A 68,712-nucleotide genomic window follows, 5' to 3' on the forward strand; every position below is an offset into this window, starting at 1 on the left:
GACCATTTCAAATGGAGTTTTCCCATGCTTATTTATTAGAGTTGCATTCTGTGTGAAACAAGCAGTTTGCACAGCTTCAGCCCAGAAGTAAGTTGGTAACTTTGCTTCCTCCAACATGGTTCTAGCAGCTTCAATCAGAGTTCTGTTCTTTCTTTCTACAACACCATTTTGTTGAGGTGTTCCAGGTGCTGAAAATTCCTGTTTGATTCCATTTGCTTTACAGAATTCTTCCATCTTAAAATTCTTGAACTCAGTGCCATTATCACTTCTGATGATCTTTACTGCATCTTTAGAAATTTTGTCCAGTTGTCTGACATGTTCAATTAACAGAGATGATGTCTCATCCTTGCTATGTAGAAAATATACCCAAGTATATCTGGTAAATTCATCAACAATGACCAGAGTATATCTCTTCTTTGCAATGGACATTATATTTACTGGTCCAAAGAGATCAACATGAAGCAGATGATATGGCTCAAGAATTGAGGACTCAATTTTACTTTTGAATGAAGACTTTCTATGTTTTGCTTTCTGACAGGAGTCACAGAGTCCATCTGGAGTAAAAACTGATTTTGGAAGTCCTTTCACAAGATCTTTCTTCACTAGCTCATTTATATTGTTGCAGTTTAGGTGAGATAATTTCTTGTGCCAGTTCCAGCTTTCTTCAATACTGGCTCTGCCAAGTAAACAGATTGCAGAGCTTTCAGAGTTTAAAGAGAGCTTGGCTTCATAGATGTTCCCATGTCTATATCTTTTCAGAACTTTTCCAGTGCTTTTACTAATGATCTCACAGTGTTGCCATCCTTTTAACTAAAGTTTTCCCTATGTTGCCATCTCCATAAGAAACATTTGGGCCAGCCTTCGCCACAAAGTCTGATAGCAGGGCTTTATTTCCTGTCATATGTCCTGAGCATCCACTGTCCAGAACTAGGATATTTTTCCTGTTGCCCTGCAATCACATGCACAACTAATGATTAGTTTTAAGGACCCAGACTTGCTTGGATCCTTTGTTCTTGTTAAGTTTGTTAACACCAGCAGCGGAATATTTATCAGAGTTTAAATCAGAGTTTGTGCTAACAGACTTTTTTACAAATTTTGAACCAGGAGAATCAATCTTTTTCTTCAAAGAAGGTTTCAATTCATAATAATCATAGTATAAACTATGGTATTCCTTACAAGTGTAAATGGAATGCCATAAACTACCACAATGAAAACAAGGATTTTCTGGTCTAAATCTAGTATTCCTAGTCTTAACTTCTGATTTGGGAGATATAGCATTTATGTCCCTATTTTTCCTGCAAAAAGAAGCAATATGATTAGGATTACCACAATTATGACAAGTTTCCTAGGAGCATTTGGAATAGGCATATAATTGTTGCTTTTATTAATTCCTACCTTCCCATTTCTATTTTTCCTAGGTTCCTTAATCCTGTTTTCTTTCTTAACCTCCTTGAGCTTATGCTTAAGCTGTTTCTGAGTCATTAAACCAACATTAACCTGTTTAGGTATATCAGTCTTAGATTTGTCCTGATCCTTTGATTCTGCAACAAATCTTACTGGTACTACCTTAGGTTTTTCAACTTTAATGGTTTCTTGTTTATACGACTCAGCTTCATTTTTATCAGTGTATCCTAGACCTTTCTTCCAGTTTCCACTTTCTAAGAAATTCTGAGTAGTCTTTCCTGAGTTAGTCCAAGTTCTGATTATCTCTCTTTCCTTAACAAGTTCTGATTCAAGAGAAGCATTTTTCTTTAAGAGTTCATTTTTAACAAAAACAGAGTCATCTCTTTCCTTCTGAACTTCTAGCATCTGAACTAGTTCTTTCTCAAGATAATCATTCCTTTTCTTAACTTCTAAGATTTCAGATTTTAATCTATCATTTTCTAAAGTCTGATCTCTATAACTGACATGCAAAGTTTTAAGGAACAGTCTTAACTCAGTTATATCTTCAGTATCAAAGGCAAGAGTGGAATGAGGTACCTTGGTTTCAACAGTCTCAGTGCTGTTGTCCATATTTGCCATCAAGGCATAGTTGACTTCTTCCTCTGATTCTGATGAGTCTGCCCAGCTTCCCTTCTTTGTGATAAAGGCTTGTTCCTTTTCTTTCTTGGCTTTCTTACACTCAGTTGCAAAATGGCCTTTCTCACCACAATTGAAGCAGGTGTATTTAGACTTATCAGCTTTTCCAGATTTTTCTTCTTTGCCTTCATTCCTTTTGAAGGCCTTCTTATCAGAGTTTCTGTCTTTCCTTGAGAACTTCTTCCCTTTGTTGAAGTTCTTGTAAGCCATCTTCTTGAAGCTTTTCACCTTCAGTGCTGCCAACTGCATCATCTCAGTATCACTGTCATCAGAGTCTGAAGGTATATCTATGTCTGAGTCATTATCAGAGTTTGATGACTCAGTATCAGACTTTTTGACATGTGTTTTTCCCTTGCTTTTCACAGCTGTTTCTTCTTGAATTTTTAGAGCAACTGGTTTGGATTTCCCACCATGTTGTTTGCTCCTTTGCTCCATTTCAAGTTCATAAGTTTTCAATATTCCAAAGATATCATCCAGAGACATCTCTTCAAGATTATGATTCTCTCTTATAGTGGTTACCTTCAAATCCCACTTTTCAGGAAGAGCAAGCAGAAATTTGAGATTTGAATCTTCTAACTCATATTCTTTATCTACAAGAGACAAATCATTCAGCAGTTTGACAAACCTGTCATAAAGATCAGTCAATGATTCACCAGATTTTGAATCAAAGTGTTCATACTCTTGAGTAAGTATGGTTCTTCTGTTCTTTTTGATGGCTTTGGTTCCTTGACATCTGACTTCCAAAGCATCCCATATTTCTTTTGCAGTTTTGCATCCAATCACCCTATTTGACATAGCATTATCAAGAGCACTGTGCAACAAGTGTTTTACTTTTGCATCTTTACTGATTGATGAGATGTCCTCAGGAGTATAGTCTTTCTTTTCTTTGGGGATCATCTTCTGAGGTTCATCTCCAACTGCAACAGAGAGCTTTGTTGGCATGTGTGGACCATCATAAATCCTGTCCAGGTATTCTGGATCTGTAGATTCCAGAAACATAGCCATTCTAACCTTCCAGATAGGATATTCAGATGCCCTGAGGATCGGAACCCTAAGAGACTCATATCTACTAGTTTGTGATTTCTCAGACATGATTGTGTGATTAAGATCTCACTGTAGGTATATCAACAGAGCTGGCTCTGATACCACTTGTTAGGCCGAATAAACTCACTATATAGATTGATATAGTTAACACAATCAATAACAGAACACCAGTATAATGATAGAGCATATATTTATATATGTTTTTATATGATTTTATTCCCATAATTTTAGTATTTTGTAAATAATCGGGATGTTACTAATTGATTTTAAGTGTTTAATTTCAGGAAAATAAATATTCCTAAAGTTGGATTAAATCAAGCTTATTTGAGTTTAATCAGATGGAAATTCGGACTTTATGGATAGCCAGCGAAGAAAATCTTGTTTGGGCCGTAACTTGAGTTCTGGATGTCAGAATTGGGCGATTCAACAGCCCACGCGAAGATATTGAAATTCTCTACAAGTTTAAGGTGGTCCAGATATCAAAATCTAACTGGATCAGCCCAGAATCAGGCCTGAACAGCAGCCTACGAATTTCAGCATAAGAATCCAACTCGCTTTAGGATATTATTTTATTTTCTTGTAAATTAAGAAAACTCATATATATATTAGGGTTTTGATAGAGATTAGAGACAACTAACTTTGTATCATATAGAATAATATAGAGATAGCCTTTTAGAGAGAAAAGGGAGAGAAACACTTGTGAGAGAGAGATTGGAAGAAGGAGTGAAGGGATTCATCCGGACTTCAAGTATTTTCATCAAGTTGTATTCTTTGTACTTAAATTCTTACTCTCATGGTTTGTGGTATAAATATATATTTGTTTCACCTATTCATGAGTAGCTAATCCTTTGATCCAAGAGTTAGGTAGTATTTTTTGGCTTAATATGTTTGTTTAGTTGGATTGTGTTTTCTCTTGATTTGTTAATCTGTCATTGAGCGCTTTATACAATTACAGGAGTAGCTAACTTGTGATTGAATCTCTAGGAGTTATAACGAATCGGGAGAGGAGTTATAATTCTAGTACATGATATGATGGACACAATTTGAGTATTAGATCGGGAGATTGATATGAGAATTGTGAGACATAAAATCCTTGGTTCTTAATAGTTTACAAGTGTTCTTTAATTGACCATGGGAGTGGCTTTTAATGGATAATTGTAGGCATTATAATCTACCTTGGGAGAGGATTTTATATATATTGGAAGGATTGTTTTTAGCAATCAAGAGACAAATTAGACATTCATGATAGCCATTGAAGAACTCTAATTCTTGGGTTGTTTTCTCTCATATTTATTATATAGTTTATTTATTTATTATATTAATTAGTTGATAACCATACATCACCAAATTCTTCTCCACACTTCTGAATTGCAAGAGATAAGAGATTTGAAATTAGTATTGATATCAGTCCTTCCCTGCGAACGATACTCTTGAAAATACTCGACAACAAATTGGCGCCGCTGCCGGGGAAGGCAGCAATACTGATTTTAGGTTAATTGTTTCTTGTGGTTTAGATTTTATTGTTGTATATTATTATTTTTCCTTCTTTTGTTGTTTTTGGTGTGTCTACAGGTTCTTTGAGGTAGATACAAAAAGAGTGCGAGCTAAAAAGACGCCATGGATTACAATTTTGGTTGGAATAACGCTCAGAATTTCAACAATAATCCAAAACGATATCTAGATTATAATTTTTTTCAGAATTTTAATGCATATCAGGTGAACTCGTTTGATTGTTGCAACTCATATTATCCTCCATACCCACCTAACACTGATTTTTCATATGCATCTGAATATCAATGTTATGATCCTTATCCATGTTGTGAAGTTGATGAAAGCTTGAGTCAATATAATCCTTCTTTAATATCTTTGGGACTTTTTGCACATATTGATGAACCAAAATTTGAAGTTGCTAATAAGACTGATATAATATGTCAAGATTCGATAAGTTGGTACGAGGAGAATGCTAAAAGAAATACGTTTATTATGGACGTTCAACTTGTGATGCATAATGGTTGTTTTAGGATTCCTCCTTGTGTAGACTTCCCACTTTGTCATGATACTTATTTAGCAACTGATGAAAATTTAGTGTCTGATGAGTCTACTTGTCTAGATGACAATTGTCTCTTGCTTGAAAGTGATATATTGGATGTAGCTGAAGTTCTACCAAATTTAGAAGATAATGTTGTGCTCAACGAATTGGTAGATGAGATAAAAATTGATGAGTGTCCAATTATATTTGAGAAGAATGTGATACTTGATGATTTTGCTTTAGAATATAAGGATCCGGTTTGGGTGGAGTTTATGAGTCATACTTATGATGATTATTCTGACGACTTTTCTAGCTACTTTGATTTTTCGAGGTCTCTTGAGCAAGTGTGGTCCATACAAATTTTCCTATATGTTTGTGGATCAATGATATATTTGCACATCATAATCATATTATTGATTCGTAGGTATGTGCATTTATTTGCTTTTTCACCACATTAGTTTTGTTACCTGTGTGTGCATATGTCGAGCTAATGACAATAAACAAGCGCTTCTTGGGAGGCAACCCATGATTATTATATTAGGTAGATTTTGATTTGTTTTTACTCCTACAAGTTACCTTGATGTGTTTGTTTGAAGTGGTTATTACAGGTGCTGAAAATAAAAAATTCGCAGCAATTTTTCTGGTTACATCAGCTGCCTTGTTTTTGCGTTTCCCGGAGTTCCAACGGTCGGATCGTCCTCAATTTTGGACAGCATCTTCCTGACTCCATTATCTAAATTCTGAACGGTGGAGATTGGATTTTGAGGTCCAGAAGGTCAGTTTATGAAGTCCGGGCAGAATGATTTGCACCATGGGCATGGTTAAGGTGCCCGCGGTGCATCAACTTAGAGGCAACACACTTCACTTATTTTTCGAACGGCACTTCATGCATATGCATAGGGGAGTATTCTTAATTTTCTTTTATTTATAGGAGGAGTATTAGTGTGTCACTGAGGACATTGACTCATTTAAGTGTGGGGATGTGTTCTCAATAGTGTGTTATGTTATTAAAAAAACAAAAAAAAATAATAAATATAAAAATCAAAAATAATTCTAGCCTTGTAAAATAGTTAGATGATCATATCATGCTAGGATAAACACTCATACATTGCATACATTAGTTCATATAATTGCATTACATGTTAGTTTCATTGCATGACATAACATAGCATGATCCCATGTAATAGTCCAAGTTAGTAACCTATGATGATACTATGTGTAGCTTGTTTTTGATTGATTCTTGCTATGATCACATATTAGCGATGTTACATGTGCAGTGTCACTAGTGCAGAATTTATTTATTGACACAAGCTTATTATGCGCTTAAATATCGAATTGAGACTTAGATATACTTGCTTCTTGAGGGGTAGCCGCTTGTTGATGATTAGAATTTTGACTATTCCCTTTTGAGCTTAGTACGTAAATGCTTGAGTTTGAGATGATTGTGGGGTGTAAATGTTTTCTTCAAAAAGAAAAAGAAAAAAAGAAATAAAGTATCAAGTACTCCTTTGAGATCAATGGGTGGCGAAAATGAAAGGGACGACCCATGTACTTGTGCTGGTATTAAGTGCAATTGTACTAGAAATATAAATTTCTTGGTGACTTTTCATTATCCTTGATTACTGGAGAATTACTTGACTTAAAAAAAAGAAAAAAAAGAGCTTGTGAAGTCTTTTGGTGGTCGTAACTTACTTACACTAAGGAGCGTCCCGACCTTAGACCGATCATGTGGAAAAAAAAAAGAATTATATATAGTAGTATTATAGAAATAAAAAGAAGACATGGAAATCCCATGTAAACTTGAATGATAGCTAGTGCTAAGTAACGAAGTGTTTAAGATTTATTCTAGTAATCAAGTTGGGAGCTATTAACTCGCATGACTAGTCATGTTGAAACTTGTGTGTCTCTGTTCTTGATTCAAAGAAGAGCATGTTGTTAAGCTAGGCACACACGCACACTCTGTACTTGTGTTCACTAAGTAATTTTATTGCGGTGTGAGCTTGATGTGTCTAAACTTGTTGCATATTCTGATGGTTATCACTAACTTGGAATATACTATTATTATTGGGATCAATACATTTACATTTATTAGTTGCATTCATGTAGTTTCACTCCATGCTTGTGTTCTTGTGGTCATCTATATTATTATTACATGAGCTAGATGAATTTTGTGGGTACATTCACTATAGGCCCTCACGAGACCTTACTCGTCCACTAGGGCTGCCTAGGGGTTTAAAGGGTTTGTTGCATATGCCAAATGCAACCGTGATCACCTACGAAAGTGGTATATATCTATTAGGTGTTAGTGTTATTTATTTTATTTGCCCGAGGACGTGCAAAAGACTAAGTGTGGGGATATTTGATAGAGCATATATTTATATATGTTTTTATATGATTTTATTCCCATAATTTTAGTATTTTGTAAATAATCGGGATGTTACTAATTGATTTTAAGTGTTTAATTTCAGGAAAATAAATATTCCTAAAGTTGGATTAAATCAAGCTTATTTGAGTTTAATCAGATGGAAATTCGGACTTTATGGATAGCCAGCGAAGAAAATCTTGTTTGGGCCGTAACTTGAGTTCTGGATGTCAGAATTGGGCGATTCAACAGCCCACGCGAAGATATTGAAATTCTCTACAAGTTTAAGGTGGTCCAGATATCAAAATCTAACTGGATCAGCCCAGAATCAGGCCTGAACAGCAGCCTACGAATTTCAGCATAAGAATCCAACTCGCTTTAGGATATTATTTTATTTTCTTGTAAATTAAGAAAACTCATATATATATTAGGGTTTTGATAGAGATTAGAGACAACTAACTTTGTATCATATAGAATAATATAGAGATAGCCTTTTAGAGAGAAAAGGGAGAGAAACACTTGTGAGAGAGAGATTGGAAGAAGGAGTGAAGGGATTCATCCGGACTTCAAGTATTTTCATCAAGTTGTATTCTTTGTACTTAAATTCTTACTCTCTTGGTTTGTGGTATAAATATATATTTGTTTCACCTATTCATGAGTAGCTAATCCTTTGATCCAAGAGTTAGGTAGTATTTTTTGGCTTAATATGTTTGTTTAGTTGGATTGTGTTTTCTCTTGATTTGTTAATCTGTCATTGAGCGCTTTATACAATTACAGGAGTAGCTAACTTGTGATTGAATCTCTAGGAGTTATAACGAATCGGGAGAGGAGTTATAATTCTAGTACATGATATGATGGACACAATTTGAGTATTAGATCGGGAGATTGATATGAGAATTGTGAGACATAAAATCCTTGGTTCTTAATAGTTTACAAGTGTTCTTTAATTGACCATGGGAGTGGCTTTTAATGGATAATTGTAGGCATTATAATCTACCTTGGGAGAGGATTTTATATATATTGGAAGGATTGTTTTTAGCAATCAAGAGACAAATTAGACATTCATGATAGCCATTGAAGAACTCTAATTCTTGGGTTCTTTTCTCTCATATTTATTATATAGTTTATTTATTTATTATATTAATTAGTTGATAACCATACATCACCAAATTCTTCTCCACACTTCTGAATTGCAAGAGATAAGAGATTTGAAATTAGTATTGATATCAGTCCTTCCCTGCGAACGATACTCTTGAAAATACTCGACAACATAGAAGAGAATAATTCAACTAAACTCTTATTCACAAATCACAGTAGGTTACAAATAATCTCTTAGTGATTTATATTTTATCACTAAGAGCTGCTAGGTTACACGAATGATATTCAATTGATAACTCCTCTAGAGTAAACCCTAAGCTGTGATTATATACACAGTTTCACGATATCTACTGATTGATTTACAATTATCTGCTTCCTAAAATAATCTAATCAGTAGCTATCCTTTTCCTGTTCTGATTAGCATAATCCCCTTGATATTCTCCTTCCTTGTTTATCCAGATCTTCTCCTAGAAATCAGCCGCCTGCAAACTCTGATCTTCGTTAAACTCTGATCCAGCTGGCAGTCATCAAACTCTGATTTCCAGATAACCTCTGATATTTGCTTCTGCACAAGAACAAGTTAGATACCAGTGACATCATCAAATATGTAACAATCACACTGTCATGGAAGTGTCATGTCGATGGTGCCGCAAAGACATCGCTGTAGTACCCCTACAGCTGGGTAACTCGGTATACCCTATATCTCTAAGGGTTCACATAAATAAAATAGTTTTCACAATTTTAAAATCATACGATACAGATATTTCGAATAAACTGAGCATATTATAATTTGTAAAATTTCTGAAAATCGCATAATATATATTTGAATGTCTCAAAACAGATTTTAAAATAATTTTCGGAAGTCATGAAAAGAGTCGAAAATAGTTTAGCACGAGTAAGCGATGAATAATATGGACAAAATCCGTACGAATCAAAAATAGTTTATTTCTAAGAGGAGTAGCTGAATAAAATTTGAACAGAAGTAAAACAGATTCTTTTATAATTTGGAAGAACTGAAAAAAAATGATTTTGAAACAGATTGTGAGATAATTTTCAGAAATCAAATCAGTTAAATATTTGCGGAATGAACAGAGTAAAGTAATAACGAATATAACAAGTTGTAACATGAATATCGCTGAATTAAACATGATAGAATCTGTACAAACACACCGAACAAAAAGGATCAAAACAGCGTAATCAAATTTACCTAACACTGATAGAAGTAGTGCTGAATAAAAAAGAACGAAATCCGTACCTCGAAAATAGCACACTCAAAGACTAACGAACCTCGCAAAGGACCATCTAAACTCCCGAACCCCGACTTTATCTTAAACTCCAATAATCTCCATGATCCCAATCTCCTCAAACCAGTGATTGACTGTTTTGACCCTCTAAACGATGTTTTATAGAAAAACTCAAAACACATAAGTCGTAGAGGACGAAAAGAGCTTTCCGAAAAGGTATGGCTCATCAAAAAAGGAGTTATAACGAATCGGGAATTAAATAAAAGGTCCACTGATTCAGAACTCAAAGGGAAAACAGGATCTGATTAAGTTTTGTAATTTTGAGAATAGTTCGAAACATAATCTGAGAAAAGATTATGAACGAAAGTTGTAGGAGATTAAAAGAGCTTCCGAAACATCAAGAATCATCGAATTCTGATAAGAATTAAATTTACTACGAATTTTACAAGACAACTGATTTGTGAGAATAAAGCCCTGCGAATTTTTGTATTAAAAACGAAGAGAATGTTGGGTGGCTCTCAAAAGTGTATATAAAAGAATGAGGGAACACAATCATTATATAGAGTCTTGAAACCCTAATATCTAAACTTATCCATTATCCGAATACAAGTCTGATCCATATTCTAAGTCCACTATCCTAATTCAATTTTAAATCCTATTCATTATCCAATTTTAATCCTTAATTATTATTACTAATCAATTAATATTATTCTAAAAATTACGGGGTATTACATTCTACCCTCCTTAAAAAGAATTTGGTCCCAAAATTCTACCAAACCTACTCTACAAAACCCATTTAAAACAAGAAACATAACTGAATATTCCCCTCTCTTTTTTAATTATTAGTAAAACTACATATATTATAGGTATAAATAAGACACCTGGCTATATCAGATGATCAGTCATGCTATAGTCCATAAACCAAGCTTATTCAGCAAGGTCGACAAATATTACGAATTTCGGTAATCTGGGTTGAAGGAGCCACATTTCACGCTGGGCCGATGTCTGAGCCTCTTACGCAAAACTACCCAATATATTAAATTTAAAAGCTACAGCTTTAACATGATTTGGAAATTCAAGAATTCAAGTGGCTTTTCTTGTAAAACAAATTTATTTTGTAGCAAATCCAAATAGTTACTACTTTCAGTAGTTTGTAAATCTTTTATGAAAATCGAAGTTTATATAGCGTGTCAAAGGTATTATCAATTCAACTGAAGGTATTCAACTTACTGGACATGCTTCACAAAAATGATGTTAAGATAAAAATGAATCATGTTATAAAAGAGAGTACAGGGTCAAGAGGAAGATAGAAATCGCTTATTCTTAACTACAAGAGAAGGATAGAAATGCTTGCCTCTAATATGCAAGAGAAAGGTAGAAGTACTTGCCTTAACTCCGATGCCTAGCCACGATTCTAATAGCACTATACTGCACAATCATATTTTTCTAAGTAGCCTCTGACAATACTCTTTCTACGTCTGCCTTCTCAAATCATTTTTGCTTCAACTTGCAACACCATCAGATTAATTCTGAACATTCTCGATATACACGTCTTGATCTATTCAAATTGAATGCAAGCAGGTGGAGACCATACCTTAATTGCCGGAAACATAGCGGCGTTGGGGCGTCAGGACACGTCGGCCAGAAAAGGAATCCGATTGACACAGCGGTAGTGAGATAAAGCGGCACCTGATTTGGATAGAAGAGGGGAGTGATGCTGCGAGAAGAGAAACAGGGTGATGGACTGAGTTGCGGGGAGATTATGGCAGGAGGTTGAAGAATGGTGCGGGAGTCTGGAGAATTCGAGGGGGAGAGGCGGTGTGATTATAATGGGTTTTAAAAGAGAAAGATAGAGGAATCGTGTACGTGGCTTAAGAGAATGAAAGAGTAAACATACATGTTATACCAAAAAGAAACCATGTACTTAGTCACCAATTAATCTATACCCGCTTTTAACTAATTTACGGAGATAACTTATTAGTAAAACTGCTCCCATAAATTACCGCAATATTTTTATAAATCCTGGAATATTATAAAACTAGTAAAATAAAACTTTTGGGATTTATAGAGCATTTTAAAATTCTATACAAAATTTAGAAGTTAGCTGCTTTCATAAACTAATTAAAATTCATGTCCTTGTAGAAATAATTTTTTTTAATATTTTAAAAACTCCTAAAAATATTTATGATCACTATCGAGCAATTAAAACAAATTATCAAATTATCTTTGTATTTTTACAAATATAAATATTCATTTAGGTGGATAATAAATTCAATATAATCATATCAAACGCAGAAATAAATGCACACACATACATAATCGTACACAAATAAATCAATTAAATCTCGTAACAGATAATTACACGATCAACAAATATTTATCCCATAACCCCAATGACTAGGAAAATAATTTAAACAATATTTTTGAAAATTATCAAACTAGAATAAAATATTGACTTTCATTCCTCATTTTCCTCGAATAATCCTGAATAAGAATAATAAAATAATTTCTAAAAATTCGGGTCGCTACAATCTACTCCCCTTATAAGGATTCCGTCTTCGGAATCAGCAAAAAACAAACTAGAGCGTACGATCTCTATAATCCGTAATACCCCTTTCTGATATAACAATTTTCTTAATCGCTGCCGTATACCCGCATTGTCATCCGCTTTTATCCATGGTACTTCCTGGTATAAAGTCTCAATTCATATCGGCAACATGGTAGGCATACCTCCAAACTATTAGAGATAACGAGAATCTTGAAGATTTAAAAGTATGACAAATTTCATATATCGAAGCAAATATCACGTGATTGTGGTCATATGATTATGAGAGCGTTAAATAAATCTCATTTGAAATAGAGATAACTGAGAGACCAATATGATCTAATGAACTCAGTGTTGCGTGTCTAGCTTAAGACACTACTAAAGATAGTTAACCTTCTTGTAATATACAACACACACAAGTGATGGCGTCTCATCCAATTCCTATCACACAGACAAGTAGTCCTTGTGTACCCTATAACGAGGGTTGTTCACCTAGTTACAGTAGAGAATATGAAAGGGTTCGAAATTATCAAAATTTAATAGATTCTAAAGTTGTTACCAGTAAGCACAAGTATCATTCGAGAACTCAAGTGAAAGGTAAAAATATATTATTTATCGAATATCTTTATGAAAGTGATGTCTGAACAAAACATTGATGGGGAAGATGTTAGGAATCAATAATTTTTGATGATAACATAAACATTTTTGTAACATGTCTTACTTAGAATCTTTATCAAATTTCAGTTGTAATTGTTACATTTCTTGTCTTTGGGAATTATCAACGGATGGGTAGAATAGGATGGCTAATTGTAAATATCCAATGCCATGTAATTTTATCTAAGTGAAGGATATTCAACTGATGAGATGTAACTGTTCAACTGATAAAGACTGGATGATGTTTCAACTGATGAAAATCAAGCATTCAACTGAAGACAAAGTATTCAACGGATAATGCTGAGGAATTCAACTGATGAGACTGGAACAGCATTCAACTGATGGAGTTTGTAATTCATTCAACTGATGAGCCAGGCATTCAACTGATAAAGTCAATAGCAGTTGAAAGCAACCAGAACCTTCAACTGATGAAGCAAAGAGCAGTTGAAAGTGACTAGAGCTTAAGTCTGACAAATCACATGGATCGAATTACACTAAAATAGACATGGAAGCCTAATTAGGAAAATAAAGAAGAAGCAGAAACATACTTATCTCATGCAGTGCAATCTGGATCAAATCAAGATTATGGTCAAAGATGAAGACATCTCAGAAAGCATGCATAAGACAAAGTTGTGCAGCATTGTTTTTAGATTAGAGTGCATTTTGTAATCTAGCTAAAAGCATTGTAAAACTTGGAGTATATAACCAAGTTAGTAGCATCAGTTGAACTTGTTCAAATTACTTGAGAAAAAAAAAATTCTGAGAGTTAGAACTTGTTTTGAGTGATGAACCAGCAGCTGTGCGAATTGTAAAACAATCCACAGATTCTTCTATATAAAATCTCACGGGTGGATCATTCAATCCACCCGTATTTTTAATACTTGGTGTTTTCCTGTTTATTGTGTTCTTAGTGTATTGTTCTTGAATCTTTTAAATTTGTAAAAGATTGTATTCAACCCCCCCTTCTACAATCTTTCTCATAGTTGGTGTAAAATAACAATTGGTATCAGAGCGAGGTTCCCAACAAACAGGGAAAAAGATCAACACTGCTAGAGAAAGATGGGAAAGAAGGATGCTGGAGTGAAGATTCCTGTTCTTGACAAAGACAACTATTTTCACTGGAAAGTGAGAATGCATCTGCATCTGTTGTCCATTGATGAAAGCTATGTGAACTGCATTGAAAAAGGACCTCATGTCCCCATGAAGGTCTGCACAAGTATGGGAGCTGATGGTGAAGACATGGTAGGTAAGATGATTCCAAAACCTATCCATGAATATTCTCAAGAAGATACTGAAGAAGTGCACAAGGACAAGAAAACCATGAACCTTCTGTTCAATGGTTTGGATCAAGAAATGATTGATAGTGTTATTAGCTGCACAAGTGCCAAAGAAGTTTGGGACACCATCAGGACCATCTGTGAAGGAAATGAGCAAGTGAGAGAGAACAAAATGCAGCTTCTGATTCAACAATATGAGTCATTCCATTTCAAGGCTGGTGAAAGTTTGAGTGATACATTTAACAGATTTCAAAAACTGTTAAATGGTCTAAAGCTCTTTGGAAGAGTATATCAAGTTAAAGACTCAAACTTGAAGTTCTTAAGAGCCCTTCCTAAAGAATGGAAGCCCATGACAGTCTCTCTCAGAAATACACAAGAGTTTAAAGACTATACTCTGGAGAGACTGTATGGAACCTTAAAAACTTATGAGCTTGAAATGGAGCAAGATGAAGAAATTGAGAAAAGCCAAAAGAAAGGGCATTCATCTGTGGCTCTGGTTGCATCTCTGGAGGATACTGTCAAGGACAAGGGAAAGTCTCAAGTTGAAGAAACTGAGAAGTTGGTCAAAGAGGAGAGCTCAGAGTCAAGCAAAGGAAGAAGAAAGGAGAAAGAAGTAGCTGATTCTGGTGAAGAAAGTGATGGAATTGATGAACATCTAGCCTTCCTGTCAAGAAGATTCTCCAAACTGAAATTCAAAAAGAATTTTAATTCTGCAAAATCTTTTAAAGGCAATCCCAAGTCTGATAGAAGCATGGTAGACAGATCAAAATTCAAGTGCTTCAATTGTGGGAATGCAGGTCACTTTGCAAATGAGTGCAGAAAGCCTAAAGTTGAGAAGAAGTCAAGTGAAAACATTGACTACAAAAAGAAATATTATGATCTTCTCAAACAAAAGGAAAGAGCATTCATCACAAAGGATGATTGGGCAGCTGGAGATGATTCTGATGAAGAGGAGGAGTTTGTCAATCTAGCTCTAATGGCCAACTCCACAGATCAAGAAGAAAACACTGGAAGCAGTAGTCAGGTATTCACTACAAACCTAGTTGAGTTAACTAAAGATGAATGCAATGCTACCATTAATGAAATGTCTACAGAATTGTATCATTTGCATGTTTCTTTAAAATCTCTCACTAAGGAAAATAGTAGAATTAAGGAAGCTAACACCTTTCTTAGTGATAGAAACAGTGTTTTAGAAGCTCAATTTATTGAGTTTGAGAAGCTGAAAATTGAGTGTCAGACAGCCAAGGATGATCTCTTGGTTGTTCTGAAAAGAGAAGAGATCATAAGAAAGCAGCTTGATAAGGAACAAGAGATTATTGCCAAATGGAAATCTGGTAGGAATGTTTCCACCAATATCATCAACATGCAAGGTAGAGAGACCTTTGTAGAGAATGAGTGGAAGAGGAGTAAGAAAGTGCTTGAGATATCTGAGAACAGTTCAGGTGATGAGAATACTGATGATGATCATCAGTTGAAAGGCAAAGTCTCAACTGATGAGAGTCATCAGTTGAACAAAAACTCATCAGTTGACAAGAGTGTTCTCAAGAAGCTTAACAAGAAATATGGACCTGTTAAAAAGAATTTTGTTAAAGGTGAGAATAGTTCTTCTGAGACCAGTGATAGTATTAATAACACTCTTAATTCCAGTAACAAGAACAAGAAGAAGTTGGATACTAGTGAGCATAAATCTGAGGAGATTAAAAAGAAGAAAGGAAATAGAAATGGCAAAATAGGAGTAAACAAGCACACCAATTACACTCCCAATGCTAGTGCTCTTAGGAAAACCTGCAGCAAGTGTGGTAGTGTAAATCATTTATCTGCCAATTGTAAAACTGTGATTGCTCCTAATTTGTCTTTGCCTATTCCTATGACATCTGTTCCTCACATGAATTTATCTGCTATGAATATGATGCCTGGTTTATTGCCTCACAATCCTTATTCTCAGCCTAACATGCCATATATGATCAATCCTTATTTCAATGCCTTTAACATGCCTCAATTTCATTCAAACTTGCATGGAATGAACAATTTATGCATGTCTCAAAGGTCTGTGTTTGAAAACAGAGTTGATATTCCAGTTTCTCAACCAAAACCAAAGATTGAACCTATGCAATCCAAGGAAAAGGTTGAGAAAGTGGAAAAGGCTGCTAAAACTAACAAATCTGGACCCAAAGCAATTTGGGTACCAAAATCAACTTGATCTGTTTGTGAAATGTGTGCAGGGAAACCACAAGAAGAATTTGTGGTACCTGGATAGTGGATGCTCCAGGCACATGACTGGTGATTCCTCCCTGCTCACAAAGTTTGTGGAGAAAGCTGGCCCTAGCATTACCTTTGGAGATGACAGCAAAGGATATACTATGGGATATGGCTTGATTGCAAAAGAGAATGTCATCATTGATGAAGTTGCATTGGTGTCTGGTCTCAAGCACAACTTGCTTAGCATCAGTCAGCTCTGTGACAAAGGTTACAAAGTCAGTTTCACTCCTGCAGCCTGTGTTGTCACCAAAGGAGATGACAACAATGTGGTTCTGATTGGACAAAGAAAAGGAAATGTGTATGTAGCTGACTTCAATTCTGTCAAGTCTGAATCTATCACTTGCCTTCTCAGCAAAGCAAGCTCAGATGACAGTTGGCTATGGCATAAGAGATTGTCTCATCTAAATTTCAAAACCTTGAATGAGTTAGTAAAGAAGGACTTGGTAAGAGGTCTACCAAAGCTGGAATTCTCAAAAGATGGACTTTGTGGAGCCTGTCAGCTAGGAAAGCAAAAGAGAAGCTCTTTCAAAAGCAAGATTCTTTCATCAATTGTGAAACCCCTTCAGCTCTTGCATATGGATTTGTTTGGACCAGTCAACATCATGTCTATTTCAAAGAAGAAATATTGCCTAGTGATTGTTGATGATTTTTCAAAATTCACTTGGACTTTCTTCCTGCATTCTAAGGATGAAGCTGGGAAAATCATCATCAATCATATCAAGGCATTAAACAACAATCCAGATGTCAAAATTGGAAGGATAAGAAGTGACAATGGGACAGAATTCAAGAACTCAGTGATGAAAGAATTTTGTGAAGAAGAGGGAATTATTCATGAGTTCTCTGCACCAAGAACTCCACAGCAAAATGGTGTTGTTGAAAGGAAGAATAGAACTCTTATTGAGGCTGCAAGAACCATGATTAATGAAGCTCAACTTCCAACCTATTTTTGGGCTGAAGCTGTGAACACTGCTTGCTTCACTCAAAACATTTCACTAATTACCAAACCTCACAATCTAACTCCCTTTCAACTCTTCAAAGGAAAGAAGCCAACAATTAGTTTTCTTCATGTGTTTGGATGCAAGTGTTATGTTCTAAGGAATCAAGGTGAAAATCTTGGAAAATTTGAGGCAAAGGCAGATGAAGCTATTTTTGTTGGATACTCTGATGGAAAATCATTTAGAGTATATAATCTGAGAACCAACATTGTTATGGAATCAATCCATGTGGTTTTTGATGATAAGAAGATCCAAGGATTCTCAGATGAAGGATTTCATGATAATCTCAGATTTGAAAATGAAGGTGAAGGTGATCTGTATGACAGTGATGATGATGATGACATTATTCAAAATGTTGGAATTAATCCTGGAATTAATATTCCAACTGATGACTCTCTGGTGCAAGAAACAACTGTAATTGGAAATTCAACTGAAGCATCAGTTGAAACTACATTGGAGGGATCAGTTGAAACACCTCAAGGATCATCAGTTGAAAGAATATCTCAAAATTTCAATCAGTCTAGAAATAATGAGATGTCAAATTTAGGGGGAGCTTTCCAACATGGAAACCTGAACTTCAATAATGAAGCCACATCATCAAGACAATCACTTCCACCACAAAGAAAGTGGACAAGGGATCACCCTTTTGAGCTAATTATTGGAGATGCAAATGCATCTGTACAAACAAGAAGAGCAACTCAAGATGAATGTTTGTACAGTGCATTTCTTTCACAGGATGAACCTAAAGTCATAGAAGATGCTCTCAAAGATGCTGATTGGGTTCTTGCTATGCAAGAAGAATTAAATCAATTTGAGAGAAACAATGTATGGAAGCTGGTACCCAAACCTAAAAACAGAACTATTGTAGGAACAAGGTGGGTATTCAGAAACAAGGTGGATGAGAATGGAGTTGTCACCAGAAACAAGGCAAGGCTTGTTGCTAAGGGATACTCTCAGTCTGAAGGAATTGATTTTGATGAGACCTTTGCACCAGTTGCAAGACTAGAAGCAATAAGAATCTTCCTGGCCTATGCTGCTCATGCAAACTTTAAAGTTTATCAAATGGATGTCAAGAGTGCTTTTCTAAATGGTGAACTGGAAGAGGAGGTATATGTTAGTCAGCCTCCTGGTTTTGAAGATCCAGAATTTCCAGAGTATGTTTACTTGTTATTAAAAGCACTCTATGGACTAAAGCAAGCACCAAGGGCATGGTATGACACTCTGTCTCAATTCTTGTTAGACAATCATTTTTCCAGAGGAACTGTGGATAAAACACTATTTTACAGAAATGTAAATGGTGCCTTTATTCTGGTTCAAATTTATGTAGATGATATAATCTTTGGTTCTACAGATGAGAAACTTTGCAAGAAGTTTGCTAATCTAATGAAAAGTCAGTATGAAATGAGCATGATGGGAGAGCTCACCTACTTTCTTGGTTTACAAGTTAAACAAGTAAAGGAAGGTATATTCATAAATCAAACTAAGTACATTTATGATCTACTTAAAAAGTTTGATTTATTGGATTGCAAAGAAGCCAAGACTCCCATGCCAACAGCCACTAAATTAGAATTAAGTCCTAATGAGAAATCTGTGGACATCTCTAATTATAGAGGCATGGTTGGTTCTCTTTTATATTTGACAGCTAGTAGACCAGATATTATGTTTTCTACATGTCTCTGTGCTAGATTTCAATCTGATCCTAAAGAATCACATCTTATTGCTATAAAAAGAATATTCAGATATCTTAAGGGAACACCAAATCTTGGTATTTGGTACCCTAAAGACTCTGGATTTGATCTAATTGGATATTCAGATGCTGATTTTGCAGGATGCAAAATTGATAGAAAAAGTACAACAGGCACCTGTCAATTTCTTGGTGACAGATTGATTTCTTGGTTTAGCAAAAAGCAAAATTCTGTATCAACCTCTACAGCTGAGGCTGAGTACATTGCAGCTGGAAGCTGTTGTGCACAATTATTGTGGATGAGAAATCAATTACTTGATTATGGATTAAATCTCTCAAAAATCCCAATATTTTGTGACAACACCAGTGCTATTGCTATAACTGAAAATCCAGTACAACACTCAAGAACCAAGCACATTGACATCAAATACCACTTCATAAGAGAACATGTGATGGCTGGTACTGTTGAAATGCATTTTGTTCCAAGTGAAGAACAGATTGCAGATATTTTCACAAAGCCTCTTGATGAATCCACATTCACAAGGTTGGTAAGTAAATTAGGTATGTTAAATTTCTCCTAATTTAGACTGAATTTTTCTGTAATTTGGCAGCCAGAATTTGATTAATTCTAATTTATCAAAATTAAATTAATTATAATTCTGGATAAAAATCTATAATATTTCAACTGATGAACTAGTGAAATTGCTTCAACTGATGCTTGAAACAATATCCTCTTGCGTTGTTTTTCATTCAACTGATGACACCAGTTGAGGACGCCTTCAACTGATCTTCATCAGTTGAATAGGAAGTTTAAAGAGGCGCTTATTTCATCCGTTGAAAGTATTATCAGATCTGAGCCGTTGAAACTTCTTTTGTCTCTCACCTACTTTATACACACGATCGTGTGTGTAATTTTTGTAGAGATAAATAAGAGTAATTTCTTCTCAACGGTAATTTCTCAGCCAATCACAGCAATTTTCTGAGAAAGTATTTAAGTGTTTTAATTCATTTTCATTTCTTTTCATCTCACTCTTTCGAATTCTCAAAGCTCTCTTCTCTCTCTGTGCAAAAACAAGTTCTAATCTCTCTTCAAGCTTTCTCTGTAACTGCAATGGCACCAATGAAGAAGTATACTGCACCGAGTGGGTTTATCTATGAGAAGAACAACTTTGCGGCATTTGTGGATACCAAGGCCGTGGAGGAGAAGGAGTATCACAGGATGATGGAGTTCATCAAGTCAAGCCAGCTCTCTTATGCTATGACTGAAGCTCCCATCATTTACCATGAAATAGTGGAGGAGATGTGGACCTCTGCAGAGTTTAATAGTGAGAATGAAACTCTAACTTTCTCTATTAAAAATGAAACTCATTCTGTTAATGCTGATATTATGAAAGCATGCTTTAAGATTCCTAAAGATACTGTTTTATCTTTGCCTAGTGATGTTCAGTTGGTTAATTTACTTTATGCTATGAATTATGTTTTACCAACTGATGCCTTAGGTAAAATAGAAAGGAGGGGTCTTAGGAGAGAATGGAGTTATTTATGTGATGCTTTTATTAAGGCATTTTCTGGTAAAATCAGTAATTTTAATGCTCTTACTTCTCAGATTTTACAAATGCTTTACATGTACCTGACTAATGAATATTTCAACTTTGGTGGTTTGATGATCCAAGAAATTGGGGAGAAACTAGGTGATAAAACTGATAGACCTAGGAATATTTATTATGTCAGATTTCTTATGATGCTAGCTAATCATCTCAATGATAAGCTAGTTATTACTAACAAGGAAGCCAAGCTTCCCAGTTTTGTGCAGGAAAAGAGAGTCTTTAAAGACCTCTTTAGGATGAATTTATATCCTTCCTTGGAGGTGGTGTACCTGCCAACAATGGAGGCTGGAAAGCACAAAGAGGTACATGGCTTTCCTACTACTCTTTCTCAACCCTCACCTTCTTTGCTTTCTGCCATCAAGGCTGTTGAAGAGGCCCATCAACAGTCCACACAAGTGGCAAAACCTTCTAAGAACAAGTCTTCTAAACCAACCTCAGATGCCTCCCAAAAGACATCTGTTGTAAAATCCAAGAAACACAAACCTGAGGGGAGTGTGATTGGAGGTTGTGAGGGGGAGGGAAAGGGTGAACATAAAAGAAGCCCTAAGAATAAGGATGGAGAGATGTGTGTTAACCAGCCAAGCCACTCTGCAGTCTCCCAAAAGACTGTAGATGTTAATATGGAATTAAACTCATCCCTAGCAGCATCCTCCCAAAAGGATGTTGCTATTGAAAATAGTCCTCAACCAGGGACACAGTCAAAAAGGGGGAGGGACACCACTTCTTCACCAATAAAAGCTTATGGGAGAAAGAAGCTGAGAAGTGAAAAACTGAAGCACTCTGCACACACACAGGCATCCATTCTGGATTTTATGCCTTTAACTTCTCAAAGTCAGATTGATGTGACTCCAATAAATGTGGAGTCACAGCCCCTCTCTTCATCTCAACCAATCACCCATATTTGTGATCTTACCATTTCTACTCCTCAAACACAATCCCCAACCTCTTCTGTGGATGTGGAATTAATTCACACCACACTTGTAAATTCTCCATCTTTGGATTTCATGGAGAAGCCCCCATCTGAGATTGATCATCATCATTTTGATGATTTGTTGGATCTTTCTCTTCCATTTCCTTCTTCTGTGACAGTGTGTTCTGTGGATTTTCCCTTAAAATCAATCACCACAGACTCAACTATCACAGCTTCTAAACCTATTTCTTCATTTTCTTCAACTGATCTCCCTCATCAGTTGACAAGTGTTTGTCCTTCAACTGATCTGCTTAACAGCGCTCATCAGTTGAATGCCTCTTCTACTCATGTTTCAACTGATGTCTCTCATCAGTTGACAACTGCTGCTACTTCAATTAATTTACCTCTTTCTACAGCAGTTGATCACATGGTAGCACAAACACTTTTAGGATTGAGTGGAGTGAGCTATGGAGTGGAGAGGCAGCCTAGTGAGCTGGCAAAAGGAGAGGGTGTGGAGAGTCTGGCATTTTCTTCTAGCCAGGAAAAAGGAGAGGATAAGAGTGACCCTTTAGTAAGGGTAAGTAAGGGAGAGGTGAGTTGTGTGGTGAGCCAAGGGGAGCCCTTGATGCAAGAAAAGAGAGAAATTGAGAGAAATGCAGGTGTCAATGAAGGGTTTAGTGAACAAGAGTTTCAAGCTGAATACAGATCCATATTGGATGGTGTTTCACTAGACCCTGAGACTTTTACTCATGGAATGTCCTCCATTCAAGACTTTGCCAGATTGGACAATCAAGCAGCTGAGAGGCACCTCAATCTGATTCACACTACATCTTCAATGCTTCGAGCAAAGGAGGCACTCACAGCTCTGCCTGCCAATGCTGGAGATGATTTTAATTATGATGATAGTGATGAAGACCTCACTGATGCTCTTGAGGAATCTCTTGGTGAACAACCTACAACTTCTCTACCTTCATGGCTCTCCATGCAATCTGCAAATGCAATTGTTGTTAGCATGGAGCTGGAAAGACAAGCCTCCACTCTTCTTCAATCACAACCTGGAAGCTCATCTTCCTCTCAAGCCATCTCTGCCACCATTGCCAGTCAAGCTCTAGAAAACCTCAAGCTTCACAAATATCAATCCCTCCACTTTCAGAAAGAGATAGAGCATCTCAATTCTCTCATTGCCTCTGTTAAGACTGATCTGACCAGACAAATTGATGAAAAGCTTCCAGCTCAGGTCAAATCAGCTCTTTCTGGTTCTGAGCAAAAACAACTGCAATTGGAAAAGCAAGTAGAAGCTCTGGAAGGCAATGTATATATCTTAAACTCTAGAATGGATGAGATGTTGCAGCATCAAAGAATTCAGACTGGACTCCTTCAACATCTTCTTCTTGCCTCTGGTGCTTCTCTTCCCAGTCCATCCCTTACACTTGCTGCTAACAAAAAGGGGGAGAAAGAATTACCAACTCCTGCAGAATTAATCAGTCAAATTCCTCCTCCTTTCCACACTGAAAGGGAAAAGCAAAAGATTGAAAGGATGAAAGAATTGGACTCCATTGCAAAGAGAGTGGCTCAACTGGGCAAGAAATCATCTACATCTTCTACAGCAACCACAGCTCAAATCTCTTTTCCAACCACAACCACAATTCTCAGGGTAATTACACCTGAGATTGTTATTCCCTCCAAGACAGAAAAGGGTGAGCCATCATTCTTAAATGAGTTCAAGCCAATTCTGTTTCCAAACAATTGTGGTTACTCCAGGCCTGGAAAAGACTCAAGCTCAATCTACTTTCCACTAGCCAGGCCTGACAAAAATGAATACAAGCTTCTGGGCCAAGAAATCAAAAGTTATAAAGATTGTGCAGATGTGGCCTTAAGAGCTCATTTTGCCATCATCCACAGAGAAGGCCAGAAGCTGTTTATTGGAACTGGCCATCCTCACTACTCATTTGCAAAAGCTGAAGAGGTGGCCAGAGAATGTGAAAAAGAGGAGTTTGAATCCCAACTCTCTTTGAACCAAATAGAGGTGGATGAAAGGTATGCTATTGAGCTGGAAGAGGAGTTGACAGCTGAGCTTTTAAATGAGAAAGGATTGCCTCTTGAATCTTCTCCAAAGAAAAAGAGAGTCAAATCTAAGACTAAGATGCCTGAGGCAGCCAAGAGAAGAGAAGAAGTACCAGAAAAGCCTATCTCAAAGCCTTCTTCTCCAATCAAGGACACCACAGTAGTACATCCAGATGTCAACTTCCATGATGAGCCAATAATGCCAAAGGAGGAGCCAATTGACTTGGAAGATATCCCAATTCCAGCTTTTCTTGTTCAAGAATCTTCCAAGCCAAAGAAGAAAGTCAAGTCTGTGGCTAAGAGGATGGCCAACCCTCCTAAACCTCCAAAAGAACCTGAAAATCCTGATGACTATCTGATCATTGCTAACATTGAAGAAATTTCTGAGTTAGAGCTGGAGCTGGATGATCTTCAAGAAGTGAGAGGAATAGAAGCAACTTCAAAGTTACCTGAAAGATTGGTATTCTCTTACAAAAACAAGGGTGATGTCATCTGGCCTCTTCACAGAGTTCTGAATTCTGAAGGATTCAGTTCTCTAACAAAAATATATGGATCTATGAAGAGGACTGGAGGATTTACACCACCTGCCAAGCAAATGGTACTAAAGAGAATCCTTGAGATCAGGAAGGAATGGAACTCAGATGCTAGTCTACAAAGAAGGCTGAAAATTCCCTACACTGGAAAGAAAATTCATCATGAACCTACTCCAGTCATGGAATTCAGGGACAATCAAGGTGTTAGGAGATTTTTCAGACCTAAAGATCAACTCAAGGTTGCTAGCTTGAATACTCTGAAGACTCTTCAATCCAAGCTCAACAGACAAGATAGTGATGAAGAATGGTTCTACAGGATCTTTCAGAAACAGATCAATATTCTTGAAGAAAAACTTAAGTCCAGAAGAAGAAGATCTTCTAGGAACAAGTAACTGCTCAGTCTAGAGGAGCATAATCATCTGTAATCTTTTCTAACTCCAGTATTTAAATTCTGCATTTTATTTTATTAATGTTTTGTTATCATCAAGTGTAGAATTTATGTCTGCATCTTCTCCAGTCATAAATTGGGGGAGATTGTTAGGAATCAATAATTTTTGATGATAACATAAACATTTTTGTAACATGTCTTACTTAGAATCTTTATCAAATTTCAGTTGTAATTGTTACATTTCTTGTCTTTGGGAATTATCAACGGATGGGTAGAATAGGATGGCTAATTGTAAATATCCAATGCCATGTAATTTTATCTAAGTGAAGGATATTCAACTGATGAGATGTAACTGTTCAACTGATAAAGACTGGATGATGTTTCAACTGATGAAAATCAAGCATTCAACTGAAGACAAAGTATTCAACGGATAATGCTGAGGAATTCAACTGATGAGACTGGAACAGCATTCAACTGATGGAGTTTGTAATTCATTCAACTGATGAGCCAGGCATTCAACTGATAAAGTCAATAGCAGTTGAAAGCAACCAGAACCTTCAACTGATGAAGCAAAGAGCAGTTGAAAGTGACTAGAGCTTAAGTCTGACAAATCACATGGATCGAATTACACTAAAATAGACATGGAAGCCTAATTAGGAAAATAAAGAAGAAGCAGAAACATACTTATCTCATGCAGTGCAATCTGGATCAAATCAAGATTATGGTCAAAGATGAAGACATCTCAGAAAGCATGCATAAGACAAAGTTGTGCAGCATTGTTTTTAGATTAGAGTGCATTTTGTAATCTAGCTAAAAGCATTGTAAAACTTGGAGTATATAACCAAGTTAGTAGCATCAGTTGAACTTGTTCAAATTACTTGAGAAAAAAAAAATTCTGAGAGTTAGAACTTGTTTTGAGTGATGAACCAGCAGCTGTGCGAATTGTAAAACAATCCACAGATTCTTCTATATAAAATCTCACGGGTGGATCATTCAATCCACCCGTATTTTTAATACTTGGTGTTTTCCTGTTTATTGTGTTCTTAGTGTATTGTTCTTGAATCTTTTAAATTTGTAAAAGATTGTATTCAACCCCCCCTTCTACAATCTTTCTCATAGTTGGTGTAAAATAACAGAAGAAATCAATATAATCAACAATGAGGAAGGTATTGCCAAGATTCTCACATATGTCTTCTTGATCGATTCCTTTGATGACTCGTTCAGATTCTAGTGATTCTTCTTGACGTTCTAGTGATCACTTGCATATATTATCGTTGACTAGTAATAGCCTCTGAAGATCCCATCATTGATATCGTTGTCGGTCAGAAGTCTTATCCAACTTTATACAATCATCACCATAAAGCGTTGATGTCTTAACTCGCTTATAAGTACTAGATCGAGGAATCTAACACGAATTCTATGCAGCTCTAACGCTCACCACTAAACTATATACAAAGCTTTAAACTCGAATTTGTTAACACCTCTATTCTTTCACCAATTCTAGATATTTAGGACAAGAATCAAAAGCTGACTCTCCAAATAATACTCAACACTAGGCATATACTATAAATGATATATTCGACTGTGTGAGAATCTCTACGGGTCCGACCTCAACTGTTTCTAGCTTGAAGGTTCTGCTGATAGGTCCAACTTCGACTCTCTTGGAATGATTTAACTCTAAATTGGTCAATATACTAGGGACCGGAAGAACTAGAAATAGGAATTGTGATGTCTATAACTATAAATAGTTAAACTTAATCATCTAGCTCTATTTTATTCTGCTTAGAAAGACTATCCCCAAATAGTCTTACGGTACCTTTATGTGAGGTTACACCATTTAATCCTTTTTATCAAACTTATTATTACAATCTACATTTTGATTTCAATAACTTATAACCTGTAGCTCTGATATCAACTGTGACATCCCTCAGATCTGGGGGCCGGGTCTATATCTGGTGCCATGTGTAAATAAAAAATATTCAAAACCTGTATTTTTGAAAGAAAGTAAAAACAAATATTTCAAAACCTGGATATTTAAAAAAATGATTTAAATTAAAATCAATTTCACCTCCTGAAAACAGGATCGCATACAGGTTACAACATTGAAATCATAAACTAGAACTATCAAATTTTAATTACAAATTAAACTACATTATCAGCTAAACCTCGATAAAAAGAATAGCTGATAACCAAATAAACAAATCTAATTTCCAACTGAACTGAATTGCAGAACTCCAACTGCATCTAGTCTTAAATCATCCTGGATACTCTACCTGACCATCTGCCTGAAACTCAACCACTTGCAATCCTTGCCTAGTCTTAAGTGAATCATCTTTATCCCTAGATGAAAAAGGTTAGAAGGAAAAGCAAGAATGAGGAACAATGCTCAGCAAGAATATGATAGGCGAAAGCCAAGAGATATACATTTTAAGTGAATTAGAATGTTTAAAGTAAAAGTAAACTCTAGGTTAAACATGATGTTGTAAATCAACAGTTTAGTATAAGAGAGTGAAATGGTATACAATAATAAAACAATTCTACATCAATATATGAATTTAAAGCTGTAGAGATAAAAATAAATTCCATTATCTTTTGAACATAAGATAATCTGCTTTGAAACTCATCAATATTTAATTGGGTATAAATAAGACACCTGGCTATAATAGATGATCAGTCATGCTATAGTCCATAAACCAAGCTTATTCAGCAAGGTCAACAAATATTACAAATTCCGGTAATCCGGGCTGAAGGAGCCACCTTTCACGCTGGGTCGATGTTTGAGCCTCTTACGCAAAAATACCCAATATATTAAATTTAAAAGCTACAGCTTTAACATGATTTGGATATTCAAGAATTCAAGTGGCTTTTCTTGTAAAACAAATTTATTTTGTAGCACATCCAAATAGTTAGTACTTTCAGTAGTTTGTAAATCTTTTATGAAAATCGAAGTTTATATAGCGTGTCAAAGGTATTATCAATTCAACTGAAGGTATTCAACTTACTGGACATGCTTCACAAAAATGATGTTAAGATAAAAATGAATCATGTTATAAAAGAGAGTACATGGTCAAGAGGATGATAGAAATTGCTTATTCTTAACTACAAGAGAAGGATAGAAATGCTTGCCTCTAATATGAAAGAGAAAGGTAGAAGTACTTGCCTTAACTCCGATGTTTAGCCACGATTCTAATAGCACTATACTGCACAATCATATCTTTCTAAGTAGCCTCTGACAATACTCTTTCTACCTCTGCCTTCTCAAATCATTCTTTCTTCAACTTGCAACACCATCAGATTAATTATGAACATTCTCGATATACACGTCTTGATCTATTCAAATTGAATGCAAGCAGGTGGAGACCATTCCTTAATTGCCGGAAACATAGCGGCGTTGGGGCGTCGGACTCGTCGGCCAGAAAAGGAATCCGATTGACATAGCGGTAGTGAGATAAAGCGGCACCTGATTTGGACAGAAGAGGGGGGGTGATGCTGCGAGAAGAGAAACAGGGTGATGGACTGAGTTGCGGGGAGATTATGGCAGGAGGTTAAAAAATAGTGCAGGAGTCTGGAGAAGTTGAAGGGGAGAGGCGGTGTGATATAATGGGTTTTAAAAGAGAAATACAGAGGAGTCGTGTACGTCGCTTAAAAGAATGAAAGAATAAACATACTTGTTATACCCAAAAGAATCCATGTACTTAGTCACCAATTAATCTATACCCGCTTTTAACTAATTTACGGAGATAACTTATTAGTAAAACTTCTCCCAAAAATTACCGCAATATTTTTATAAATCCAGGAATATTATAAAACTAGTAAAATAAAACTTTTGGGATTTATAGAGCATTTTAAAAATCTATACAAAATTTAGAAGTTAGCTGCTTTCAGAAACTAATTAAAATTCATGTCCTTGTAGAAATATTTTTTTTTTAATATTTTAAAAACTCCTAAAAATATTTATGATCACTATCGAGCAATTAAAGCAAATTATCAAATTATCTTTGTATTTTTACAAATATAAATATTCATTTAGGCGGATAATAAATTCAATATAATAATATCAAACGCAGAAATAAATGCACACACATACATAATCGTACACAAATAAATCAATTAAATCTCGTAACAGATAATTACACGATCAACAAATATTTATCCCATAACCCCAATGACTAGGAAAATAATTTAAACAATATTTTTGAAAATTATCAAACTAGAATAAAATATTGACTTTCATTCCTCATTTTCCTCGAATAATCCTGAATAAGAATAATAAAATAATTTCTAAAAATTCGGGTCGTTACAATCTACCCCCCTTAAAAGGATTCCGTCTTCGGAATCAGCAAAAAACAAACTAGAGCGTACGATCTCTATAATCCGTAATACCCCTTTCTGATATAACAATTTTCTTAATCGCTGCCGTATACCCGTATTGTCATCCGCTTTTATCCATGGTACTTCCTGGTATAAAGTCTCAATTCATATCGGCAACATGGTAGGCATACCTCCAAACTATTAGAGATAACGAGAATCTTGAAGATTTAAAAGTATGACAAATTTCATATATCGAAGCAAATATCACGTGATTGTGGTCATATGATTATGAGAATGTTAAATAAATCTCATTTGAAATTGAGATAACTGAGAGACCAATATGATCTGATGAACTCAGTGTTGCGTGTCTAGCTTAAGACACTACTAAAGGTAGTTAACCTTCTTATAATATACAACACACACAAGTGATGGAGTCTCATCCAACTCCTATCACACAGACAAGTAGTCCTTGTGTCCCCTATAACGAGGGTTGTTCACCTAGTTACAGTATAGAATATGAAAGGGTTCGAAATTATCAAAATTTTATAGATTCTAAAGTTGTTACCAGTAAGCACAAGTATCATTCGAGAACTCAAGTGAAAGGTAAAAATATATTCTTTATCGAATATCTTTGTGAAAGTGATGTCAGAACAAATCATTGATGGGGAAGAAATCAATATAATCAACAATGAGGAAGGTATTGCCAAGATTCTCACAGATGTCTTCTTGATCGATTCCTTTGATGACTCGTTCAGATTCTAGTGATTCTTCTTGACGTTCTAGTGATCACTTGCATATATTAGTTGACTAGTAAGAGCCTTTGAAGATCCCATCATTGATATCGTTGTCGGTTAGAAGTCTTATCCAACTTTATACAATCATCACCATAAAGCGTTGACGTCTTAACTCGCTTATAAGTACTAGATCGAGGAATCTAACACGAATTCTATGCAGCTCTAACGCTCACTACTAAACTATATACAAAGCTTTAAACTCGGATTTGTTAACACCTCTATTCTTTCACCAATTCTAGATATTTAGGACAAGAATCAAAAGCTGACTCTCCACATAATACTCAACACTAGGCATATACTATATATGATATATTAGACTGTGTGAGAATCTCTACGGGTCCGACCTCAACTAGTTCTAGCTTGAAGGTTCTGCTGATAGGTCTAACTTCGACTCTCTTAGAATGATTTAACTCTAAATTGGTAAATATACTAGGGACCGGAAGAACTAGAAATAGGAATTGTGATGTCTATAACTATAAACAGTTAAACTTAATCATCTAGCTCTATTTTATTCTGCTTAGAAAGACTATCCCCAAATAGTCTTACGGTACCTTTATGTGAGGTTACACCATTTAATCCTTTTTATCAAACTTATTATTACAATCTACATTTTGATTTCAATAACTTATAACCTGTAGCTCTGATATCAACTGTGACATCCCTCAGATCTGGGGGTCTATATCTGGTGCCACATGTAAATAAAAATAATTCAAAACCTGTATTTTTGAAAGAAAGTAAAAACAAATATTTCAAAACCTGGATATTTAAAAAAAATGATTTAAATTAAAATCAATTTCACCTCCTGAAAATAGGATCGCATACAGGTTACAACATTGAAATCAGAAAGTAAAACTATCAAATTTTAATTACAAATTAAACTACATTATCAGCTAAACCTCGATAAAAAGAATAGCTGATAACCAAATAAACAAATCTGATTTCCAACTGAACTGAATTGCAGAACCCCAACTGCATCTAGTCTTAAATCATCCTGGATACTCTACCTGACCATCTGCCTGAAACTCAACCACTTGCAATTCCTGCCTAGTCTTAAATGAATCATCTTTATCCCTAGATGAAAAAGGTTAGAAGGAATAGCAAGAATGAGCAACAATGCTCAGCAAGAATATGATAGGCGAAAGCCAAGAGATATACATTTTAAGTGAATTAGAATGTTTAAAGTAAAAGTAAACTCTAGGTTAAACATGATGTTGTAAATCAACAGTTTAGTATAAGAGAGTGAAATGGTATACAATAATAAAATAATTCTACATCAATATATGAATTTAAAGCTGTAGAGATAAAAATAAATTCCATTATCTTTTGAACATAAGATAATCTGCTTTGAAACTCATCAATATTTAATTGGGTATAAATAAGACACCTGGCTATAACAGATGATCAGTCATGCTATAGTCCATAAACCAAGCTTATTCAGCAAGGTCAACAAATATTACAAATTCCGGTAAGCCGGGCTGAAGGAGCCACCTTTCACGCTGGGTCGATGTCTGAGCCTCTTACGCAAAAATACCCAATATATTAAATTTAAAAGCTACAGCTTTAACATGATTTGGATATTCAAGAATTCAAGTGGCTTTTCTTGTAAAACAAATTTATTTTGTAGCAAATTCAAATAGTTAGTACTTTCAGTAGTTTGTAAATCTTTTATAAAAATTGAAGTTTATATAGCGTGTCAAAGGTATTATCAATTCAACTTACTGGACATGCTTCACAAAAATGATTTTAAGATAAAAATGAATCATGTTATAAAAGAGAGTATAGGGTCAAGAGGAAGATAGAAATCGCTTATTCTTAACTACAAGAGAAGGATAGAAATGCTTGCCTCTAAAATGAAAGAGAAAGGTAGAAGTACTTTCCTTAACTCCGATGTCTAGCTACGATTCTAATAGCACTATACTGCACAATCATATGAAAGTAGCCTCTGACAATACTCTTTCTACCTCTGCCTTCTCAAATCATTCTTTCTTCAACTTGCAACACCATCAGATTAATTATGAACATTCTCGATATACAAGTCTTGATCTATTCAAATTGAATGCAAGCAGGTGGAGACCATTCCTTAATTGCCGGAAACATAGCGGCGTTGGGGCGTTGGACTCGTCGGCCAGAAAAAGAATCCGATTGACATAGCGGTAGTGAGATAAAGCGGCACCTGATTTGGACAGAAGAGGGGAGTGATGCTGCGAGAAGAGAAACAAGGTGATGGACTGAGTTGCGGGGAGATTATGGCAGGAGGTTAAAGAATAGTGCGGGAGTCTGGAGAAGTTGAAGGGGAGAGGCGGTGTGATATAATGGATTTTAAAAGAGAAATATAGAGGAATCGTGTACGTCGCTTAAAAGAATGAAAGAGTAAACATACGTGTTATACCCAAAAGAAGCCATGTACTTAGTCACCAATAAATCTATACCCGCTTTTAACTAATTTATGGAGATAACTTACTAGTAAAACTTCTCCCAAAAATTACCGCAATATTTTTATAAATCTTGGAATATTATAAAACTAGTAAAATAAAACTTTTGGGATTTATAGAGCATTTTAAAAATCTATACAAAATTTAGAAGTTAGCTGCTTTCAGAAACTAATTAAAATTCATGTCCTTGTAGAAATAAGTTTTTTTAATATTTTAAAAACTCCTAAAAATATTTATGATCACTATCGAGCAATTAAAACAAATTATTAAATTATCCTTGTATTTTTACAAATATAAATATTCATTTAGGAGGATAATAAATTTAATATAATAATATCAAACGCAGAAATAAATGCACACACAAATATAATCGTACACAAATAAATCAATTAAATCTCATAACAGATAATTGCACGATCGACATATATTTATCCCATAACCCCAATGACTAGGAAAATAATTTAAACAATATTTTTGAAAATTATCAAACTAGAATAAAATATTGAATTTCATTCCTCATTTTCATTGAATAATCCTGAATAAAAATCATAAAATAATTTCTTAAAATTCGGGTCGTCACAGTTATCATAGATAACTTGTATGTATAATTATTTTATAATAACCTAAAATACAAATTATTTTAATATTAAAAATAATTATGACATGATAACTTATTATAATAATATATAAATTTGTATGTTAAAAAAGGAAATATTTTTTATATATAAAAGAAGGACTTCAATTAAAATATCTCTTAGAGCAAGTCCATTAAGTTACCTAAATGCGCTCCTAAACTCATATTTGGATAATGTATCAAAAAAAAGGTGTTCGAACACCATCCTAGCACATCCTCAGATTTCGTAGTCATTACCTATTGTCAGGTAATCTCTAGTCATTACTTATTTAATATTTATAAGAGATAATTGCATATCGCACCCTCTAACTATCATTAAAAACGATATTGTATCCATACTTTGGGAAACTCAACTCGCACCCGCTATCTTTACATTTCAATAACGATACGCACCCCCCTCCGTTAAATTCCGTTAACTTCCATTAACTTCCTTTAAAATACTCCTCCGTCTCAATTTACACGTCCTTTTTACTTTTTGAGGAGTCAAATTGACTGATATTTAACCAAGTATTAGAAAATATTTATTTATTATATTAGGAAATAGTAAGTTACATATTAAAATAGACTAGATTTACGTTTTGATAATTTTTTTTAAAATTTTTGTGATCAATTTTTTCCAAAAAAATAATTAAAATTTATATATTTTATTCAATAGATAAATTTATGTATTATTTATAATAAATATCACATAATATTTAATTTTTTATATTTAAAATAGTGTATATTTTAAGTACTTAATACAAAATCACTAAAAATTTAAAATCATTTGATATGTAAAATCATTTTGACTTGGGGATAGCTTAATTAAACAAAAATTTAAAAAAATATCATCAAATGGTAAATTTGGTTTATTTTAATATGTGACATTCTATTTCCTAAAATAATAAATAAATATTTTTTAATAGTTGGTCAAAAATTAGTCAATTTGACTCCTCGAAAAGCAAAAGGGACATGTAAATTGAGACGGAGGGAGTATTTTAACGGAAGTTAACGGAGGGGGTGCGTATCGTTATTAAAATGTAAAGATAGGGGTGCGAGTTGAGTTTCCCAAAATATGGGTACAATATCGTTTTTAAACGATAGTTAGGGGGTGTGATATGCAATCAATATACTTATATAAAGGAGAAGCATGGGTCGTTTAGGTGGCGCCTCTCAAAGAGCTCTGTTCTATTTTTCTAATTTTCTAGAATTTTTGGTTGGAAAAATATCAGAAATAAAAACTACCTTTTTTAATTTTGGATATATTGAGAGAAGTTTCAGAACTACCTTTTTAAAAATATCAAAATCAAATCAGAATTTAAAACTATCATCGTATTTTTGGAAAATGTGTATATTAAAAACAGAAAGTATTTTTGATAAGCCGGTTTTTTCTCAAATCAACTCCTTTAAATTTAGGTCAAACATCATAAAATTTAACACACACAATTTTCTTTTAGCTTATTTGTCTTCTCCATCTAATACAATAATAAGTTACACTATGCTAGGTTTTGAATGGCGATAGAGGTGATTGGCTAATAAGATTAAGAGTCTGTCGGATGTCGAAGTCGACAAATCCAAACACCGGAGAACAATATAGTCTTGACATGATATTGATGGATGAAAAGGTCAATAAATTGACTGTTAGTGATATATGTTTGTTCGTTATTCTTTTATAATATTTGTTTTGTTCATCGGACAAGTTTGTTGTTAATTTTTATATAGTTTACTTTGTGTACATGAAAATATTATTCATACAACACTTCCACAATATCTGTTTGCTCGGTTCAAGCATCTTTTAAGTGAAAGCTGCTTATACGGTATAAAAAAAAAATAAAGGTTAGGTTATTGCAAGCAAGGGTAGTTATAGACCGCTATCTCACTTCATGATTTATATATAATATTATCTTTTTCTTTATTTATATTATTATATAGATGTTGGTTGCTTGACATGCGTGAGTGGCATCAAATTTGTCAATGGCGGGTGGAAAAATAGAGATCTAAGAATCGGCGGTACAGATTAGTAAGTTTTTGAAAAGTTGCTTTAAATCGTTAATTACATGTAGAAATTTATTTTTATTTTTATTACTCATGAATTATAGTCCACTTTTACAAATTTATATATTAATATTGGTATAGCATCGAGATGTTTCTAATATAAAATTTATTTTATTTACAAATATTAATTTTAAATTATTAATATAATTTTTATAGGCCACCGAAGGCGCGGTTTTACAACTAGTTATCTCTATTTATAAATATAAAAAACATTTCCCTCCGTCTTACTATACCTTTTCTCACTATTGCTCTCAAATTTATTACTAAAATAATAATAGGGGAATAAATATAAGATTGCTACTGAGTTAACCCTTTCAGATTATCAGGTGACTAAGAGTCTAAGACTAACTAACATTTATTATTATATATTATTCATTATTCTTGTTGAGCCGCCTCTGAACGTGGGCAGTCAAGAAAAAATAAGAGCAGAAATGGAATAGAACCGAAAGAGCAGCGTCGTAAAGAAGGAAAGAGAAGGAGCTTAGGGTTTGTTTTTATCGAATATCTTATATCTTGTGTAGCTGTGGAGAGATTGAACCTCTCGAATTGTTGATTACTCAGTTTTCCAGTATTAGTTTATTGCCTGTTGCCTTGAGAATTGTGTTTTTATCGTGCATAGTGCAATCTGTCTACTAAAACATCACAAAAATGCTCCTACCGAACACGCAACTAACAATGCACTTGAATATTTAAAAGGAGTTGACCCGACTGAATATTTAAATTTAAAAATGGAAACGACAAGTGCCTAGGTACATGCTGGGCTGCACAACTTCCTCATTGTTTATGCAATGATACTATGGTCGCGTTATTATAAGCCAACTTCTGAGTTTATAAATTATAAGTACTTATTTTGTATCGTTTGTGTAAAAAATCAAGAAGCACTTAAAAAAAGTTAGGATTATCAGCTTTTGTTTCAGGAGTTCTGCTTATTTACCAAACAGTTTAATCACTTATAAGTCTTAACTTGCTTCTGACTTTTACTTCACTTTTTTATTTTAAGCAAAAAGCACTTATTTTAATCTCACCCGTAGTGCAACTGTCAAAAAGCTCGTTTCCATATATAAGAACCATCGCCTCTTGCTTCATGCCCCAAAGCTGAAAGAAGAGCCATGATTCAATCACTCAGTTCCTCATGCTTCTCCTCTACTGTCCATCTTCAACCAGAAAGAGGTACGTACCTCCATATCTTCATTTTTACGTGTTCACTTGCTCCTACATCTTCTCACCTCAGTGTAACACAAATGTTCATCTTTTTCTTCAAATTTGTTTACTCTACAGGTATAATAATTATGATTTTCTTTTAAAGTTTTTCTTTAGCAAAAGTATATTTGTTATATACGTAAGAAATTAATGAATTTCAGAGATTTCAACAAATAATATATACTATAGGACCTTGTTATAACATTAATTAAGAGCATCTACTTGTATTAACTTTTATTAATCCATCATATAGATCGATTAAAATACAAAACTGCTAACTTTTCATTAAAATATAATAAAAACTGTTATGAGTGATAGTCAAATACGTGCCTAGACTTCATTTTGCAATTCATGAATTTTAGGGGGAGTTTCAAGTTTGGCCAAGTTCAAACTATGTTTAATTTCATAAATAAAGAAATGAATTATCAGTTATAAGTGAATTAAAATTTATAATTTATCAAAATATTTAGATAAGGTGACATATTAACTATTTAAGTGTTTGGTTAGTTTCACTTATAAGTCACTAAAGTGTGTGGTAGTTTAAATTTATATTATTTTTACATAAAAAATCAAATTAATAATAATATAAGATTTTATAATTAATACTAGAAAATGTTTTACACATTCAGAACGTAAAAGATTAGTTAAAGTTTTTTTTTGTCACCTTCCCAGAACTTGTAAAATTCATCAGCTTTGTACGTACTCCCTTTTTATGAGATTCTCAGAAATGATTCTGCTTTTATACATAGAGGTAAAGAAAAAGGATTTTCTCGTAAATAACTAAGTTCAAAATATTTTTGTAAAATATTATATTTTTTCTAAATATTTTGTAAAAATATCAAAATTTAAACTCGTTGCTTTTATTTCTAAATAATATTTTTGAGGTTGTGCGTGATTCAGGTAATCACTAATATAGTGATGGAGTGCCTCTTTATGAAACATTACCTAAATATGAGTCTAGGAAATCATTTAAATAACCTATTAGACTTGCTCTCATATGTCATTCTACGTATTGTAATTTATTTTTTACCACTTTCAAATAACGTGACTCCATTTAAATTATTCATGTGTCATTTATAATACTGAATAAGTGTATCGTTCAACATACAAGATCAAGTGCTTATTTCTTTTATATTTTACCAAGATAAGAGATCGGTTCGATTTTGACTTTGTATATAATTATTAATTTTAGCATTAGTCTAGAAAATGTTGTTTGAAAGCAGATATATAAATATGTTGGAAATCAAGAAGATCAACCACTAAATTTATGACACAACTCTAAATATTTTGATATATTAAGAAAGACACTTATTGAAAACTTGTTATAGACTTCATGTACAACATAGAAAAATTAAAATGAACTACACACTAACATAATTAATCTCACGGAGCAATCAAACGATTAATTGACTTTGCAGATATAACAACCACATAACATATTGGGATTACCGCATACCTTCCAACACGTGAGTTTAGCCGACCGTAATAATAATTAAAAAAAATAAAAATCATTAGGAGATTAAAATGCAATAAAAAGTGTAGAGGAAAATATATTATCCTTGTGTCGTTCATCTTCCAATCTCGAAGCACATACTCCTGTCTCCTCCTCTTGGCTTCCCCCTCCATGACTCCTTTTAATTATACGTATGTCATTATATTCTCTAATAATACCTCATACAATTACTTCAATGTTAAGGGTTCTATGGTTAATGTTTCTATGTGGAACATGACTCTATACAAGAGATTTCTATTTCTAAAATCGAATAGATTTCTAAAGACAAAATTCGTAGTTGACTAACTTGATTTATAGTACTGATCAGACACATTTATAATGGTAGAAAATTCAATTATCTTCACATGGGTTGTTAAATCGCCCAAATCCGTCTTTTAGAATTCTATGTATGATTCGAACAATATTTCTTTTGTGTGTAGTAAAATAGTTATGAATTTTTTTTTGAATTTTTGTCATATCCTTTTAAATTTAGAATTACTTTCTTCGTATAATAAAACATTAAAATTTAATTAATGAATATTCAATTAGGTATAAAATATACTAATATGAAAGAAATATTATCTAACAGTATATATATATATATATATATATATATATATATATATATATATATATATATATATATATATATATATAGTCCCACTCCAATATAAACCAAATTAGCCTAAAAACTAAAAACCAGTTTCTGGACAGTTTTTTATCACTATTTTTAACTACAGAAATCACTAATTTGTACATAACATATCACTAATTTATATATAGCATATCCCGCGAATATAAATACATATATATACACATATATGCAACGTATATGACCATCATCTTCACCCAAATCGTAATAACGGACCTCTTACCACCATTACCAGACGTTTTCATGGCTTGCCACCATTGTCTATCATCACCAATAGTCACATACACTTTCCATCATAACTTACAAAAAACGACTACTTCCCATCATCATACAAATTCTCTTGCGGCTTACTACCGCCAAGAACCTTCCTACGGATGAAATTGATCATCTATAATCGATTATCAATAGTTTAGATAAGTAGATTTTCTCAATTTTGATAATAAAAATCGCTGTTTACATATTGTATAAAAACAGTGATTAGTGTAGTATAAATTAGTGATACCCGTAGTTATAAATAGTGGTAGGAAAACTGATTTCTAGTTTTTATTTTATGAGTGGTTTTTATTTGATCATGAGCCTATATATATATATAGAGAGAGAGAGAGAGAGAGTCATACTCCAATAGAAACCAAATTAGCCTAAAAACTAAAAACCAGTTTCTGGACAGTTTTTTATCACTATTTTTAACTAAAGAAATCACTAATTTGTACATAACATATCACTAATTTGTATATAGCATATCTCACGAATATAAATATATATATGTACATATATGCAACGTATATGACCATCATCTTCACCCAAATCGTAATAATGGACCTCTTACCACCATTACCAGACGTTTCCATGACTTGCCACCATTGTCTATCATCACCAATAATCACATACACTTTTCATCATAGCTTACAAAACTAACGACTACTTCCCATCATCATACAACTTCTCTTACGGCTTCCTACCGCCAAGAACCTTCCTACGGATGAAACTGATCATCTATAATCGTTTATCAATAGTTTAGATAAGTAGATTTTCTCAATTTTGATAATAAAAATCGTTGTTTACATATTATATAAAAACAGTGATTAGTGCAGTATAAATTAGTGGTACCCGTAGTTATAAATAGTGGTAGGGAAACTGGTTTCTAATTTTTATTTTAAAAGTGGTTTCTATTTGATCATCAGCCTATATATATATATATATATATATATATATATATATATATATATATATATATATATGTATGTATTATCTCTTTAATTATAATTATAGGTTTTCTTATTAAAATTCATTTATGTAGTTGACACTCAAAGTTGCCTATATATCCACGTAAGTATAATTATAAATAGATATATAAAATTCAAACAAAAGTTTTAATAAAAATATTGTTGTAGTGAAGGTGTAATTCCTTTGAAAATACAATAAGTAGTAGCTTTTCAATTTTACATCTCAATTTTTTAATTTTTCAACATTGATTAAGGTGTATAAAAAATTCATTATATTTTGGGGTTTGCTCATAAATACCCAAGTCCAAAATTGTTTTTACAAGAATACTACATTTTTTTTTAAAATAATTATTAGAAAATCAAAATTTTGAAAATATTCTCAGAAAATTTTAAAAGATAGTAAAATCGCAAGAAAAACTAGTATTTTTGATAAATTCCCTTCTATTTTTCTGAGAGTATTATTTTAAATATATCCGAGATCTTTTGATGCAAGAGATAACAGAGAGTTAAGTTCTATGGAGTAGACAAATATATTGGAGTATTGGAGTAAAGAATTTGAAAAAATATAATCTTGTCATCTAAATTTAATTTTTTCTGTCTTACAATATTTGTAAACATACGACAACATGCAGATTATGTTCAACAATGTAAACATTATAATCAAAACGTAGAACAATTATTTTTATAAATCAGAGAATACTATGTTCTGCAATGTAACTAATAAGCAAAAGAGAATCTTAACACTTGTTAAAGTTAAAAAATATTAAATATTGATTGATATTTTTGTTTAAGACAATTTATAAATGATGAATTACATAAAAATTTGGATAATGAAAAAATATTATTTTTGATTAAATTAAAAAATTGTAACTCATTCTCCAATACTCCAATGTTTTTCTTTAGTCCATAGAACATAATTCAACAGATATATACCCTTTTTATTATCATCCTTGGAAATCATATCTCCTTCTCCCCATCTTTCTTTTCATAAAAACAATCAAGAATGATTTAAATATAAACTAGTTTCTCAAGGTCCTTATGAGATACTTTTAACGTGCATGATTAATTTTTAGTTATATACTTTATTACGTCAAATAAAGCTCATTGTACTGGTGATATTGGAAACTGTTACAATTTATTTATTCAGCTCAGTCTGATCGAGACGACTAAAATCCTAAGTCAAGATTTAACTGCAACTGCTGGGACGTAAATTTGATTAACGCTTAAAGTGAGATGAAAGCAGCCCAAGCTGCACGTCGAGTCTTAAAAATGTATGTATATATATATATTAGGCTTAATGACCTTTTAGCACTCAAAGTCTGGTTGGATGTTCCGATGCGGCGTCGATGTTTAAAGTCGTTCGATTCAACCCTCCAAGTTTTCCGAATGTACATTTTAGCCATTATGGCGAAACTTTAAGGGTTGAAACTTTAAGGTTTGAATCTTTAAAGGTACAATAGTGAAACTTTAAGGGTTGAATCGAACGACTTTAAACATCGAGGCCGCATCAGAACATCCATCCAAACTTCGAGGGTTAAAAGGTCATTAAGCCTATATATTAAGTAGAGATAGATGTTCACGAACCTTGAAATGTTACTTACATACATACATACATACATACATACATACATATATATATCAATGCCAATCATGCATAATTTATGCCGGTTGATTAGTGATTAGAGACCCATGAAGAAAATGTCGTATTTTTGGGAAATTTACCCACTATATTATGAAATCTGATACACTGTTTTCGAAGAAAAGCACTACATGAACTGGACACAAAAAATGGGATCAAATGTCTCATATATATAATTTGAAGGAAAATGCTTGTTGTACAGAATTGTATACAAAATTTTGTACATTATGACATGTGATAGATTTTAATTGGAATGAGTCCCATGTATTCACATTAACAATCCAATTAAAACATTCCACATCAATTGCCGTTTCATTATGTCCAAATTTTTTTTACACAATTCTGTACACCTAGCACTACTCTCATTTGAAACTACCGGGAAGATTTAGTGATCCATGTTTTAAGTATAGATAAACTCAAACTGGAGTATACAGAACAGCTTTGAATTAGATCACATCTTTACTAAACAAATATATTGTGCAACATCTATTTTAAAATTTAAAGCCGATGTTTGCAAATGTAAAATTAGCCATTATAGATTGTTATGGCCACTTAAACTATATCGATATTTTGTAGGCGCTCTTACATCGCTTCGACGCATGAAAAGAAATAGGATTATATTGAATGGAGACAAAAAGAATATTATCTTTACGGGGTTTTCAGACCACAAAATCTTGGATCCAAACAAGAGTTTTGGCAACAGTTGTGACAAGCGAATAGCACACAGAATTGGGGCCACATCAGATGGTGAGTTTGTGCTACAGCCAAAAGATGATATCAAGAAAATGTTGACGGCTATATACAACTTTTCTCGTCCATACACGTTCATTGGCATAGTAAGTATTATCGCTCTTGTACTCAATTTAAATAAAGGCTATTTGAAATCGACAGACTTTAAATAAATTTCCAACTTTTTGCAAAGCAGATTATTGCAATAAGTTCGGTTTCTCTGCTGCCTTTCACTTCACTACGAGATTTATCACCTGCTCTTTTTGTAGGATTCTTCCAGGTAGAATATGATTTTGTTTTCAGTACATGTCAAAATAATAAATAATATTTTATTTTTGTGTAGCTATAAAATTTATGAGTTTTATTTTAATGCAGTCTTTGATCCCATTTCTGTTCTTGAAAATCTACGTTGCTGGAATAAATCAGGTGTTTGATGTCGAAGTAGACAAGGTAATAAAACTACTTGCTTGATTTAAGTAGACAAAATTAAGTATAAAGTTTAGACTATTTTGATGTCTAACTCTCTTTGGTTTCCTCATTTGGCAGATAAATAAGCCTTATCTTCCTCTAGTTTCGGGAGAACTTTCCATGGGGCAAGGGAAAGCAATTGTCTGGGCATCTGGTTTTATGGTTAGAAATTAAAACACTCTATATTATCATTTTCTTAAATTATTCCTGTAGGGTTAAATATTATTTTGCGGAAAATGTCAGGTACTTCAAGAAATTTTCCCAATTTTTTAGACCTCCTTTATATATATAATATATTAATCACACAATCACAATTTTACACTTATCTGTCATATCTTTTGATAAAGAAATTTGTAAAAATTTATTAGGCTATATAACATTAATCTTATTTTGTTTTTCACTAAAAGATTTATGATATATTGAATGGCCACATATGCGTTTTCACTTTTTGACATTTTCCCCGTCAACCGATTATCTATGAGGACTTGATAACTAAAAGAATTATGAATTAACTAATTATTATTTTATATCTTCAATTTTAAGGGCCCAAAATTCGAAACTTTAATATATATACAAATATATAATATAGACCACCATTACAAGGCCTTATTGTATAATTATCGATTTTATTATAAATTCTATTATAAGATACATATAAAATGTGATTTTAATATAGAATATTATAACGTATATTTATCATAAGTAATTTAACACTTAATATCTGAAGAAAAAAGTGTATTTTCAAAACTGATTCCACAGAAAAATATTTCCGGATGATTATTATTCTGTTAAAGAATCATGTTGAGATATTACATAATTTTAGATGATTTTTGGAATAAAAAATTGTATAACTTCGTTTTCGATTTAATAATCAAAATTTGTAATTATATTCCATAAAAATATAATTATATACATATATACATATATATATATATATATATATATTATGTATATAATATATATGTTTATAGTGGTATACTATGGAACTCAGGTAGGCCCGACAATTTGACACGTAACATGAAACGAAACGACACGAAAAAGATAGATATGGGTTTTAATTTTCGATGTACGAAACATGAAAGTACACAAATACGAAATTATACAATAGATTTCGTGTCGAAGATATGGGTTTTCATTTTGGGTACACAAAATACAAGAAAGTACAAGAAATATCTGTACATAATTTAATTATATTATATATATGTTATAATATATTAATTATTAAATATATTATTATGTAAAATATATATATTTATATGTATATATAAATGTATTTTATAGATACATTAACAAATTTGTATAGAATTGCATACAAGTATAAATATATTATTCACATTTAGTAAAATTATATAAGAAAATATATATTCAATCTATTTTTTGATTAAAATTATATTAATATATTTATATATAATATACAGGAAAAGTACACGAAACGTTTCGGATCGGATATGGGTTTCAAATTAGGTACACGAAATTAATAACGGGCGGATACGGGTTTCATTTTCGAGTGCACGAAATACGAAAATACACGAAACGAAACGATTGCCACCTCTAAACTCAGGTATGCCATCGAGCTACCCTATATATATTTATTACCAATAACTTTGATCTATATTACAATTAGTTCAAAATATAAATGGACTATATATCTCTAGTTGGTGAAGTTATCAATTAAATATTTAGTTCTGGATATTTAAGTTTGCATACCAATGAACTGTTTATATTTCTTTTTTATATCTAACTGAATGTTTTGTGCTGGCGTGCAGTGCTTGGCCGTGGCAGTGATGTTCAAGTCTCCACCATTGTTTTTTGGAAATCTTACACCTTTTCTATTAGGAACTGCATATTCTGCTGATGTATATATCACATATATTTCCTTACTTTTTACATCTTATAGTCCATAACACTTTTTTTGTTGCTAAAATTTAAATTCTCTAACCTTTGATTTGAAGGGGTTACGTATTTCCTAACTTTGTTCCTCGCAGCTACCTTATCTCAGATGGAAAACAAAGCCCACCCTTGCTGCATTAAGTATCGCGGCTCTATATGGACTCAGTGTTAATCTTGGCGTCTTCTGCCACATGCAGAAATATGTGCTTGGTAGACCATTAGTACTAACCAAGTCCTTGGGCTTTACTGTCACTTTCTTCACTCTGTTTTCAGTGGTTATTGCCCTGTCCAAGGTACATATACTTTCTTCTTTTACAAGATATTTTGCGATAAGAAACTGTTTATTCGGTTGTAAGAACACGAAAATATCTAGCAATGTTGAGGATTATAATACGTTATTGCATGAAAAGGAAGATATTTGGATTCAATATGCTAATCTGAGTATCATCATCTAATGCATGCTACAGGATATACCTGATGTTCGAGGAGACCTAGCATTTGGCAACCCAACATTTAGTGTCAAATATGGTAGAAAGAAGGTGTGTACACCTCTCTCGACATGAACCCAATTGGATTTCATTATGTATAACCGACATGAGCCATTCTAGCATAAAACATCCATGTTTAAGTTTCTCTTCAAATTTTCTGCCATCTAATATATTCTTTTGCTAACTATGTTTTCTTGATTTCTATAGGTGTTTTCTGTGTGTTTAGCCATCTTGTTGACTGCATATGGTTCTGGTATAGTGATCGGAGCTTCGTCCTCATTTCTCATATGCAAGCTTGTGTCTGTAAGTTATTTTGGCTAAGTTTCTCGGGTATATATCAACGTAAAAGGCCTATCCCAAACCTGTGCAAGCATATAGGAAACTAGAGTACTGTTACATTGCACTACTATGTTAAATGACTTTGGGTCAAGCAGAAAACATCCTAAACAAATTGGATACTACTCAAAGGTATATAGTAGATATCATGACAACCTCAATCAAAACGGAAAAAAAGTTGTACAAACTTCAAAATAGTACCAATAAATGTAACAACTTTATGGCCTGTTTTGAAATTCTATATTTGATCAAATAGCCTATTTGGGAACCCAAATTCATTTTAAAATCTAGATTTGATCAAATAACCTATTTGGGAACTTGAATTTAGATTTCATTTGAAATCCAGATATTGAAATGTTAGCATAAATCCGAGAATGTGAAATGACAACTCAAATTCTGTCATTTGAAATCTATCATTTGAGATGAGATACATATTTCCAAACACCCTCTTATGGTATTTGAACAAGTAATGAAAGTTTAAGCCTAATTGCCATAAACGTTAAGGTTTTCCCTTTCATTCAAAGTAGAAAAGGGCCATTTCTTTCAAGGTCACAGTTACTATTATTATGAAAAGGCCACAATTACTAATCCTTTTTGAATCTTATAATAAATGCCCCATTTTATTAAATGATCGCTATGTGATCATGTTCAATCTATTTAATTTTGTCACACCACACCAATGTTTTCTTAGTTAGTAATACTGTTTTGCTTTTCTTTCAGGTGATAGGCCACTCTACACTTGCCTCCGTTCTTCTACTTCGAGCAAATTCTCTTGATCTCGATGACGATGAGGCCACACAGTCCTTTTACATGTTTATATGGAAGGTACGTGGCTATCTGTTAGATTTGAGTGCAAGATATCAAGTTTCTGCACATAGTAAAAATAATCAATTCAACACAAGATTTTAGTAAATATTACTCATATTATATTACTCTAGGAAGTGATTATAGCTACATATATCTACAAAAATAACTAAATTCCAATAATGCATTACACATTCTCATGATAAAAATGTAACAGGCGGAATTTTCATTAATTTGATGCTTTTATGAACTCCTTTGCAATAGTGTATATTAATAGCTTCAGAAATACGTAAGGAATAATATCGCGTTCTCATTTATCGTCTCTTCTAGCAGTGTGTTGGATGTTGTCTTAATACTCCTCCGTCTCTTTTTAGTTGTCACTTTGAATTTTTTTTTACATAATTCAAGGTAATTAAGAAAATATACTTTCACTTATTCTTTTCAAATTTTCTTTTTATGAATAGAAATATAGACTATAAACCTTAATACAGAAAAAGAAAATTTAAAAAAATAATAAGTGGAAATATGTAATCTAATCACCTTAGATTACGTGCAAAAAGTCGAAGTACAACTAAAAAGCGATTGAGGGAGTATGCTCATACTTTTTTAACATAATTTAGACTACATACTCCCTCCGTCCCACCAGATTCTTTACAGTTTCCTTTTTTGGATGTCCCATCCAATTCTTTACATTCCAAAACTTACCAAAAATAGTCAATGGGTCCCACCACTTCCCAACTTTTCCTCCCTTTTCACACTACTTTTACTCCCTTTTCACACTACTTTTACTCCACTATCTCTCTTTTATTCATTAAAAATTGATGGGTCCCACCACTTCATCCACTTTTCTTCCTCTTTTCCACTACTTTATACATATTTCTTAACCTCCGTGCCCAAACCAAACGTAAAGAATTGGCTGGGACGGAGGGAGTATATTTTAATATATAGTTTTACTTAAAAAGAAGATTTAGTTATATTTTTGTTCTTATGCTTGTACTTTTTTAAATAATTATTAAGAAATTCTAAATGATACCTTATCTTAGACAATTTTAAATGGTGCCATTCGTATTTTCCCTTTTTAAGTGAATACCCATATATTTTAAATTTCATAAAAAAGTTAAATGCAATAAGGGAGGGCGAAAATTTCTACTTAAATGTGGTTATGGATATGGATGGAAAATTTGTGGTTAGGGGTTCGATATTCGTGAGTGGCATACATTTCTTGAGGGCCACCAACCAATGCAAAAACCACTCAATTTACATGTGTTGGGTCTAGTAGGGTGGCCCGCATCCTGGATTTACTTCTAAAAGTTCCTCGTCAAAAAAGAAGAAGCAAACATATTGTTGGTCCTAATACGATTGTAGAGACGGGTTGAATACAAACGTAAGATTTTTGCGCGGAATTAATCTGATTAGAATAGAACTTGGAAATCATATTTATATTAATTAATGAAACAAGGTTCAAGTTAAATAGTTATTTAAGCTTGAAAGTCGTTACAGAATTAATATAGTTTAGTTTTAATGTCCATTAAATAATTTAAAATAAATTTAACATGAAGTATTCTAGTTTAGTGATTAAAACAATCAAGGTGATCAAACACAACAATAAGCAAATTTTGCAATTTGATAAAGTGTTTACAAATTTTCTAACACTAGAAATGAAAAACCACTTCTACAATTTATATAGAAATAGTTGTACTTGTATGACAATTGATTGTCTTGAAAAGACAATCCATTCAGACAATTTAAATGGTCAAAAAGACAATTGAAATGGCTCAAAAACATTTTTAAGATAATCTAAACAGTGGGCAAGACAATTGTAACACAATCTTAAACTCGGTATGACAATCCAAGTGTCAAATCAACTGTCCTTTTTTTTATTGTGTGCCTTAGACAATTCATAAAGACAATCCACTTTAAGCTTGCAAGACAATCAACAAAAGCTTAGTATGACAATTGGTGTAGCTCGGTAAGACAATCACTATCTCGGTAAGACAATCTTGTCAGCCTGATTGTCTTGCCGAGAATTCATCTAGCAAGACAAACAGATTGTCTTGCCGAAATTTCTAGCAAGATAATTGATTGTCTTGCCGAAATTATCAGCAAGACAAACATATTTTCCAATATAAATAATTAATAAATTATTTTTCACTTATATATATAATTAAAATAATTCATGAATTAAACTACTTCATTGTGAAATAATTTAATAAATAAATTACTCAATTAAAATAAATACTTAGAGTAGTGAATAAATATTTCATTTCTTCATCATCAAAGTCTTTGTAAATTATAAATTTTCTTCTTCGGTTGTCTTTCGACTGAACGACCACCTTTCTTTGATGTTAAATATTTAATTTAAATAGTTGACACACAAATGTACTGTCTAGTTCATCTGCGCCTAGCTAAATTAAATATCTTCCATCAATTAAACATTTAAGTTGTGGACGCTTCATCGAATTTTCATATTCAAGTATGTCTTCATAACTTTGTATCAAATGGAATCTTCTGAGTAAATGAATTTTGGAAAATTTATACCTTCTGAACTCCTGGAGATGCTACAAAAGATTATATGTCACTGACGCCTGTACATATTAATGAACTTCTTTCAGTGGAGTGCATCAATCATCTTGGAATTCTTTTGACAAGTAATTCCAATCATTCACTTGACATTCTTCGTACGAATTCCGGTTTACAGCACTTGCTATTTACCTTTATTTTTTATCTGAGTTAAGTTGTCATCTCGTCAATACAAATAGGCTAAAAATATGCCTTACAATCTCCCCTATTTGTTTGTTAAAGTAAATGCAAATTTTCTAGATGATAACTCAACTAACTGATAAGATAAAATAATAAAATAGAGAATGTAAATAGCAAAAAAATTTGGTACAATATTTAACAATTTTCCAGATATCAAACATTAAAATAGATTACAAGATATATGTTCCTATAGATTACAAGATATATGTTCCCAAACGATTGAACATATAGACAAGTTTTCTATCTTGCTAATCACCACTTCTCCCTTTCTACTTCCTAACTCCTATGCGCTGGAGTAGGTGGTTCATCTCTAACAGGGTCCTCAGGTAGGACTTGTTCACGCAGTGTCCTTCTTGATTTAGCACGAGCCAAATGAAATAGTACTTCTTCTTCCTTAGGGTCTTCATAAAAATTTGTTGGCCGAGAGAACTTGACTTTCGATATTTTCCTAAAGTAGGATTTGATGTTCTTCTTTGTTCAGTATGCCCTGATATGCTCAGCAGCGTCAGTCTTTTCTCTGCTTCTGAAACCCTTGGTTCTCAGCAGAGTCTCCACTTCCACTAGGTACTTCACTTGATACTTTGATAGAGAATCCGCATCCAAGCGTAGAGTACTATGTTACCTATCCTTGTGGAATCTAATAGAGTACGGATCATTAAAAACTTGTGGACTATTGTGGACTTCCAACTCACGAATCATGTCCCTTAGAAGTTCATTCAGCCCAGATCTCCCTCTCACTTTGCTTAGAAACACCCAGATTTCAGATACAGATAAGTACATGAAGTTTTCAACTGAACTCTGTGAGATCCATTCTTGTAAATGTACACAAGGATGTGCCAGTTTTCATGTACATTATCCACAACAATAGTAACAAAGTCTAGTTCTGTTGTCAAAGCATTCATGTATTCAACAACATTATAGTTTTGACACATCAGTCTATTGATGAGGGAGTCTAGACCTTTGTTTTCAAAAGGACCTTGATGAATCTGGGAGAAGATTTTCCATGTAGTGTCTCAGTTTGCACCAAGCTTCCTTTGAACATCTACTCTTCTTTCTTTTAAAGCAGCATTCCATAGCTTCTGCTTTTCCAACTTAATTTCTTGTTCAGTTGTTTTTTTCTCGTCCACCATTTTTTTTGAAGTTCTTGATTACGATTGATTTAACTGGACTTAAACAGAATTATTCCGCAATTGAATTAATCGAACAAATTGGTATAGACGTATTCAACCCCCCCCCTTCTTCGTCTGATTAGACCTAACATAAAGACTACAGGGTTAGTCATTATAAATAGTTGTTTCAAATTATAACTGAATGGGAAAATATTTTTTTTTGTCAAAACCGTATATTACAGTAACTTAAATGAAATATATCAAATATGGTATGTAAATTGATCGATGGGAGATGAAGAAAAATACAGTGAAGTCGGATTTCAAAAAAACAGTGAACCGATTGACGGGAAAAATAAAATTAAAAACGGAGTCATTGAAATCATGTGTGGGAGGGTACATGTTTATTGTGTGTGGTGAATGGTAGGGGGGCCATTAGATCAGATTGATCTAACGGCTTAGATTGGTTTGTAGTTTGTATTTTACTTTAGATTTGTATTTGATCACTAGCATATACATATGTGTGTGTGTGTATGTGTATCTTACCCGTAAAAAAAATGAATGAAAATAATCTTAAATGAATATTGCGTATCAAAATTATCCTAAATTTGTCCACAAAATCTGCTCAACATGATTGACAATTTCTTCGTGATTGGCTGTTGGCTTATGATTGAAATAAGGACAAAGACGCAAAAATTATGGCCTAACATGTTTAAGTCACCATAAAGTATATTCTCTGCATACACTGAACTGCCGAATATAAGTTATTAAATTATCCTGATTTTCATATTTTACCTGCAGCTGTTTTATGTCGAGTATGCGCTTATTCATTTCATTCGTTGACAAGACACAAGAAAAAGGGTGTTTCTACGCGGATATAGAAGGACACATATCCATTAACATGAGATGTACATGTTTTCGTATATGAATAGTTTTATATGTATTTCAATCAAACAACAAAATTGTATAATTTAAATTGAAACTTGTACTATGATTATCAATATTAACCAACTTTAATATAAAATTATATCTTTCTGATATTGTGTATCATCTAAGTGGTGGTCGCTCCTAGAGTTTGTTTGAGGGTCTGCATGATGTACAATTAAATTAATGATATTTTTCTAGTGACTAAATGATGATTTAGTTATCTCCCGTGTAGTATATATTAATTAATTTAGGTTTAGAGCTTCAAATGATTTTAAGAGTCGGTTTGAGAATGGTGTTAAAAACTATCATATCATTAGAAAAATTGTTGGTAAAAAAGTGTTGTATGAATTAAATAAATTTTTGGTAAATTTGTCTTATATTTGTATAATTTGAATTAGAAGATAATTTTTTTTAATATTTTTGGTGAGGTTTGATAATGGAATCTATGACAGCTTCCCGCAAAAGTTGAAAAACATCTAATTCCAAAAATACAAGAGACCTGTTTTTTCTAAAAGTAACGTTTGAGCTTAAAAACTATTGCTCGGAAAAACTAATGTTAGATTTTTCAAACAACTTTTCACCTGTTTTTTAGTACAAAATTATTGTAGTTGTCTGCAACTACAATATCAAATGGAGTCTAAGTTGAAAATGTATGTTTGTGTAATACATTAAAAATTTTCGCATGTAGCTCTGATGTCATTGTTGGGTTTCGAGGAATAAAACACAGCGGAAACAATAATTTAAAATGTGAAAATTTCAGAATTTTCGAAGCCCACCGCAGGATCCATGAGAAAAACAATATTTAATTCATAGTTCGGATGTTTCCCTTGAGAAGCTTTATGAATCATGTCTAATGGAGTTCACCATGTGTCCCGCCAACGGACGATCTATGGTCCAAACGTAGCCACACGAACGCTTGAATGAAGGAGGCGGTGGGTAACTAACACTAAAACAGAATGTTCTTTTTCTCTCTCACACAAACACCTATGGCTACTAGGGTTTAGAATTTTTATCAAATAAAAACTGTTACGCTTTAGCTTGCCATAATGATGTTTATATAGGAGAAGTCTAAACAATCCTAACTCTAAATCCAATTAGAGTTTTTAATGAAATTTGAAATTATATTCCTATTATAATTAAGTCCTAGCGCGATCCTAATTATAAAATACCAACTAGATTTCTGATTTCATTATTTCTTATACAATTCATAATGTACCCGAAATACACTTTTATCATTACCCGGTCAAAAGAAACTTTTGATGTAATCAAAGTACATTAATCATTGTATATATAGAAATATAATGATTTCAAGTCTAGGGACCATTATATCATTATGACTGTGAGATTACATATGACACAAGAATGAAGAAACATGAAGAATCTCACATTGGGTCTATCCAGCAGCGCGCGCGCGCGCGCACACACACACACACATATGGGTCACGCTCAATAAAGAACCAGTCCTTAAAATAGAACCATAGAACCACCAAGGTTCTGCTGTAGAACTCTAAATTTTAAAAAGATTTTTAGGATCTAAATCCAAATACATGTTTTTTTCATGTTTTTTCATCTTTGTGTGTGTTCAAAAATAATTTTAAAATATAATACATAGATATTGACATTTTTCGCATGTGAAGTTCTGCTGTAGAACCCCAACTAATACTAGAAATAAGATAAGGGTTCTATGAGTTCTCTCTATAATGGTTCCCTCTTGAACATGACCCCATATGTAGACACACACACACACACACACAACACACACACACACACACACACACACACACATATATATATATAGGCTCATGATCAAATAGAAACCACTCTTAAAATAAAAACTAGAAACCAGTTTCCCTACCACTATTTATAACTACGAGTATCACTAATTTATACTGCACTAATCATTGTTTTTATACAGTATGTAAACAGCGATTTTTATTATCAAAATTGAGAAGATCTTCTTATCTAAATTATTGATAATCGATTATAGATGATTAATTTCATCCGTAGGAAGGTTCTTCGTGGTAGGAAGCCGCAAGAGAAGTTGTATGATGATGGTAAGTAGTCGTTAGTTTTGTAAGTTATGATGGAAAGTGTATGTGACTATTGGTGATGATAGACAATGGTGGCACGTCATAGAATCGTTTGGTAATGGTGGTAGGAGGTCCATTATTACGATTTGGGTGAAGATGATAGTCATATACGTTGCATATGTGTGTGTGTGTGTGTGTGTGTGTGTGTGTGTGTATATTTATATTTATATTCGCGAGATATGCTATATATAAATTAGTTATATGTTATGTACAAATTAATGATTTCTGTACTTAAAAATAGTGATAAAAAACTGTCTAGAAACTGGTTTTTAGTATTTAGGCTAATTTGGTTTCTATTAGAGTAGGACTATATATATATATATATATATATATATATATATATATATATATATATATTATACATGTGCTTGTGTTCTTGACTTTAATATCACTATACCTATGATCAATGAGATGTGATCATCAGTCAACAAAACACACTAGGCTTAATGTATTATCATCGTCGTCCCAATATAATATTACTCAACTAGGGATTTTTAGGAATATCAATACTATTATTATAATCTCATTTCTAAGTCACGTACTTAGAGATATAGAATTCATATTATATTCCAAAGAAATTTATTAATCTAACATTTATATCACAGTAAATAAAGATATAATAAATTATAAAAGGAATGATCAATAGAACAATATTATTAATAATCATATGTCTTTAAACAGAAAAACATAATCTAGTGTTGTCTCTAGGGCGCGCACGTTCAAAGATTGACTGATCAAGACATTCATCAAGAAAAGAATACGAAGATCCGCTTCAGTACTAGTCGTTCGTGAACCAGACCAGTGCATAGAGCATCAGTACGTATGAAGTTGTTCGACGTATTTGAAAAACGAAGAATTGATCAAGTCATGTTCGAGCTGTTCCCGAATAAAGAGAAGTCAAGCGCTTTCGATTAAAGTCAAATTTGAAAGTGGTGCCAAAGTTTAAAATTCAAATGGCATAATATATATGTATTAATTGCATGGCGCCACTTAAATTTAATCCTAAATTATTTAAGTGTTGTTAAATAATTAGTATATACTCCCTCCGTCCCATCAGGATGCTTACGTGCACTGTTTGCACGCATTTTGAGGCTCTCGTAAAGTATAGTTCTATTACATATTTTTAATTTTTTCTTTTTTTGAATTAAAGTTTAAATGTCAAACTTTTTTTGGGGATTTTTTTTAAAAATAAATATATAATGTAAGTATACTTTATAGGAGCATTAAAATGCGTGCCAAAAAGTAACGTAAAGAACCTGGTGGGACGGAGGGAGTATATGTAGGCAATGTTAGGGTTATACTGAAATATTCGTTTGAAGTATATAACAATTATTTGAGAATCTTCAATGCATGTTTTCACATTGTCTGTATATTATATATTGTAGACAATCTAGTATCAAATGGGATAGCAGAAGATTAGATTGTCAGACTCCTTATATAATATAATAAGGGTTCACAGTCGAGGTGGTGTTAGACAAACCACTGGAACGGCTCAAGTATTATTTGGAAATAGTTTATCTTGACTATTGAATAATACTTATATACTTTGTGTATATTGAACGGGATCAAAATAGTAGAATAATTGTTTCTTTAATTCTGACAATAAAGAACTAAGATTCTATGATGTTATTAATGCTTAAGTTCTTAATCCGGATATAGTGATTGACACTTGTATTTAATGCACATGCCTTGACTCATAAATTAAGTAATTTATTTTAAATACGAATTTATGTATTGGGCAATGACATTATATACAGAGTGGGATATTGACTATAAAAGGAAACCGTGTCCGAAAAATATATTCGGGTGATGATGTCCTCTTGAAAGCTCATAAAGATAATTATGCTTTAGTCCTGCAGGCAGATTTGTTCTTGCATAATTATAAGGTTGAGTGGATGATCAAGGATAAAAGATATTAATTAAATTAATTGTCAGAAATTAATTTAATTAATGGACATGCAATATCTTAAACATGGGGAATTTATAAGCAATTAATATGGGAGCCGAATTAAATAATTAATTTACGGAATTAGGAAAGGTAGTGCAAATATTAGTTCTTTAGTGGATAGAATTAATATTTAATGACATTGGGCCTGGTCCGGAGTGTCATTGGAAGGCCTGACCTAATGATCCATGATCCCTGCTGTAGCCTATATATTCTCGTTCTCCTAAAGCTGAAAAACACACCAAAACGAATTAATCCTAGAGTCAGAGAGAGGCAGACGTTTTTCTCAAGGAGACAGCTAGGGTTTTGGGTTTTCGGAGCTTGAAGGAGAGGCACACCTTGGGAGATCGAAGGCCACACTTCTTCCAAGGAGAATCAAGGAATACAGTAGAAGACGTGGATTTGAATCGCTTGCGCCGTAGCGATTAAGGTTAATATTCTGTTCGAACTTTTAATTAGTATCATAAAACGCAGGACCAAGGTCCGATTGTTCCTACAATGGCATCAGAGCCAGGTTGCGGTTCTGCGATTTATGATATGTAGTCCATGTCATGATTATATATGCATGTATATAGTGATTCTGTGATGCAGGTCGTTGTCCACTATTATGGCCGTGTTTTAATTATTCTGTTATGTTTGGATTCCACGTGGTTTATCGTGGCTGTTGTAAATCACGTGGGTTGATCGTGATAGTTTAATCTTGTAATTCAATTTGTAATTGTTTTAGATTATGATCTGATGTAATAGAATAGGCTGGTTCGTCTGTACAATTAGTATGTAATTGTTTGATCAACGGGGCTGCAAGAAACAAGGATCTTCCGCTGCTGCGATTAGGGTTTCGCGGGTGCTGCACTGTTTTGGGCGTAACTTTTGCATACGGTGTCCGATTTGGGCGAATGAGCACTTTTCGGAGACGGCAGAACGAGACGGAGCTAGCCACAACCCGGGGAATCCCGGTTGAGGTGATTTCGAAAGTGTTTTTCGGGATTTTTCGAGGCATTCTGAGGCCGTTTAGGCCTCCAAACGGGCTCTCGAAGTTTTCTGGACAGATCTGGATTCTGACGAAGGATGAATTCGAAGTTGATTTTTCCGGGGCCATAATAGTGGATGTGCTTTATTATGATTCTTGATTATTGTTATTATGTGTTTCTTGTTTGTGTTGTTATGCCATGTGATACTAACCCTTCGCATGCTAGAATGACATGGACATAGGGATGTTTTTAATTAATGCTTTAATCATGCTAGTATGCTGCCATGTTATGTGTTCTTTATGTGTTCTTTATGTTGCTATAACAATGATAGTATGCATGTTGACTTCGAAGAAATAACATAGGGCGATGCATCTTGATTAAAATCCTCAAAGTAAATTCTAAGTGGGAGAGGGAGTTAATATGGTATTAAATCCCATGGTCTCCATCATTGTTTGTATGTAATTTAACATAAAGGCGAATATAAATTATGTATACGTCACCCATCGTGGCATGTAATTTATGGTGCCTAGAATGTTATAGATATTACTGGAACAAACTTCTTAAATTAATACGAATAGATACGGATTTTCTTTATCTCTGATTTGGGGCGATTTCGAAGGCTTATGGGTATTAAGTGAGACCGATGTGACTCCTCCACTGCCTAGAAATCAAACCAGACACGAATATTGAATTAAAGTATTCTATTCCAGAAATATTGGAAGGTATACATGCCGCCCATCGTGGCGTACCAAGTTCCAGAGGTTTCGGGTAATTTAAGATTTGATGATGGTATACACTTAGCTATGAAAAATAATATAGACCACCCCAACGTGGCTTATTGTTTAGTAATAGGACCGAAGTAACGTTTAAACAAATTTAGGTGGTATACATGTCACCCATCGTGACGTACCAGAAACTTATGGTGTTTAAACGTTAGTGCATTTAATTTTAATAATTGTTAGAGGAACCAATGGGACTTAATTTTTTATGCACTCTTCTTTATGTGTAATGTGATTTTTTCATGCATGATTCTCAGGATATAATGGGGTTTAATCCACTGTTCACCATACTTAAGGATAACAAACTTACCGGACCTAACTATATTGAATGGAAACGTAATTTGGACATTGTGTTGACTGCTGAGGAGTACAAGTTTTGCACTTATGAACCCAAGCCTGAGCAGCCCGCTGCTGATGCTCCTGATGAGGAGAAAGAGTATTATAAGCGGTGGACAAAGGCTGATGAGATGTCGCGATGTTACATTCTGGCAGCAATGTCGGGTGTTTTGCAGCATCAGCATCAAGCTATGGCCACTGCTTCGGATATGCTCTTTAATCTCAAAGAACTTTTTGGAGATCAGAATAGGGCTGCTAGGCAAGTAGCCATGAAGGCTTTAATGAACACTCAGATGGCTGAAGGTACACCTGTAAGGGATCATGTTCTCAAGATGATGTCACATTTGAATGAGATAGAGATCCTTGGTGCAGAGCTTGACGGGGAAACCCAGATTGACATTATCCTTATGAGCTTGCCCAAGAGTTTTGAGCAGTTCCGCTTGAATTACAACATGAACAAGAGGCAGTATAGTCTTGCGGAACTGCTGATAGAACTTCAGGCAGCTGAAGGATTATTTCGCCAGAGTGTTCAAGTGAATGTGGCTGAGAAAGGTTCTTCCTCTAAGCCGAAAGGCAATAAGAAGAAGAAAAAGGCTCAGACACAGAAAGCTGTGAAGGCAGTGGGAGTTCAAGGTGGTGTGAAAAAGCCTAAGGGGAAGTGCTACCGGTGCAAGCAGTCGGGTCACTGGAAAAAGGATTGTCCTCTTCCTAAGAAGACAAACGATACTGGTATGTCTCTTTCTCTAGTTACAGAAACATTTGTAGCGGCTATATCTACGAGCACTTGGTGTGTAGATACTGGAGCCACTGATCGTGTTTGTAACTCTATGCAGGGGTTCCAGCAATCCAGAATGCTTAGAGATGGTGAGATCTACGTGTTCATGGGAGATGCTACGAAAGTAGCAGTAGTTGCAGTAGGAGTTATTCATTTATCTTTTGGTTCTGATAGGATTTTGGTTTTGAACAATTGTCTTTATGTACCTTCTTTTAGAAGGAATTTGATTTTGGTTTCTAAACTTGCTATGGATGGTTATAATGTTTGTTTGGATCGTAATGTTTCTATTATGATGAATAAACGGATTATATGTTCTGGTACATTGCAAGACAATTTGTATATAATTAATCCTAGTCAACCCGCACTGCAACTACAACATAGGGTATTGTATAACACATCTTCTACCTCTAATAAAAGAAAGGAACCTTCTAGTTTGAACCAAACATATCTTTGGCACTTGAGATTAGGTCATATTAACTTGAGGAAGATTCAAAGGCTGGTAGTAGACGGGCCTTTAGGCTCATTGGTAGTGGAGCCATTTTCAGTTTGTGAATCCTGCTTGGAAGGTAAAATGACCAATAGGCCTTTCAAGGCAAAGGGGAATAGAGCCAAAGAAGTGTTAGGATTGGTTCACTCTGATTTATGTGGACCTATGAATATCCAAGCAAGAGGTGGTTATGAGTATTTCGTCACTTTTATTGACGATTATTCTAGATATGGATACATTTATTTGTTGCGCCGTAAGTCTGAGTGCTTTGAGAAATTCAAAGAGTACAAAGCTAAAACGGAGAAGCGACATAATAAAAGTATCAAGTCACTACGATCTGATCGTGGTGGCGAATACTTGCTTGGGGAATTCAGGGAATATTTATCAGAGAATGGGATAGAATCCCAGTTGACTGCACCAGGCACACCCCAGCAGAACGGTGTAGCAGAGAGAAGGAACCGGACTCTTTTAGAGAGTCTTAGATCGATGATGAGTTATTCGGATTTACCCAAGTCCTTTTGGGGACATGCCTTAGAAACAGCAGCTTATCTTCTGAACTTAGTACCTTCTAAGTCGGTTACTAAAACCCCTTTAGAATTGTGGACCGGGGACAAACCGAGTCTGAGACACATTCGGATATGGGGTTGTTCAGCACATGTGCTGAACAAGAACGCGACTAAGCTAGAATCTCGTACAGAAGTAAAGCTGTTTGTAGGCTACCCCATGGGAACAAAAGGTTATTTATTTTATAGTCCTAAGGATCGGGATGTCACTGTTAGCACCAATGCAAGATTCTTAGAGGAAGACTATATAATGAATCACAAACCCAAGAGTAGTATCGTTTTAGAGGAACTAGTGGGAGGGACGAATAATGAACCTGTAGTACAAGTAGGATAACCACAGCAGACTGTGCAACCGGTCACTAATACCGCACCAGTTCCTCGTCGTAGTGGGAGGGTTGTTCGACAGCCCGACAGATTCATGTTTCTGGGAGAGTCTTCGGACTTGGTCTCTGGTGAACATGATGATGATCCCCGGACATACGAAGAGGCAATACAGGACAAAGATGCAAGTCTTTGGCAAAAGGCAATGGATTCTGAGATGGAATCAATGTATTCTAATCAGGTCTGGGAGCTCGTGGAACCACCCAAAGGTGTAAAACCTATTGGATGTAAGTGGGTCTACAAGAAAAAGAGGGGATCAGACAAAAAGGTGAAAGCCTGGAAAGCAAGACTTGTTGCGAAAGGGTATACTCAGAAAGTAGGTATCGATTATAAGGAAACCTTTTCGCCAGTAGTCATGCTTAAGTCAATCCGTATTCTTTTATCTATAGCAGCTCATCTCGATTATGAGATTTGACAAATGGATGTCAAGACAGCTTTCCTTAATGGAAATCTTGAGGAAACCATCTATATGCAGCAACCAGAGGGATTCATTAAAGAAGGCCAAGAGCATCTTGTTTGTAAGCTGAAGAGGTCTATTTACGGACTCAAACAAGCTTCTAGGTATTGGAACATTCGCTTTGATCACGTAGTCCAGTCATATGGATTTGATCAATGTCCAAGCGAAGCATGCGTGTATAAGAGATGTGAGGGAAATGCAGTGGTTTTTCTAGTGCTTTATGTTGATGACATTTTACTCATTGGAAACAATGTTAAGATGTTGTCTTCAATAAAGGCATGGTTGTTCAAACAATTTGAAATGAAGGACTTAGGTGAAGCAGCATACATCATTGGGATCAAACTTATAAGGGATCGCAAGAAAAGGATGTTGGCTTTATCTCAGGAGCCCTACATAGATGACGTATTAGCTCGTTTTAACATGCAGGACTCCAAGAAGGATAATTTACCCTTCAGACATGGAGTTACTCTATCAAAGAGGCAGTGTCCTTCGACACCTAAGGAGATAGAGAACATGAAGGCAGTTCCTTATGCTTCGGCATGTGGGAGCCTAATGTATGCAATGTTATGTATGAGGCCTGATATCTGTTTTACCGTGGGCATGGTTAGCAGATACCAGTCAAACCTAGGACAAGAACATTGGAGTGCTGTAAAAGCAATACTCAAGTACGTGCGAAGGACTAAGGAGTATATGCTGGTTTACAAGTCCTCTGATTTAGTGCCTCTGGGATATACCGATTCGGATTTCCAGACGGATAAGGATAAGAGAAAGTCCACCTCGGGATGTGTTTTTACTTTGGGAGGTGGAGCCGTAATATGGAGGAGTGTGAAGCAGAAATGCATCGCGGACTCAACCATGGAAGCCGAATATGTGGCAGCCTCGGAGGCAGCCATAGAGGCTATATGGTTCCGAAACTTCCTGCTAGATTTGGGTGTGGTTCCTAATCTGCCACAGCAAATCACGATTTATTGTGATAACACTGGTGCTGTGGCGAATACCAAGGAACCGCGGGCCCATAAGACAGCGAAACACACAGAGCGTAAGTATCACCTCATACGACAGTTCGTTAAGCGAGGAGATATCATTGTGGCTGACATAGCATCGAAGGATAACCGGGCAGATCCTTTCACGAAGAGCTTACCAGCTAAGGCTTTTCAGGAGCACGTGGAAGCGATAGGAGTCAGATACTTGGTCACATAGTTATTATAGTTGGTAATGGATTGCTTGTAATAAACACTAATATACTCAAAGAATATCTTGAGTATAAGTGGGAGATTGTTAGGGTTATACTGAAATATTCGTTTGAAGTATATAACAATTATTTGAGGATCTTGAATGCATGTTTTCACATTGTCTGTATATTATATATTGTAGACAATCTAGTATCAAATGGGATAGCAGAAGATTAGATTGTCAGACTCCTTATATAATATAATAAGGGTTCACAGTCGAGGTGGCGTTAGACAAACCACTGGAACGGCTCAAGTATTATTTGGAAATAGTTTATCTTGACTATTGAATAATACTTATATACTTTGTGTATATTGAACGGGATCAAAATAGTAGAATAATTGTTTCTTTAATTCTGACAATAAAGAACTAAGATTCTATGATGTTATTAATGCTTAAGTTCTTAATCCGGATATAGTGATTGACACTTGTATTTAATGCACATGCCTTGACTCATAAATTAAGTAATTTATTTTAAATACGAATTTATGTATTGGGCAATGACATTATATACAGAGTGGGATATTGACTATAAAAGGAAACCGTGTCCGAAAAATATATTCGGGTGATGATGTCCTCTTGAAAGCTCATAAAGATAATTATGCTTTAGTCCTGCAGGCAGATTTGTTCTTGCATAATTATAAGGTTGAGTGGATGATCAAGGATAAAAGATATTAATTAAATTAATTGTCAGAAATTAATTTAATTAATGGACATGCGATATCTTAAACATGGGGAATTTATAAGCAATTAATATGGGAGCCGAATTAAATAATTAATTTACGGAATTAGGAAAGGTAGTGCAAATATTAGTTCTTTAGTGGATAGAATTAATATTTAATGACATTGGGCCTGGTCCGGAATGTCATTGGAAGGCCTGACCTAATGATCCATGATCCCTGCTGTAGCCTATATATATTCTCGTTCTCCTAAAGCTGAAAGACACACCAAAACGAATTAATCCTAGAGTCAGAGAGAGGCAGACGTTTTTCTCAAGCAGACAGCTAGGGTTTTGGGTTTTCGGTGCTTGAAGGAGAGACACACCTTGGGAGATCGAAGGCCACACTTCGTCCGAGGAGAATCAAGGAATACAGTAGAAGACGTGGATTTGAATCGCTTGCGCCGTAGCGATTAAGGTTAATATTCTGTTCGAACTTTTAATTAGTATCATAAAACGCAGGACCAAGGTCCGATTGTTCCTACAGGCAAGTGATCAAATAGAAACCAATTTTATTCTAGAAACTAGAAACCCTTTCTTGAATCACTGTTTATAACTACATACATCACTAGTTTCTATGCTGTTAATCACTATTTTATACAGTATATTCATCGGTTTTTAAATCTAATAATTGAGAAAATTTACTTAGGATTGACATTGGTGGTCGATCATTGATGATCAATTATAGTTGTAGAAGGTCTATGATGGTATCAGTTGACGAGATGAGGTGTGTGGTGATGGTAGATAGTCGTTAGTAGTGAAAAGTTATGATGACAAACGGTGATAGACAAATCATGGTTATAAGTGAAGGCGGCAGTAGTGGAAGGGGTTGATAATGATGCCGGGAGTTTCATCAATGTAATATGATTGAGGATGATAATGATATACGTTGTATATATGTGTATTTATATATCTATATTTATCAGATTTTGCATATATAAATTTGTGATTTCTGATATACAAATGAGTGATTTTTGTAGTTAAGAACAGTGATGAAAAACTGATCAGGGACTAGTTTCTAGGCTAATTTAGTTTCTAGTGGAGTAGGCCCCTATATATGTATATGTTATATATAAGCGCCCTTTGACTTGTTGATTGAATTTGGCTAAGTACGAAGCCAAGTACCATCTCTCATACAACCATACACATTATGGAGCGCCACTTGAAGGATGCTCTGAAAGTTTCTAACTCCCAAGAGGTGCCTACACTGTATACATTGTACATGCGCCACTCAAGGTCAACTGATGGTCAATGCATTAGTCCTGGTGCCATTCCACCACTCTATATGCACACAATAGGGCGCCACTCAAATGTTGAGAGTATTTGGGTAAGTAAAATAGCTCAGTGGCACAAATCATTTATATATTTATGTATTAAGGTGCCACTTGAGTTTCAATGGTCATTTGTCTAAGGCAATGTTAAGCACCAGGAAGAATAAGGCGCCATTCAAGAGTGAATATGTATTGAGGCACCACTTGGAGTTTCTTAGGCGCCACTCCATTCCTTAACCATCCTTGGTTAAATCAAGAGAACCTGGATCACTCTCATAGAACCAGGATCACTCTCGCAGAACCAGGATCATTCTCACAGAACTGGGATCACTCAGCTAACCATGTTTAATGTTGAAGTCTATAAATAGAGTTTTGTGTTTACATTTGAAAATAAATACAACACTTGTAAAGTGCACACACTCTGTAACATACTCCCAAAGTACGAAGATAGAAAATCTGTTCGGACGAGCATTAATTTGGATAGTGATTCGTAGTCTCTGTAGCCGACCTTGTGTTGGATTTGTAGCACCCTCGAGGATTATTTCTAATAAAAACTATTCCCCGAACTTGCTGGAGTTGTGTATGATTATGATTGATCAACCAACTTAAATGAACTATTCTGTAATCAAATTTAAATCGAAGAATTGGTATAAGACGTATCCAAACCCCCCCTCCACTACGTCTAATTGGGACTAACAATTATATATATATATATATATATATATATATGTATGTATGTATGTATGTATGTATGTATGTATGTATGTATGTATGTATGTATGTATGTATGTATGTATGCATGTATATATATATATATATATATATATATGTGTGTGTGTGTGTGTGTGTGTGTGTATATGTATGGATCGCGCTCAAGAGAGAACCAATACTTAAAATATAACCATGAAACCACTAAAGTTATGCTGCAGAACCCTATATTTTTCATTAATTTTCAGGATTTAAATCTAAATACATATTTTTTGCATCGTTGTGTGTGTTAAAAAGTAATTTCAAAATATAATACATAAATAAGAAATTTTTTCATGTGCAGTTCTGCAGCAGAACCCCGCAGTTCTGCTGCAAAACCCTGACTAATACTAGAAATGAGGTAATGGTTCTAAGGGTTCTCTCCCTAGTGGTTCTCTCGGGAACATGACCCTTATATATATGTGTGTGTGTGTTTATATATATATATATATATATATCGTATATCCTTGAAGATGCCAATTTTAATCCTGGGTCTTAAGCTTGACTTGATCAAATATTACGTTTAATAAATACAACGAGCCGCTTTATACGTGTTGACGTTTACTGCACTAGTCTGGTTCACAAACGACTTACACTGAAAAAACTCTGATCAGTCAGTCCTAGGTCGAAATGCTTCCATGTTGATTATAAATGATCAAATGGTCAATACTAAAATCATTGGTACTTGATACAGAATTTTGTAGACGTACATTGTTCCCTGAGGCATTCAGAGTTTATTCTTCACTGAGACTTGAACATTCTAATGAACTTCTTCCAATGAATTGAGATAGCTTCATATTACATGACTTTGGATTCTATATCTGCTAGTTCTTCATTTTGTGATTTCCTGTATTATACTTAGCTATTATTTTCTATTTTGATTATATTGTTGAGTTATCACTATTACATATTACATTAATTACATTATGGATCAAATATCATAGTTTCCATATCTTATCAAAAGTAAATACAAATTGCCTAGGAGTGCTCCTCTAGTTTGAGCTAGTTTTCCTTGATTTCTTATTTTTGCATTTATAGCTGCTTCATCAACTCTCTTCTTAGCTGCCCTTTCTTCCAACACTTCTTTCCGCTTCTTTTCCAGATACTTATCCTAGAAATAATAGTATTCAAAGTGAATTGCTCCGATGCATTCACTTGAGGTGGATTCCAGAATATGTACCTAGGCTTCTATAGTGATGAAAGGTGCCTCATTTCCCTTATTCTTTTGAATTGCAAATTGAGGTCCATACCTTCAATTGTAATGATAATGTGAGGTGGATGACTAGGGATGGCAGAAAAAACCGATCCAAATGGATACCCGACCGTTTCGACCCGAATGGATCTTACCGAACCCGATATTTTGGATATGGATTTGGATTTGGATTTGATTTTTAGACCCGAACGAGTTTGGATTTGGATTTGGATACTAGGTATTCCGTATCGAAACCCGACCCGAAATCCGAATCCGATCCAAACCCGATCCAAACCCGATCCAAACCCGAAACCCGAAAAATATCCAATATATATATGTATGTATGTGTGTGTGTGTATGTATATGTATACTAATATACTTTTTTTCAATTTTAAATCTACTAAATTTTGTTTATATATATATATAGGTAGAGTGTGAATGTGTATATTTTTGGGTTATAGTGACTTTTTTTGTTTAACTAATGAGTTACTTTAAAATTTCATACTCCATATAGTGAAGATTTGTGTTTATAAATTATTAAATACGGTTCAAGATTTTATTAATGTGTAATACTTTATTATTAAAGTAGTTTAGTTTTAAATATAATGAAATAAAGGACGAAAAAATCATAAATAATATTTTTACAATACTATATAAATTTCGGAATTCAGGTTTTGGATAAACCCGAACAAACCCGAACCCGATCCGAAACCCGTGGATTTGGATTTGGATTTGATATTTGAAACCCGATTGGATTTGGATTTGGATTTTAAAAATAATTTGGATTTAGATTTGGATATCTCAAATATCCGAACCGATCCAACCCGTTGCCATCCCTATGGATGACCACAAACTCTTGAGGTGTCGTGCATAGTTTTCATAGTTTTCTCAATTTTCTTTAACTTGAACATGGGTCTTGAGAGTTGAGAACAGACCTGTCTTCTTTGAAACATGAAATTTTCACTCTTATGATTCTCTTGTGGATGTCTCTAGATTTCAGAGTTAGGAAAAAAAATACTAAAAAGGAATTTCTACAAAAAATTCAAAATATAATAATTGTGTATACATATCAATTATTTATTTTTAGATTATAGGGTCGCGCTCAAGAGAGAACCAGTCCTTAAAATAGAACCAGTCCTTAAAATAGAACCATAGAACCACTAAGGTTCTGCTGCAGAACCCTAAATTTTAAATAGATTTTTAGGATCTAAATCTAAATACATGTTTTTTTTCATGTTTTTTCATCATTGTGTGTGTTCAAAAATAATTTTAAAATTTAATACATAGATATTGACATTTTTTGCACTTCTCGTGTATCGTAAAACAAATATTCTATATAACAAATGATAATTTTTTAAATATTTTGTCTTTATCTGATTTTGTTATTATTGTAGGTTTTATATATTTTTTGTTACTTATAATCTAGAAACTTCTTTACAGTTATTCGAAAACTAAAAATAAATAAAATTTCTTCCTACGGATTATAATCATTTTTATGACTAATTCGATGTCTATTTATCAATTTTTAATTTTCCTGTAATGAATTTAAATATTAATACAAATTTAATAAATATTTATTATAATAATTTTCATTGTGCTTAACTTATCTCTTATTATCAAACATAAAAGAATATTTGAAATTAATAACATGAAAATAAATAATCATTTAATTCGTGAAAGAATTATTTTTTAGCTAAATTTATGTTCATATAAAAATTGATTTACTATATGGCATACATTTATGATTTAGAAGACGCTTTCACAATAAAAATTATTTATTAAATAAAATCTTATATATTTTCTATGAATTATTTTGTTAAGCGTAAATGAATGTTAATAATATAGAGGACTAGGATTTGTTGCCCGCTATGCATAGTGCTTAATTATATTAATTTTTTTTTTAAATCAATTAAATTATTTTAATAAAGGAATTTGTCAATAAGTAGTCAAAATAATAACTAAGAAGTGTTAATAGTGGGTTGAGCATCGGTTCATCTGAGTTGGGCCCAGTTTTGTAAGTGTTATAGTCTAAACACTTTTATAGTCCAGAAACGGCCTATTCACTCAATTAATTTTAAAACAAAGTAATGTTGGATAATCTCATTCATTGATCCATTAATATATTAAGCTGTTTTGTAACAGTTGTTTGCGTAAGTAAAGTAGCTTCTTTCCCATTTTATTTTTCGGGTTTTATATCAAACTCGCCACCCGTTACATCAAAATATCTTAGTTGATTCACCAATCTCATCGGCGACTTATTTAAGCCACTATAGACCAAATATATATCATTTTACTCACATCCCTATTCATACCTCTTTACTTAATCAATTATCAAAAATTAACCGTTCAACTTTTTACTGCAAAACCACTACGAGTACCTTCATAATTGTATATAGTATATATCAAAATAATTTGGGAATTTATAAAGCAACATAGTTAGGGTGATCACATAAATATATATTTATAGCTATATATAATTTTAACCACATAGTCATGTTATTTTAGAAAATTCCCCAATTATTTTGATTAATACTAGGGACAATTATGAAAGTACTCGAAGTGGTTTTGCAGTAAAGAGTTAAACGGTTAATTTTTGATAAATGATTAAGTATAGAGGTATGAATAGTGATGTGGGTAAAATGATATATATTTGATTTGTAGTGGCTTAAATGATTCGCCGATGCGATGGGTGGGTCAAGTGAGATATTTTGACGTAACGGGTGGCCAGTTTGATATAAAACCCTTTCTTCTTCAATTCATATTTCAACCGTACTTGAGTGTTGTGTAGAGTTTCAGGTATGCTTGCGTGTTTAATTGACTGTATTATTTACAGATCATTTCCGAATACTGAAATTGAATGTGCATGTGTACCTATCGATGAGGACATATGACATATGTTATTCTGCACATTATTTTTTTCTTCTTTGATTTATAATAGGGGGAACAGTTGTAACTTATTCGACTGTGTTGTCGAGAATTAGGTTCGACAATCAGCATATCATCCACATAATCTACAAGTAAGGAGGATAGAGTGTTAAGAATCAAATGACAATTAGGAGGGACATTCTCAATGTTTTTTGAAAGTGTTAGAATTTGTCACTAACCAGGACCTGAATAGCAATCACTATTATCACTTAGGTGCTCAAACATAGTAGAAATATCTATAAAAATACATACTCTGTGTATTAGTGATAAGTACATATTTTTCCCACCCATCTTCCCAGGACTGTGGCCGGAGTGATCTCTGTTGTCCAGAGGTTCCTGCAAAATAATGCCGGACCGGGGGTGGGGCCCGTTCAGCACCTCCGGCGTGATAATCAGATGAACGTTTATTATGAATTTAGTTGATCTCCAATCTCTCACCTAAGGCTCTTATTTATAGAAAATGCAACACCTGCATCCACTTGTCACGTGTTGGATGACGGGAACACCCGTTGTCTGATGGCTGCTGTCTGCGGGGAGGCCATGCTGGTGATAACGGGGTTGTAAAGTGGGCCCTATCATTGCCCCCCTTGCTTTCTTGAATTCATTTTGGTGATTTAAGGAAGCAAATAAGAGGTGAATCTTGTTTTTGTAGGCGCCTTCTATGATCTGGCTATTTGATTCCCATTTTGTTCTTTCTCATTTGTCTTCGTTTTTTATAAGTCCAAATATATGTGTAACTTCGATTTCCACTTTTTCGGTTGATCTATGATGTTTTACGCCGTTGTCGTGTGAGGAGGCTGTTGTAAATGACCTGGACCTCTATAAAGAGTCCCGTCTCACCCCGTCCCCTTCATGCTACATTATTTGTGTAATAAAATGTATGTATTGTAGCAGTTAAAAATCCTGTAAAGTTGGGTAAGAGATCCAACAGAGGCATGGTATTACCATTGCACCCCGCTCCTTTAGCTTACTTTAGTGAGTTGGAGGGGAATAAGATACTTTGGATGTGTTTTAGGGTTTATTTTACTTTCATGAGTACACTGTCAAAAGAATACGTGTGACTTGATCCTTTAATATTCTTTATTTTGTGCAAATTTTATAACAGTAATAAGCAGATACTTATATTGTTGTCTTGAGTATTGTGTGCGTTAGTA

At 33.8% G+C, this 68,712-nt stretch overlaps 1 protein-coding gene across 1 annotated transcript; it reads left to right on the forward strand.

Annotated features, from left to right (window-relative positions):
• The first annotated feature begins 35,988 nt into the window (after positions 1-35,988).
• On the forward strand, positions 35,989-50,802 carry LOC108226481 (umbelliferone 6-dimethylallyltransferase, chloroplastic). The gene is made up of 11 exons (XM_017401447.2): positions 35,989-36,147; positions 41,760-42,019; positions 42,109-42,192; positions 42,288-42,362; positions 42,459-42,542; positions 44,147-44,236; positions 44,366-44,563; positions 44,738-44,809; positions 44,966-45,061; positions 45,815-45,919; positions 50,566-50,802. The coding sequence occupies exons 1-11, from the start codon at positions 36,087-36,089 to the stop codon at positions 50,605-50,607; spliced, it is 1,167 nt and encodes a 388-aa protein (XP_017256936.1). The 5' UTR covers positions 35,989-36,086; the 3' UTR covers positions 50,608-50,802.
• The last annotated feature ends 17,910 nt before the right edge of the window (positions 50,803-68,712 follow it).

This window comes from Daucus carota, chromosome 6 (genome assembly GCF_001625215.2).
Source record: "Daucus carota subsp. sativus chromosome 6, DH1 v3.0, whole genome shotgun sequence".
Taxonomy (NCBI): Eukaryota; Viridiplantae; Streptophyta; class Magnoliopsida; order Apiales; family Apiaceae; genus Daucus; species Daucus carota.

What these genes read in the sequence shown, in the direction of transcription:
- LOC108226481 (XM_017401447.2), top strand. Translation starts at nt 36,087, where the DNA reads ATGATTCAATCACTCAGTTCCTCATGCTTCTCCTCTACTGTCCATCTT. An exon ending in CCATCTTCAACCAGAAAGAG is followed by an intron (nt 36,148 to 41,759) that starts GTACGTACCTCC and finishes GATATTTTGTAG; the next exon opens with GCGCTCTTACATCGCTTCGA. An exon ending in TCAAATATGGTAGAAAGAAG is followed by an intron (nt 44,810 to 44,965) that starts GTGTGTACACCT and finishes TGATTTCTATAG; the next exon opens with GTGTTTTCTGTGTGTTTAGC.